This window comes from Aptenodytes forsteri, unplaced genomic scaffold (genome assembly GCF_000699145.1).
Source record: "Aptenodytes forsteri isolate BGI_AS27 unplaced genomic scaffold, ASM69914v1 Scaffold445, whole genome shotgun sequence".
In the NCBI taxonomy this organism is placed as follows: Eukaryota; Metazoa; Chordata; class Aves; order Sphenisciformes; family Spheniscidae; genus Aptenodytes; species Aptenodytes forsteri.
In genome coordinates this window covers 153,172-225,260 of record NW_008794421.1, presented here as the reverse complement: position 1 = coordinate 225,260, position 72,089 = coordinate 153,172, and the positions used below count along the sequence as shown (strand labels likewise).

The 72,089-nt window shown below is 40.8% G+C and overlaps 2 protein-coding genes across 2 annotated transcripts in view; both read right to left on the bottom strand.

The window, feature by feature from the left end:
- Positions 1-14,314: 14,314 nt before the first annotated feature.
- LOC103907315 (mucin-5B) lies at positions 14,315-59,519 on the bottom strand. Its single transcript, XM_009289462.2, has 47 exons — positions 59,427-59,519; positions 57,498-57,753; positions 55,933-56,047; positions 54,473-54,560; positions 52,326-52,459; positions 51,448-51,673; positions 50,521-50,646; positions 49,638-49,755; positions 48,245-48,383; positions 47,540-47,641; positions 46,424-46,493; positions 46,038-46,175; positions 45,168-45,332; positions 44,213-44,307; positions 42,572-42,698; positions 39,224-39,476; positions 38,132-38,184; positions 37,646-37,746; positions 37,194-37,345; positions 35,210-35,348; positions 34,350-34,460; positions 33,413-33,592; positions 32,788-33,024; positions 31,718-31,874; positions 31,401-31,529; positions 30,875-30,959; positions 30,628-30,665; positions 29,409-29,564; positions 28,093-28,185; positions 27,148-27,389; positions 26,450-26,627; positions 25,895-26,145; positions 25,283-25,466; positions 24,536-24,728; positions 23,660-23,838; positions 23,063-23,132; positions 22,802-22,923; positions 22,406-22,437; positions 21,783-21,960; positions 20,679-20,783; positions 20,020-20,060; positions 19,333-19,455; positions 18,299-18,394; positions 17,009-17,137; positions 16,077-16,116; positions 15,267-15,390; positions 14,315-14,685 (listed from the first exon to the last, which is right to left on the bottom strand). The coding sequence occupies exons 1-47, from the start codon at positions 59,506-59,508 to the stop codon at positions 14,505-14,507; spliced, it is 6,333 nt and encodes a 2,110-aa protein (XP_009287737.1). The 5' UTR covers positions 59,509-59,519; the 3' UTR covers positions 14,315-14,504.
- Positions 59,520-70,779: 11,260 nt separating this feature from the next.
- MUC2 (mucin 2, oligomeric mucus/gel-forming) overlaps positions 70,780-72,089 on the bottom strand; it is a 53,310-nt gene continuing 52,000 nt past the window's right edge. Inside the window, exon 51 of the mRNA XM_009289465.1 lies at positions 70,780-71,029. Within this exon, the coding sequence (XP_009287740.1) occupies positions 70,780-71,029 (250 nt within the window). The remainder of the gene's footprint in view (positions 71,030-72,089) is intronic.

The window sequence follows — 72,089 nt, the reverse complement described above, 5'->3', positions numbered from 1 at the left end:
TATTCTTCTTGGTGTAGATTTTTATTTGTGATCTTAGAGTTAGTATGCTAATTGTATCTATTGGCCCTTTTAATCATATCTAAAGATCAGAAAATATGGAAGAGAGAAAGAATGGCAATCACTCATGATGAAAACAATGTCAGAGGAAGAAGTCAAACTGCATTTCTGAAAAACAAAGTCTGGAAACTATTTTTCCAGTAAAAATAAAACAAAACAAAACAAACCCCAAATCTCTTGTTGGCCAAGCACGGAAAATGCCTATTCCTTAGGTAAATGTTTGAATAGTTAAAAGAATGGGGGAAAGATGGCATTAGCTAAAATGTTTTGTGCATGGGTGATATAATAAGCTTTCTTTACCAGACAGATGTAATAACAGTGCAAGCTGTAGGAATGTCCTGCCCTGTGAGTCAACATGACAACATGGCTATTATTTGTCAGTTTAGAACAAGAAGTAGCAAATGATTTGGCTACAAGAGCTGAAACTACAGGGCTAACTTGGATAAGCAAAATGGAAGTATGCATGCTGGAATATATCCAGGATGCCAGGTCATTAACACTTCTACCTCTATGAAAAATACTATAAGTACTGTATTGCTGACGAATAAGGAAGAATTGTAAATGTTGTCCAGGATTCCAAATTATTCACAGAAGGCATATGGAGACTTAATAGCAGCAAATACATGTCATTTGTCTCAACTGTTATCAGCTCCTGTGGGTTATGGAAAAGGTGGCGGGTTCGTGCTTGATGCTCTAGAGGGCCAATAGGACAGCCCTTGTCTTCCAACACTTCCTGCCTCTTTTGAGCATCTCATGCTAGGACTGACACTCACTCCCTGTGTGACCCTGTTATTCCAGAATAGGTGTACTTTGTAGGTGAAGGTAATTCAGAAAAAAAAAAAAGCTCTCTGAAGCTGGAAAGAGTGTCTTGTTCTGAATTGGCTTTGTGCACAGACCACTCTTAATTCCCAGATAGGAGAAATCACCCAGGAAGCTCATCAATGACAAGCAGAACAGTTTAAATTCATACACACACCCTTAATCCAAATTCACTTCCGTAAGGAGATAAGCTTTCAGTAAGTTCACTAGTCAACCAGTATAAGTGGAGAAAGCAGAATGGGAGGTGTGGTTTCACTACTTAGTTTATTTTCCAGGATTTACATTTAATTTAAGTCAAATGTAAAATGAGAGAAGTGCTCCCATACTAGTTTCTATCAAAAACATTTCTTTTTTAACAAGCCAGCATGTGCTGATAAACTCAGTTGAAAAAAATAAACTGAGAACCAAGACATAAAATGGTTGCAAAATTATAAACAACCATTGAAAAGGATGGGTTGAATATAAAGGAAAGAAAAAAAAAAGTGAGGAACCTCACTAGGCAGCAGCTTTTCCAAAGCCAGGAGTGTCACTGGGAGTGGTTTTATTGTATACTTGAACCATTCAGGACATTGGGTCATGTGCAATTCATCTGACAAGCTTAGAGGCAAACCCTCCAGTGACTATCCTAACATTTGGCTCAGCAGAGACTCACCCTTGGTGGGTCATCAAAAGAAACTGAATTATTCTAAAAAAACCAAGGAATCTTTAGTAACATCACTGGGAGAAAACATGGATGCAGCTAGTTTTAGCCCATTTCTTAGGAAGTTTGTTGCACAGGAGCATTTCCATATTGTGAACCTGAGGTACAGTTTAAAAGGGAGGAGGTGGGTCTATCTTCTTTGCAGCTAAGTTGCTTCTTTAAGTCTGGGTCATTTTTACCAGGAAAACAGTGGTCCTTGCCTAGCAGACCTGAGTTTGCCTCATCACTGCTTTATTAGCATCTCCAATTAACATGTTAAAAGCCTTTTGCATCAATACCTTTTTGCAGTGTTGGCCCTTGTCATCTTCCACTGTATGTATTTTAAGCAACAGACCACAGGACTTTTTCAGACCCCATGTAGATCATCTGCTGCTACCCAGGTAGCTCCTGTCACTTACGCTGACATTGCAAATTTACTAAACTCCTAAATTTGTTCACCTTTGACATGGAGCTCACTGGTACATGGTGAAAAAGACTTAGGGCTGGACATGGATAGGAAGAATGAAGTCCACAGTGCCTTAAAAGCTGTTCAAAAGCACTTGCTCAGTTACAGAATATAAAAGTTTTGTTCGGTAGCACTTTGTCCTGTTTTCAGAAATGCAATGACTTTAAATTGTAGCTGCTTCCTTGTAATTAACTAAGCACAAAAGCTGAACCCATGGAAATTGTACAGTAAACACTACTGCTTACTGGTATACCAGAAAGAACAATGAAGGCACAGACTCCCATGCTAAAACCTAAGAGCAACACAATATACTTTATTTTGGGGTGATTCCATTGTGCTGGCATTTGATTTAGGGAGAAATAGTTGCTTTTGCCAACACAGAAACAAATTTTCTCCTGCCATTATGTTTGGGCCTCTTTTCACTTCTCCTGTGTACAGTGTTTGCCGAAGTCTGCCTGGCCAGTTAAGCACGAGTTTGGCTGTGCTGCAGCAGACATGTGGAAAGCAATTAAATGATTTATTACCTCTATTGAACACGAGTTTTGAAAAGCAAACATTGTCCAGTGTAAGAACACCACTAGTGACACACAGCAGTTTGCTTCACTAATGTTTTCCTTTGGGACCTCCCAAACCATGGCAAAATACCACAGGAGTAACACTTGGTCCCACAGGATATGCTATCCTGAAAAGAAAATATGGCTGAGCTAGGATGGAGATACAGTCACCTTTTTTGCAGTATGAACACTCAAGACAGTCTGAATTTGTGACAGTGAATTTCAAACAACACGTGAATCGTGAAACACAGTCTTACAAGCCTCCACATCTCCCTGCCAGGCATAGCAAAAAAAAGCCAGGCCACTTGATTTAACTTTAGACTTTGAGATGGGCATGTTCATGGTGAAGAAAGGGTCACAGATAAGATAAGGTGACATTCAGTGACATTACCACTATTATAATAGAAATTATAAAGCTAGTGCTAAAAAAACAGTGTAGGAGCTGGGTAAGGAACACTAGCTCAGGATGTAAGCTACGTTAAATGCTCAGTCTGGCAAAGGTCCTGGACATTCCATTGCAGCCATGATTTATGTCAAATCATGTACTGAAAGCAAGAGGATGAAGTTTAACTTGGGTCTCTGTACAGAAGTATGCCAACGGTCAGGAACATGTTCAAACAGGCAATATGGACTTTAATGTGCACTAACAGCATCAACATGGCCCTCCTGACTTGTGCCACTAAAACTCATGTCCCTGGTCTACCCATGAAATTTGTTAAGAGCCTCAAAGTGGAAGAGAGTTCTCAGGTCACCAGATTCCCTTCTTGTATCTAGAAGGAATCATATCAGGTTATCTCTCATAAACGTGTTGATCTGTACCTTAAACCCAATAGCTTTTTTGCCTTTGCCATTCCCTAAGAAAAATTGTTACAGGGTCTTTCACTTTTGATGGCTTACAAACTATATCTGATTTCAGATTAAGGAAGAAAAAGCAAATACCTCTGTAAAACCTGTTAATTATTCCACCATTCTTGTATTGACTTTCTGGGTGCGGATGGTGTGTGCACCAAAATATGCAAATTGGTTCTTTATCCTTCACCTGGAAAAGCTCTGTCAGCATCAGATCTTTTTGGTTCTCAGCAAATGTTCATATTTACAGACAGAAGGACTATGGTTGTAAGTAGGAATTAGGAGAACTATAATACAGGATACATGAAATAGCAGGATTGGTATACAATCAAATGGGTGTAGTACTAATAAATCTAATGCTTTGCTGTAAACAAAAGAATAACTCTCCCTTCACACCATTTCTTTATTGTCTCACTAAAGTTCTGTTGACTTCAGTGGATTTTGTTCTTGCTTGTATTGGCCTAAATAAAAACAGTAACACCTGCAATAGCAACATAGGATTGTTTCAAGTGGACTTAAAGGGTAACACAATCAGCAGTACTTAATATTTTCTCTATACATGCATATGCTATGCTAAAACTGATGTAAAGTCATCCGTAATAAGATGTTCCATAACTGATGATATAATGTATTGAGAGAATGCCATTAATAATAATATGACTGCACTAGACCCTGGTACAAGCAGAAGAAAAAAATACATAGTAGGAAGTCATAAATTATATCTAAAAAATGAAAAAACATTTAAGAATAGTTAAGTATAGCCATAAGGATTATAAATAAAATTCTCATCATGCTAAATATTCTGACATTTAACGAAATGAAAGGCCATCAAGTAATTTATGTCCTGAACTGGTTTAAAAAGAATTTTTCTCCATGTTTCCCTTAAATCCAAAAATAATTTCCAGTAAATCAAGAAAATGTTTAGCTAGGATTGACACATGGTCAAACTGTGTCTTTTTTTTTCTTAAAATTTCACCTCTGTGGATGCAGTTTAGTCTAATCTTCTATCAAAACATGAGAAAGCATCTTAGTCCTTTTAGGTCTAACATAGATTTTTGGGTTTTAATTTGTTCTGTTAATAGCTTCATTGTATTAATTGTGCTCTCTAGATATTGTAAAGGAGAGATCAAGGCCTACCAGAGTGAATGAACTGGTACTTTATAAAGTTTCATTTCTGGAATGCCTACAATACCCCTGGTATAATTTAAAAGCCAGAGCACAAATCATGTTATGAATATAGCAGTATAGTAATCTAATGTAAGTCAAACAGTTTAAAAAAAATCACTTCTGGATTTTTTTCACCTTGGCAATTTGTCACATTTAAAAATACTGCAAAAGGTTCAGATCAAGGTTATTTTCTGACACAGTATTGCAAATCTTTGCTGAAAGAAAACCAGGATTTATGTAAAATAAATAAGATGCCATGCTGAGTATTCATAGTGAGCCCAGGAGTAACAATGTCACTGAAGGGGAAAGACAGATTTGCAAGAGGTTTCTGTTCCAGTGATGCAATTATGCATGAAATTTTTTAACAGCAGAAACTACTACAACTTGCGGTTACTTTGCTAATAATTTTGTGGGACAAAAGCCTGCAAAAAGGCTGACACCAGCTGCAAGTTAAACAACTAGAAAGCCAGCTAGTGTGCCCTGACAGGTAAGAGACAGAAGCCCAGAGAACAAGCAAGGAGGGATTTTTGGTGGTGCTGGGAGGTACTGGAGTGGTTTCCTCTGCCTAAGAGTGATGCAGAGCACTGCATTGCTTTTCACTGGTCTTTGTGTTTATTGAAAATAAAAGCCCCCAAAGTAACCATTACTGACTTTCAGTTTGGTGAAAACAACTGCTGTTTGTTGCACGTTCTGTTAAAGAGTATGTCTCTGTAGAGAAGAACAACACTTAAAATCATAGATTCATAGAGTGGTTTGGGTTGGAAAGAACCTTCAAAGACCGTCTAGTCCAACACCCCTGCCATGGGCAGGGATATATTTCACCAGATCAGGGTGCTCAAAGCCCTGTCCAACCTGACTTTGAACACTGCCCATGATGGGGCATCCACAACTTCTCTGGGAAACCTGTTCCAGTGTCCTACCACCGTTATCATAAAAAAATTCTTCCTTATATCCAATTTAAACTTACCGTCTTCCAGTTTAAAACTGTTGTCCCTTGTCATGTCACTAGAGGCCCTGGTAAAAAGTCTTTCTATATCTTTCTTATAAGCCCCCTTTATATATTGAAAGGCTGCTGTAAGGTCTCCCCGGAGCCTTCTCTTCTCCAGGCTGAACAACCCCAACCCTCAGCCTCTCTTCATAGGAGAGGTGTTTCAGCCCTCTGATCATTTTCGTGGCCCACCTCTGGACCTAACAGGTCCATGCTTTCTTGTCCTGGGGGCCCCAGAGCTGGATGCAGTACTCCAGATGGGGTCTCACAAGTAGAGGGGGAGAATCACCTCCCTCGACCTGCTGGCCATACTTCTTTTGATGCAGCCCAGGATGTGATTAGCTTTCTGGGCTGCAAGTGCACGTTGCCAGTTCATGTCCAATTTTACACCCACCAGTATCCTCAAGTCCTTCTCTGCAGTGCTGCTCTCAATCTCTCATCACCCAGTCTACACTGGTATTGGGGATTGCCTGATACTTGTTGCAGCCTAAAGCAGACGCTCTCGAGGAAGGGGAGATGGCTCCTTTCCTGAGAGCAGCTGCACAGGCTTAGCTGGGAGAAGATTTGAGGGGGCAAATGAAGCTAGGCAGGGTGTGAAAGATATGGGATGAGCCTGCAACAGGAGTGCAGACAGGGAGAGAAGGAACAGGGGCTTTCTGCAGCTGAGAGCAGACCCAAAACCAAACTTCGGAGGCAAGGGAGAGAAGGAGGCTTCCCAGGGACCCTGAAGAGACCTGGCAACCCCAGTGGTGTTGGCAGGGGGTGGACTGGGGGGAAGATCCACTCTTCATGAACACAGCTGACAGGGGGCTATTTAATCAAACCTTTTAAAATCGGATTCACCCAACAGCTCTGCAGTTCCTCTGCTGAGAGTGACCCTGTTGCAGATTATTATTTTGTACTCTAGTAAAATCCAGCTGTAGGGACTGGAAGTATCTGGTATTTTTTTGGCATGGAGGAGCCCTTTTTACTTTAAAAACATTCCACTTCCATGAACTGGCTGGCTAGGGATCCTGTCACACCATGTTTCTGTCACATCATAACACCACTTTCAATGTCAGCTTGTATCAAATGACAGGTTGAGTTTTTCACAGAGAGCAAGGGCTTTTCTCACTTTCAGATTCTGCTGGTGTAAGCATATATTTCACTCTAAAGGACAGTACTGACCCATCTCATGTCTCCAGCTGTAGTGCAGACTGAACACATAACTAATTTGTATTTCCTTCAAAGGAAGTTGTGCAGACAAAGCAGGACCTGTTAGTCCAGTCAGAATCCATTAGCAACAAAGATTACATATTTCAGTGTTTGCTCTGTTGTCTTGACTGCAGGAACAAGGAGAAACAGTTCTTAATTACTAATAATCCATTGCATGCATTATTAACAGACTATTTTGTTCAAATAGTTGGAGCCTGCAGTGTTTTACAAGCTCAATGTACAAGGTATTCATCTTTGCTGATGATAATGAAAAACTTTGTTATTTATTGTTTTGTTAGGAGAATCTTTCTCAGGCAAGGCAGCCCACCTTATGAGGGAAATAAAACCTAAAAAAGTAGTTCAGTTTTAAAGCTGTAATAAAAAGCTGTGATTAAAAAAAAAAAAGATGATTCCTGAATTATCCCAAATTTATAAACTATAAACTAGAAGAGAATCAGGCCCAAAGCTATTAGAAACCAGAGAATTCAAAGTGATTCAGTACCAGTGAAATATAACTACATTATGGAATCCCCCAGTATCTACGAGCAAGGGTGATATTACATAGGGATGTAGAACTGTTCATCAAATAAAATAATGACTCATTTCTTTAGGATTTTTATAGAACAGACAATTTTATTATCAGAAGGGCCATGCTATCCCAGGACAAATATCAGTCAGGTCGACCTAAGACACAGCGATAGCACTCATGTCCAAGATGCAAAGGAACTCCTTTCACCGAGTCTTACTCTGCAGTGAAAAATCAACATCAAAAGCAAGCAGCTTAATTCATTTTATTCATATTAATAAAAACATGTCAGGGAAGTCGAGCACACTCTCAAGCATTGCTCTGAAAGCAAAATATGAGATCGCTGGGAAAACTTTGTTTGCTTTTTTTAACTTGGGGGGGGCGGTGTTCAAGTCATTGAGCTTGAGGGAAAGGTGAATTAATAGACATAGCTTCTGTTTCTGCCAGAAATCTTTGCATGACCAGTAGTCGAATACCTAATTATCCAATTATGAAAGTGTGGATGTAGGGTGAGAATATGCCTGAAACTGCTTTTCCTTTTACAAAAGCTATAAGGGTCACTATTATAATCTAGTCTGAGCAGCACAACACAGGATACAAAATTGTCACCCAATCAACTACTTGCTGCTGGAAAGGCACAGATGTCTTCAGGAAGATGTCCAGTCCAATTTATTTGGTGGTGGAGAGGAGCAAGCATCCGCACTGGTGCCACAGGGGCTATTCTGGTTCTCAGTAAACAGCCTCCAGACAGGCACTTCACCATACAGAGCAAGCATTGCAGGCTACGAAAATTCTTTGAAGGATTTCCCAAACTAGTTATTTAGGAAGGGTGTAACGAATTGTAGCAGTTCCTGAAAATTTTCCTGGGGTAACAGTAAAGAAAGATGGATTTATAGCATATATCGCATACCCAGGAAATCTTTTCCATGCCCAGCCTGAAATGACTGCATCTGAAAAAGCCAGAGAACATCATCAAGAGCAAACAGAAAGTGTAAGTGGGCAAGCTAGAAGTAAGTTGGGGTACTTGGAGATGTAAAGGTATCTGCTGTGGTCCTTGAGAGAAATAGCCCTGGGGGAAAAACTAATTCCAGGCCATAAGGTAGCAGCTGGTATGGCTACATTGCACTTTGGTAGCCTTTTGTTTATAGAACAATGCTTACTGAGGGTCAGATTAAACCCTGTTTTTTAAGCCAGGTTTTTATGGCATTACGAGAAATGGATGAGTCAATATAGAAAAATGTCTGGATATGTAAAGAAGTGAAGGCAAGATGCTGTAAAGGAGTGGCAATGGACTTGCCTCATGACTATCTTTGAATAGCAGTGTAGGGAGAGGTGGTGACATGGAAAAAATGTTTCAGAGCTGGAACACAAAAGGGTTTATGCACTTCTTCAGTGGCCTTCAGAAATTCAAGCTGAATCTAACTTACATATAAAACACATAGGAATGGCAGCAAACTCCCTGCCTGCTAAGTTAGCCCAATTTTAAGCTCCCTTTGATTTGCTGGAGTCACGTTAAGGGACATTGGTATAGGTCAAAATATGACTCACTCTGTGTCAGGGTTGAGAATGAGATCAGTTACTAAGGACTACATTAAACAAAAGGGAGTAAAGGGAAAATTTACAAGACCATTACAAATGTTAAAAGTAAGTGAGATGAAGCCCTCGCTAAAGAATCTGTCAAAAATAATGAAACTGTTCTCAGCATCACTTTTATTAGAAATCAGAGTGAAGGGGTCTTTCACTGAAAGTCCTGAGGATGGTTGAGATGTTCAAGGCAGGACATAGGGTTGGCAGAATTTGCAGTAAATATCTGGTGCTTCCCGTTACAAATATGTAAAATTGGCATTTGGGATCAACTTCTTACATTGCTTTAAAGGATTTAGATGAGATAGGGCTGTACTTACCTTAGAGTGCCTACAAAATCAAAAGAGGGAGAGGTGGAAGCATTTCCAGAAGGCAGCTGAGCTCTCAGGTGGATGCATAACAATTTTCAGTAACTACACAGAAAGATTAAAGTGCCTCAAGTCCCAATTTATACATATGGTTTTTTAGGTAGATGGGATAAACCAGAGCCTACCCACCCAGTCGTCTTTGATTTCTTCACTCATATCAATGGGAGACCTCACTGGTCTGGATCTTCTGGAGGACCAGTAGTTAAATAATTTTCTTTCCAACAAGGAGAATATTTTAAAAACAGGCCTTCACAAAAAGCAAACTCAAGTGAAACAGGGATATCTATATACAGAGGCGTCAACCTACAGTTACAGGAAGCCACTGGACAGATTCCCTTTGAATTAAAAAAAAAATCATTAAATTAAAGCCAGTGAGTATCAATTAAACTGCCTTAGAGAGTACTGATGAAAACTGGGTCTTCACACCTAGAGAAAAGTAAAGTGCATAAGAAATAACAACTTCTTTGTAGCTTCATAATCAAACCCAGGCCTACTTTTGACACAAAGCCAACTGCCTGGGCACACCACCGATGGGATTGCTTTCCTGAGAGAGGGATTGCTGTTGTCAAAGAATTAAATGGATGTGAGAATGGCCTTGTACAGGGTAAACTGAGACTCCATTGTTGCCCTAAAGATACTGAATAATCAGATCCTTTGAAGTGTAAAAACCAGAAAGATTTTCACAACTGATACCTTTGTCTTGGTGTCTTTGGAAAATTGTCACAGTTCTTTCTCCTAAAGGATGTTTGGGATGCCTGACAAAAGCAAGTGTAGCCACTTCAGGTTTCCAAATAGCATGTTATATACTACTGCAAAAAGGCTTTATGAACTTAAATATTACAACCACATAAAAGAAACAAAGGCCTACCTTTATCCTTATCAGAAAGGAAATATAAACAAGGCCAAGAACATGTATTTGAGCACACAAATCTGTAGAAGAGTCAGGCACAGCTCTCAGACCACCTAATGCTTGGTCTCCCCCTTACCTGCAAGATGATCCATCAAATTTGCCAGATTATTTTCTTTTCTGGTTCATTACTAATTAGATCACTTTCCTCAGTGATATTTAGACAAATTTTTTCATGTTTACATTGCAACCTTCTCATTCTAATTGTTAAGCCAGTATGCTGAAACAAAATAGGTGCAGCATTCTTTTAAACAATCCCTTCTGTATTAGAGGGCATTTACAGTTCACAGTCTTTGTTTTCAGCTTGAGATTCTAGATACCAGAATAGATTGACATTGATACAGCACACCGTAGATAACACTAGAGGTCCAATTCCACAGCCAGGGGATCCGCTCAGTGGAAATGTTTGTAAAAGAACAGTGCCTCTCCCCAAATAAAAATCCAGAGCACACCTTTAATTTTCTTTTCATCCTTGCAAACACCAATAATAGCTAACAAAAGCCAAACAAAAATTTAGCTAAACTACGTCAAAGTAGTGTTGGAAACTGACCTTTCCAAGCCACAAACCAATAGGCAAGTCAGAGTTCATCTCATAATGGCAACCCAGGCTCAGAGCACACCAGTGACATGATAAAGTGTCTTAGGACTTGTTCACCTGACACGAGGCAGTATCTCTGGCAAATATTTATTTTAGCAATATGGGACGGTACTTCCTGGTGTGTTGCCTCAGAACTGTTCAGTGAGTGGGAGTACCATCCTCGCATGATAAGAAAAGAATGGCTACAGGCTGAAACCAGCTGAGCCCTGGCCCAACTGGCTCAGCTGAATGCTGGTTCTCCTGGGGTTACCCTATTGAAATGGATGCTGGTGTAAAGAATTCACGCAAAAGGAAGAAACAGTACTTGGAGCAATGCCACCGATTTTTCTTGAGTTACGCCAGGGGATTGTTTGACTTGCAGAGGCTGGTCACTAACTGGAAGAGATGGCCTGGGGCTACAGATGAGGGTTTGACCGTGCACACGTGAGAAGCAGCCACACAACAGTGGCAGCAGGATCATGGTCAAGTAAAGCATTTACAGGGAAGCTTTTCCTGGAACTGCCGTCTGTGTTCAACTTTGCCAGTTCTGGTGGGGGGCTTGGGACAACAGCCTAAAGAACGACACACAGACTTTAGCTGCAGTCCAGCTTGCTCTGTGCACGTGGCAATGCTGCTGCATGCAGAGGCAGAGCCACTCAGCAAGAAGGGCCAGCTTGCAAGTGGGTCATTATATCTATTTCCTTCCAGTGTAACGCTTTCCCAAGATCGCGCAGCTTTCAGGCTGATTTTGTTTCTGTGCATTTGTGTGTGTGTGGGTGGGGGAAGATGTTTGACCCATTGACTGTCTCTGAACTGAGGAAGCTGAAAGTTCTCATTAAAGAGGCTTTGCCTTGCTGGCTGCATCTCAGCTAAATAGGACGCTGCATCTGCAAACAGAGGACCAATAAGTTCACTTTAACACCCGGCCATCACAGCTGTAAATAGTACTGCACAGGCACAGGCCAGTTAGATGCTGGACTGAGTGAGTAAATGAAGTGCCAGGTGTAACTGGGAATAGAGAAGGAGCATGTGAGGTTTCACATGATCCTCTATTCAAAAGCACTCTGGAGATGGGAATATGCCTTTGGTTCCAGCATTTCACTTGCCTGAAAAGCAAAATGCATGCCAAAAACGAACAGGAAAGTATACCCTTAAATCAATTCCATTCTCAGTTTCTATATAAAGTCTCATCATCACTAAAACACACAGGAGAACAGAAATCCAAGCACACCTGGTAAGATTATACTGTGTTTTATGCCCTTCTTCCACCTGAAGATAATGCAGAAATGGGAAAGTTTTCTGATCGTGTTCTTGCTAAGCCGTGCTGCTGAGAATGATTGATTTGCAGGGTTTACATGAGTGTGTATCTGACTACTTACAGAGTCTGTTTACTCTTCTGATGACAAAAGCACTCAAGAATGATTTATTCCCCCTCAGGGAAAGGCAAGGAGGAAAGAAAGGAATGTCCCTTTTTGCTGCTGTTCTTTGCATTGTAAAAGTATGCATGCACTTGATTTGTATCAGTAGGAACACTTTCTTGACTAATGTGAAATTTATACATGAGCCTCACTATCAAGCAATTGCAACACATGCCTTCCAAGGGATTTGCATTACACTGACAGTTAACTGAATTATGTGGAGATTCTTATAATTTAGAATCAAGCAAACTGGTCCACTGACTAGTGCAGAGACTGGGAATGGGAGAGTTAGGTTCAATTTGATGATCCTTATAGGTCCCTTCAACTTGAGACTGATCGTGTTCTTGCTAAGCCGTGCTGCTGAGAATGATTGATTTGCAGGGTTTACATGAGTGTGTATCTGACTACTTACAGAGTCTGTTTACTCTTCTGATGACAAAAGCACTCAAGAATGATTTATTCCCCCTCAGGGAAAGGCAAGGAGGAAAGAAAGGAATGTCCCTTTTTGCTGCTGTTCTTTGCATTGTAAAAGTATGCATGCACTTGATTTGTATCAGTAGGAACACTTTCTTGACTAATGTGAAATTTATACATGAGCCTCACTATCAAGCAATTGCAACACATGCCTTCCAAGGGATTTGCATTACACTGACAGTTAACTGAATTATGTGGAGATTCTTATAATTTAGAATCAAGCAAACTGGTCCACTGACTAGTGCAGAGACTGGGAATGGGAGAGTTAGGTTCAATTTGATGATCCTTATAGGTCCCTTCCAACTTGAGACGGTCTATGGTTCTATGATTCGGCACAAACACCTTGTTGGATTTTGTTGTCCGTGTTTCCCAAAGATACCTGCAGTGCGCCTATTCCCACTGTGATCATTAGGTACACCCAACATGTCTTTTATTGTTTATAAGGAAACAGAATAAAAACAATGGATGAAATTCACCTCCTCTGACTACAGCTGTCTAAGCCGGCTACCCTGGCTCTCAAAATACCCGGTGCTCAGGAACTGGTAACTTTCCAAGGGCTCTTACACCAGTCTTAGGGGCTGGAGAATGGGTTAGTTAAAACAATCTGAGCTGAATCCTGCAGAGGCATAACACGGACTGCCCTATTGCATCACAGTGATGACCCAATAAGCATGGGACTCTCAGGTGAGAGCAGAGAAAAATGTACCGTTCAACTCCTGTGCCTATTCAAAGTAAAGGATTCCCACAATTTTAAGGGCAGTAACAACATAATGAAACAACACGTGAAAGTAACCTGACATCAGCTGAAATGATTTATTATGAAAAAGAATTAAATTAAAGATTACTCGGGGATCAATAGCTGCAGCATTTTAAAATGGAACGCTAAATGTTAATGCACTTCATATCTACTTGGTCAGTTCAAAAGCCTTCCTTTCGAAACAATTCCCCAAAGCCCCCACACAGCAGGCTGTAGGACACTACACTCTAAGAAAGTCACAGTCCTCAGTTCTCTTTCAGGTCACAAAAGACCAAATTGCTCAAGTAGCAGAAGCATCTGCCTTCCTTGCATACTCTGAAGGTATTGGACCATTTTGATCCCTGTCCACATAAGATGTATGGTACTGTCACCAGTACCATGGGACATGCTAGCTGGGAGTCAACCGTTTATAACACGTGTAACCAGTAGTGAGACAACATCAGTCTCTCACCTGACACACAGCTCAGTTTGATGTTGGCAAATAATAAAAAACACCAGTGAGATAAGGACTCACAGTAAGGGTGCAAATATAGTAGTTTTGTAGTGTATATGTAAAACATGTTTTTACACTCCTGATGTAGTGCTCACTGTGTAGAAGGAAAAAAGCACCTTGCTTTCCTCCGGTGACCCAGAGTCACAGCCAAAGTAGGTTCAGGATCACTGGGGAGAAGAATGCAAATGTGCCCCTAAGCTGAGTCCTGCCTCTCCAACTGCAGCTGTGGAAGTGATTGCTGTTTCCCTTCTAAGGGAAATGAAGTGATGCATGTGGTTATGGTTTTACAATGTGCACTTTCTTCGGGCAGGACTTTTGAAAGGCATCAGCTGTCTCTAGAGTGTCTTGTAATAACCTTGGTTTATACACCACTATGGGATTAAAGACATTAGCCACCTTGCCCCGTTAGCAGCATCACTGAAACAGGAGAACAAGTCCTCTTTGAAATGCAGTTTATTCTCAAACAATTAGAGTAAAATCTTTAGCTAATTTCCGTAACTGCATATAATACCAGAAGGAAAAAGCACAAGAGAGAAGTATGGTCATTTGAAGGTTACTCACAGCTGTTTTCTAAACTACTCACTTGCTAGGGAAGCATTAAATGGGAGCCAAAATGTTTCCTTTAGTTTATGCTCCTGTTCTCCTCTTTGGGCATTTTGTTTCCACACATCCACATTCATCTACATGCACATAGGTGAATTGGACTGTCTTATGCTCAGAGCAAACCAGTTCCACCTTCACTTTGTGACTCCTTTTTTCATGGCAGCAAATGCATTTGTGTTCCATTTCACTGGCCTCAAAGGAATACCTATAGAAATGAGATTTGCACATCAGTCTGCTGCCTGTTGTCTTCCCAAACTCATCCGTATTTGCTGCTCCGAATGGAGGTACTTCTAAAGAGCAGAGGAGCAAAATTTCCTATCTATTTTTCTGCTTATTCATAACAGTCTGTCCTCAGGACGCTACTAGCCATGCAGGGCCAGATACTCTGACACCAGTGGGGAAAAACCCAGTAACTTCAGTGGATTTTGGATTAGGCCCATTCTGGCAAGACAGAAAGTAACAATTCATGCAGAGACCAAAGAGCAGGGAAAAACTCCACTAAACACCAGAGCTGTTCAAAAACTACATAAGGACATGTTTAAGAACAGGTAGTTAATAAATTTAGCTGATGTCTTTTCAAAGGAACCTATTTTCCTAACTAAGATAAGGCATTCCTGTCACACTAAAGACATTTAGTCACATTGCGAAGACTGTTGTTCTGTACACCCAGTTTCCCAACCAGGTCCTTTTAAACAGCAGGAAGGGGACAAACAGCTGCAGCCCAGTGGTGACAAGAACCCAGGAAGACCAGACATGGGGGAGGACAGAGAAAGGTTTCCTACTTACACAGAATAGGTACTGCACGTCCCTTCACAAAAGGGCACTGGGACTGGAGCAGCTGACTTACAGTTGTCGTGGATGATATACTGCTCTTTCACATTGCGTTTGCATTTATGTGGCAGGTCGATACCTGTGTAGGAAAACACTTCTGTTAGACTTCTTCAGACTAGGGAGTAAATGTTTTGAAAGTTATCTGCTAGGAAACCAAGGGCAGACCATCCTCCTAAAACTTTTTACAGTTCAAATGCATAACCAAAAATCAAATGAGAGTGCAAAGAGGCACTAATTCAGCAAAGCAATTTCCTACTGGTCAAGGCACTTTTCTATTTATGGACTAGCTTAAATGAAGACTTATGTGTAAGTTCATGTAAAGATACTGTTGAACTAAGACCTAAAGGATACATGAAGGGTTTGGTTTTTTTTAAAATTGCTACAAATGACATTTGTGACTCTATAACAACCTGTGATTTCTGGGTGTATGCTACAGAAAAAAGACCCTTTTTCCTATGCAGTTTCCAGATGGAAGAATGCAGAGCATATTTTCTACAAATTTTCTTATCAGGAGTATAGTTCAAACTAACAGTATTTCAGTTATTTAAAAACACAGAAAAGGAGATCAAAGAATTTTAGTGTCCCCATTGGAAGAATGAGGCAGATTTTTAGCCTCAGCTGTGAGGTACAAAACAGCTCTGCTGTTGTAAGAAGTGTCTTCCAGTCTGTGGAAACTGCAGACTCTCAGTGCATACAGAAACAGGACAGAAGCAGGGGAGAACCTAACAGTATTGGAATAGGGAATCAGTGATTTAATGCACTCACATGTCTTACAACAGCCATCTGAAGTCACATCAACTGTCCCCTGTATTGAAAGCAAACATAACCAGAACAGTTCAGATGCACATATTGCTAAGCAGCTAGTAGAAACGATAAGAGTTCAGGTATATTCTCTCATCTCTAACCAACACAGATCCCTCATCAGACCCATTTGTGTAGTAATTATATATAAAACTGCTTAAAAAAAATCCAGCAAGGAAGGGAGTGAATTTTCTTAAAACTATATATCCTCTCACAAGCCAGGTAAGATGTCCTGTAACACATGCCTGACCTTATGTAGGTCCTACTGAAGCCAGCACAAAAAACCCAGCCCCAGAGAATGACAGCTGCTCCTGGAATTGAACAGCTTGACCTGCACAGAACCTACCCCAAAGCTAATTCAAGTCAATGGCTGTCTTTGTCCCTGTTTTGGTTTTCAGATCTGCTGTGAAGCCCCACAATGCTTCTGAAAGTTACTGGAAACCACTAATTGCTGAAAGTCAGGGCATGAATGATACCCCTTGCTCATTCATGTACCACTTTGTTTAGTGATGCACCATGTATCGGAAGACACTGTGTTCATTGGTTACCCCAGGGGTCCATGATGAGTTACCATTTGCTCAATTGCATTTCGCAACACTGGTGTTTCTCAAGTGATGAAAAATCCCACCTTGCTATTGCCCCAATACCCTTCTCTTTCAAGTTCTAGTGCTTATCCCACAACAAGTAAAATGTGTGGGTTGTTTGCAAATAGTTTTGTTTTACTTCCGTGGGACACTCAATTCAGGGCTGAAAAAGCACATTTCCTTCAAACAAGGATTCAGTTCAGAAAGATCAAGAAATACTGAAGTAGCTCATTCAAAACAGTAAAGAAAACTCTCAGACCAGCAGCAGGGCTCACTCCAGAAGGCTTTTTTTTCTGGCTCTAAAATACTTACTGGGACACAGTTTGATTCTTCAAATGGTAGGCAGACCTTTACTGTACTAGTCAAGGAAAACTGGCCCACTGATTCAGTGCACATGTACTGAGTACAGTTATCATATGGAGCTTTATAACTCTTTCCAACCTGAATAAAAACAGGAAAAAAACCCAAACCAGTATAGTATAGCAATAAAAATAGAATAATGCAACAGTAATACTGTCAATGAACTGGCAGAGGGACTGGGCTGTTCATATCACTCTGAAAATGCTGAGACGTCTGGAACTCACATCTGCAAATTACGTACCAAGCTCATCCACTACCAGCCTAGGCAAAATCCCTTCTATGGCCACCTAGGTGGAAAGAATCAAAAGCTGGTGGCAGAATGAGCATAGAGGTATGAACAGAAATGCCAGACGGTAGGTGTGTTAATGTATGTGGAATAAAATATATACAAAAGAAAAATAATTCTTTTAAAGGATTTCAACAGTTTTCTTTTTTAATAGATGGAAGAAAAGCAAAAAGTGTGAAAGAGGAGAAGAGTCTTCATAATAGAAGTTAATGGATAAATAGAAAGCCTCCTCATGGAAACATAAAAATTGTATATTAGCACAGGAGAAGCTAGCTTGCAAGATAAATTATCAAGGAATAAAAGGATGAAATAGAAAAGATGCAGAACACAGAGCTACCAGGTTGAGACAGCATCATTAACCGTTCACAGGAGTAGCACGCTGTAATAAAACCAAAGAGCTAGCCTGAGGCTCAGCCTATGTCTACACAACGTTATGCTCACAAGACATGAGGTATTACCTGGGTGTGTTACCAAGTCACACTACACTACAGGAGCTATTCCACTTTTGATTTCTGCCTCAGCAAATTCAGAACTAGTGGTAGTACAGCTGTATCAGCTCGCTCACACTGTTTAGCCCTGGACCTCCAGGGCAAGACAATGAGACTGTTTCCAGATTGGAGCAGTATGATGTCAAGCCAGCTCACGTATCTCTGCAAGAGCAGTATTACACAATGTCACCATCCCCTCCAAATTCTTTCTCTCTGTTGCACGTGAGGAGGAGGGGCAGTAACATGATTTCCATTCCTGCCAGAGGTGCATAATTTTCAACACAGTGTTGCCTGTGAGATGCACACAGCAGACAGCAGCTGTATAAACATCTACATTTACTTTAGAAATACAGACATTTTAAAATCTCCTAGAGGTCTTCCCAGCCTCAAAATGTATGACACTCATTCAAAAAATGCTGAGGTCTTTTTGATAATTCAGCCTTGTGTGCAGAGCAAGGGAGTGCTTACCTCAATGGTCACGTTGCCAAATGGAAAATTTGCCACACATGCCACTTGCTGGCACTGGCTGCAGCACTGACCCTCCTCCTCCACATAGCGGAAACCCTGTGGGAATAAAGTTTCCATTTAGCCATGTTACCTGATGTCTTGTTTATGAAACATCTTGGATCAAAACCACACTGGAGATGGCAGAGGAAAGGAGTCAACCTTCTGGTTTCATTTCTGTTGTCTTTAGAAACCTGTTGGAACCACTTTAAGCCTACAATCAGAGGTGACAATTTCTTTTCCTTATTGAATAGTGACTTCTGTGCACTTCAGTTACCATGAAGACCCTGTCATTGGCTATTCCTCCTTGGGCTAACACACAAGTCAGGCCAAATAAATTAATTCAGCATATGATTACTTGCACAATCTACCACCAGTGCTTGGTCTGATAAGATTATCCACAAGAGCTGTTGCTGTCAGACATGTGAAGATCATCTATCAGTTATTTCCTCCCCTGTGTTTTAGGTATCCATTGGTCTCTTGGTGGGTGTGAGTGTGTCTGGCTTCAGGACAAAGGATAATGGTTTTATCCATTTTTAGGACTGGTGGTGGGTCTGGCCTTATCTGGGCAAGAATGGAAAAGAAACCACTCTTTGCTTACATTGAGTAATAGACTGAACAGTTTGTGTGCACTCTCAGCTCACGAGTACTGAGAAGTGTCTGGAAACATATAAACCACTGTGCAGTTTCTTTACAATCTCAATTTTTGAGCTGACAATGAGAACACCAACAGAAAGGCCCAAACATCATCCTTCAGCAGTCAGACTTCTCTTTAACAGGTTTGCAATCATTCTCCCTCAGGGCATCTTTCCAAGGGTGATGTCTTAAATTTGCTAGAGCAAAAATAACCAGCACCCTAAAAAGGACTTTACAAAAAATCTAATAGATTATATCCTGCTATCTTTCGGTGAAGAAGCAGTTATAGTATCCCAGTTTTACTGTACATCCCCTCAACAGCCATTGTTCTTGGTCAGGGAGGCTGAGCGTGCAGTGCTGACCTGCTGGCAGGTGGTTTGGCATTTCACTGGAACACACTGGATACGGTTGGTCCGTGTCACAACATCCTGCTCATCTGTGCACACACAGTCCTCGCAAGAGCTTTTAGGCACGATTGCTCCAGGCTGGAAATACAGAGGAGAGAGGAGACAGGCCATGGCAAGGATTCAGTGCATTCTAGAATAAACATACATCCCCTGGACTATCAAAAATGAATGCTTATGCTTGGGATTTATTTTTGGAAGAACTTCCTGAAATGGAAACCTCCAGATCTCTAAAACCTCACACTGTCGGTATCACAAAATGAACACAAGGCTGACACTCCTAAGTGCATCAATCGCATTAAATGAGTTATTACATTATCTCATAAATTCCATGCATCAATTTTTGATCAGTTTGATGTAGTAATTAATCTTACAACATCCAATGAGATTTACAATTTGTATTCAATCACAATTCTGACTTCTTGACTCTAAAACATAGGTAAGATCTCATTTAGTAAGCAAGCTACTGGTCTCTAGTGTTACCTATTCAGTAACATTTTCAATGATACATAAGACTACTGGCAGAGAAAAATTATGGGCCGTTCTAATCCTGCTTTTTATGTGAGTGTTGACAATAACAACTTCAGAAAATTCTGACTCAGGCAGCATTAACCTGCGGAAAGAAGTTTCTGGAAGAAGACGTACCTTAAATTCGACTCCTTCAGAAACACATACACCTTTTGGAACTGTAAGAAAAAATAAAATGAAAAGGATGTGCTAGGAATGATGTAAACAGTTACTGTACTCATCTCTGAATTGTGAGTAATTTAGAGGAGACAAAGAGTAGAACTGAGCTTATTCACTAGCCTTAATAGCCCCCGCAAAAGGGGGGGAAAAGTAACTAGTACATGGTGCTAATTGTTATTCAGAACCCCACATGTAACATCTGCTCAGATGTTACGCATGAAGTCAAGGATAATTCTATATCCTGGTATTTTCCATATGGAAATGTTTCCATTTGTTTCCTCATGTTTTTTTACCCATACTTGAAATTAGTTGAGCTTTTCTTTATTGTTAACCACCTTGCTGGTAACAGAGCCAGTGGGAAGCTGGGTCAGGCATGTGGATCTGGAAATATAATTTGGCAGCAGAGCTTCGGGATGGGTTCAATGTAACCGACATTCCGTATCCAATCAATAACTCACTGAATACTAGCTACAGAGAACCTGCATGAGCTACTCCACCTCCAAAAGAAAAGGCTGAGAGGGAAGGGTAGAGGCTACTGCTTACGATTTTGACTCATTTAGAAAAAATGAAATAGTTCAAGGAATAAATAAAACACCTTAAGGAAACATGATACTTACTACAGGAGAAGATAGGACAACAACCGTCCTCAGATACAGCAACCACTGGTTGGAAGCCTAAGTCACAGGCTGTTTTCTTGATAATGCAGGTTTTTATATCGCATTCTGTAATAGCAACAGAGATAAAGTAAGCCAAAGCATTCCGTCCAGCAGTGTCACTTGCAGACCAAAGCTTGAACATGCAAGAAATTAGGTAAAAATAGATGATTCCTGAACCACACATTTTTGGAGTTTGGGACATGTTCAGGTGAAGTATCTGTAAGCTTGCTCTACTGTAAAGCTCTTCCCTGGACATATACTTCTGGCCTTTGTTCCTGTTTCTCTTCCCCCACTGGATGTCATGTCTAAAAAAACTAAACACCCTTATCTCAGAGAAATGACAGAGAAACAAGTTGGGGTAAAGGTAAATGAATCAGAGAGTGACAAATAATGAAGAGGCAGTGGATGAGAGCTAAAGATATAAAGGTTGGGACATGCAAGGCAAAGCACCCTGACAGTGCCCACTCAAGGCATCCAAGGAGCCTGATGGACCACTGCCTGGCAGCATGAAGGGATGAGGAACAGAAAAACATCCCACCACCATTGCCAGGATCCCCTGTCCTGCATCTTCCAATAGGTGCTGGGAATGGCCAGGGTTAGGACCAGGCTGATGAGGAGGTCCTGTGCTGTGGTGGGCATTTGGGACTGGGAGGATGCAAATGGAAAGGTGAAGGCAAACATATATCAAGAACCTCCACAGGAGGCCTTGCGGGAGCCTGGAAGATGAGCACATCCTCGCTTACTGGATGGATATCTGTGCAAGGATCAGCCTCTCATCTCAGAAGAGGCAAGAGCCAGAGCACCCTGTGAAGCACATGGTTGTCTCAGTGGTCCACGGGGGATTATCCAATGTAAGCATCTGGCGGGTCACAGCACTTGTTTAGAATACAAACTGGATAAGAGGAGGTCTCTTCTGATAGCAAGAGCTCCTGGCATGTAGATGGAAGAAATGACCATGCCAGTGTGTTTATTTGAATCTGGTACCTGTGGGGTACCAGATCTCACTTGAGGGTTGCTGCTAAAGGCAAATGATGCCGCATTATGACATCTGAATTATCTACTCACCACAGACTGTCTCTGTGCAGCATGGGTCATCCAGACGTGTTTTTATTTTGCGTACAAAACCCTCTTTAGTGCAGTTGATAGGTGGAGATTTAGCACAAGGGCGGGCGAAGCAAGAGATATTCAAGGTTGCTTCATCGCAAGCACAGTATTGACAGTCATGCTCCCAAGCCTCTCTAGGCTGTGAAAACAATAGGGATAGTAGTTCAGAGAGCAAAAACTAGAAGCATTATATTAATGAATGCCTGCTGCAAGACAGTATAGGGCTAGGTTGCCCTAATTCATTATGTAGGAAAATCAGAGTTCAAATCCCAGAGGGAGGAGAAGGGAACAGTAAGAAAAAATGCTATTATCTGCCACCTTCCTTTGCAGGTTTTACGTGTTTCCAGAAGGGAAGCTTGGTAGTTCTGCGAGGAAACAGTGAGTCCCACAAACTGCTATTTCTGCTTCTGTACCTCAAGTGATTAATAAAGTTCTGGAGTTAAAATCAGCTGTTTTCTTCCCCACTGTCATTGCAGTTCACTGGTATTTAAGCTTAGAATTAAAAGAAGAAACTCATGCAGTCATTTTTACAGAGGTCACAGCACCCAGCTATAGTATAAAGACAGTATTTTCCCTTTTCTTACCTGTTTCACTGACCCATCTTGTGCAGTGCAACCTATAAAATGAATTACAGATTCCTTTAATGATAACTGAACCGGGGAAAACAACAGAAGCAGGACAGGAATAGAAGGAAGGTCTGGAAATTTGAGAAACAGCCACAAAGAGAGATTCAGAGTGCAAAGTCACAGGTTGTGTACCCAAACTATCTTAAAGATCCTCCTCTTTGTTCTTTTGAAAGTTGCACTTTCTGCATAAGAGCAGGCAGAAACTGCCAATCTGAAACATTTCCAGCCTAACTAGAAAGGGTCAGTATCAAGGTCTCTCCCATTTCCTCTGTACCCAGAACATCCCCCTTAATGTGCACTTCCAGTCAGGGTCTTATCTCCCCTTCCCACCCCACCATTTACATTATTTCTTACCACAGACAGAAACACAAATGCCATCATGATCATTCAGCAGAATTTTTCCATCAGGACAGTAGCATCCCTCAACAAACACTGGTGTGTTATTTTTGGAGGGGAAGGTGTCCATAATGATTTCTCTGCACAATTAGAATATAAACAGGAACAAATGAGAGGCAGAAATGTGCCCCAGGGCAATCAGACACCTAAATCCCAGGGGAATGTGAACTTCCAGCCTTCAAGTTATGGACTTGAAAAGTGCCTTAGGAAATGACCCACCTGCTGAAGCAAGTGTTTGTTTTTGCTTCCCCACATGGCTTGTATACCTGATCCTGAACACAGCTGGCCTCTGTGGAGCATTACAACACACAGGTTAGAAAGCCCAGACCCATGCGTACCCTTCAATGCACAACAGATGAACTGCACATGCTAACACAGCCTGCCCCATGGGTCCTCACAGCCCAGGCTCCTGCCCAGTGAGGGAGTCCCTGCAGCTTCAGCAAGAGGGGATCAATGGATTCAGCAAGGTGTTTGCAACAGTACTAGTAGTGCTTACCCCTGAATCACTGGGTCCCCCTGAGCAGGGCAAAGCACTCAGAGAGATGCTGTGTGTTGCCATCTGATGTTGAAGCTCTAGGTAACACACAGGGCTCCTCAGCTGAGCTGCTCAGGAGAGACTATGGGCCTGTTTCCCACTTGTTTTGCACTAGTTCTGGACTGGAACAACCTTTTTGATTTGTTCCTGCTTTTTCTCAGGTCCAGGGCAGCTCAGGAAAGATTGAAGCCTGATGATGCGGAGGAACACAAACAGGCGTGTAGGTGAGGAAAGAACAGACAAGAGCCACTTCACTAGCAGCATGTCTTTTCCAGGCTTACCGCACTGCCCGTTCGCCTGCCTCCTCCAGTCCACACAGACCCCATGGAGCCCGCACAAGGCTGCGTACGTCTGCATGCTCTGGCACTCAGTGCTGGGGTGCCGTTCTGAGCACCTGCTGGCCACACATGCCTCATAGTAGGGCTGTGGGGGGACCACACCATGGCATTCGGTCAGGTTCCTTTGCAAAGCAAGGAGACAGACACGGCATTTCACTTCCTTGGGCTACTTCCAAGGAAGAATTCAACTTAGAACCAAACCCATCCCCACCCAGAGGAAGCCTCAAGGTAAAGATACCACTACAAATTGGTCTGATAGGCAATATGCCCACATAGCTTAATTAAGAATGAGCTTTACCTCCCATTCTTTACAGTGTTTTGAAAGGAAGCAATTTTATGTTGGACTGATACCTGCAAAGAAAAGTCTCCTGCACAGCTCACAGCTATAATTTTATATGCTGACATTTTTATGTCAGCATGTTTGACAATCCTGTTTTAAACCACAAAGTTATTTTAAAAACAGACACACTCATTTGCTTACTATATTCTGACTGTGTTCCTTTTCATCCAGAGCTTTCAGATACTGAATTATAGCTAGTTCCTGGTTGGCTTCTCCAGAACTGACAGGCAGAGGGAGTGCCAAGCAGCAGACACTATTAAGGGAGGACTGATTTTGACTATGCAGCTGAAAAATATCTGCCAAACTGAGGAACACTCACACATCAGTTTTGCAGTTTTTCAAGGTATGAGTTCATATTTTTTTCAAGGCATGACTTCATATTTTCATCATGTCCTATAAGCGGTTCACCCAAGTCATGTAGTGAAGCACAAAATTATATTGTGGTCTTATTTTTCTGGCACTTTTGGGACTTGTCTTACCAGATGATTTTACACAGATTGGAAGGCTCACAGTGCTGATGATATTCAATCTCAGCTGGTTCTGAAACACCTGGATTACAGTATCTGTTGGTAGGATCTAGGACTTTCCAATCTAATGCCATCTTTTTGAAGGACTCAATAACCTCACCGTTCCTCTTCATAGCATCATCATACTTCTGGTTGGTGCAGGTACCTGGTAGCAATATAAAAGCAAAGTGACAGTTTGAGGACAGTTGATGCTGATGAAGCTGCTTTTAGAGAAAACCTGGAACGAAGTTCTCCTCCTTGTGGGAAGGTAACAACATGCGGGGTCCTGGATGAGTTCACAAGAACTGTTTGTAGAAAGAGAAGGCTAGAAGAAATACTTTGCCAGTTACTCATGAAAACCAGAGTTGACGTGTTGGTTGATGCATTTCTCCTGGTGGCTAAAGCAGCTGAGATGGCTCTGTCTAGCACAGGACTCTCCAGATTTCATACATTCCCATATTGAGTAGACAGGATCAAGAGGAAGGGCTTAGAAAGAGCCTATCTCCATCCACCAACAGACTGTGAACAGAATGAAAGGAAGTGACTTAAAACTCTGCCTCCTGACAGTGTCTTTCCACCAAGTAGAGATAAATTCGTTAAAATTTGTCAGAAATAGAAATCAGTGGAGTTGCAAGCATTTAGAGATGTTTACAAGGGGACGAGAGAAAGAAGGAGGAAAATTTATTGCATTCATTACTGTCAGCTGATGAGGACACTCACCACAGAGTCCCATGGTATTGTTGTAAAACTTTCCGAAAGGGAGTTTTATGTAAAATGCAAGTCGACTGTAGGAGACATAAACTTCTAATTCGGGTATTTCAACTATGACGTAAAGGCCAGAACTGGTTATCCTGATACCATTCTTGGAAATGTCTGGAACAACTTTCTTATCATTAAACAAAATCTAAAAAGAAGAGAAACAAAAGGTCTCTATGGACATCCTGCTGTTTAATAAGATACACAGTTTGTGCAACTGGAAAGTAGAGCGGCACAAATTCAGACCTCAGGTGCACCAAATGAAGTCTGTCGAAGGCAGTCATTTAAGCAGTTCTCTATGATTCCTTTTTAATATGTTGTAATTTACATTTGAATACTCATGTCAGGAAGAAAAACACAACTTTCAATTCTGATAATTTCCCAAGTTTTTAGAATATACAAATTTTTGTTGACACAAAGGAAAAGAGAGAGAGAGAAAGCAAGCAAGGTAATTGCATTTCTTAACCATTCCATTTTTTACAAGCTTCATCCTATGTCGTGACAGGACATTTGGCAGTACAGTAATATAACAACAGCAAAATAATATTGAGAATTCATTTTAACACAATACTTTACCAGGTTTGTTTCTTTTCCATGTTCCATTGCTTGTGTCAGAATAACAACAGAGTTGGAGTGAAAAATGAGAAGGGACATTGAACAAATTGCTCCATCAATGGCACCACAGTAGTAGTTGTCTATGTGAATCCAGAAGTTGTGAAAGTCAGGATGAATTGACTTCACAAGGACATAGGTACAGTTTTCTTTAAAATGATAATATGTTCCATCAAAAGTCACATAATGCTCATTTCCCCATCCACTGCAAATACCTGGAAGACAGAGTGACAGACTTCAAGTTTGGCTTCTGAGCTTCCTATAAGTACAAGCTGGTTTTAACTCTTTTACTCACTTTCAGTGAGAGCTAAAATAACCAGTTTGATAAAGAAAAATTAGCCTAGCAAGGACACTCCTATCTGCTCTTAACAGCCAATATTTTAGATGGGACTTCTGTTCCATTACATCCTACTGAATTAATATGAACATAATATGGATGTTGACCACATAGACTTATCTTTCTTGAGGCCCAGCTGAACATAACATAAATTTCAGGAATTCTCCTGCCACAGTACTTACATTGACACTCAGAGACTTCACAGCAACCAGTTTCATCGTAGTGTTTTGTGAATGGGAAACCATTGACACAGAGTTTCAGTTGCTGAGGAGGGCAAGTTATACTGGACAGTTTAATATTGTTTCCTTCTCCCAGGCAAGTGGCAATCTGGCAGTTTCCGAAGTTCCATGTTTCGTTAAACTATTGACGGATTGAAGAAGAAGAGGAAAGGCACATAACAAAGTAACGTAACAAAATCTTTAAGATCACACACAGCAACTATGCTCCATTCAGTTAATTGTCTAGCATGGCATTATTTGTTATCTACTCTTTCTCTGGAAACCAGGCAGTATGAAACATATAGCAATCAACAGAGCCTTGATATCTACTTCAGTTCTACAACATTTTCTATAGGACTCAATATTAAGGTCCTGACCACTTCTGATTATGGGACACTGCCAGATGTGATTTCCTAGCCTTTGTTCAGCTTAGGTAGCTCTGCCCACGTACAATCATTTAGATGTTTCAGGTGAACAGAATAATCTTCAACTTCTTCTCTCAATTATTTGGGGGCTTCTGGTATACTTCTAAATCATCTAATTCAGCCACACCTACAGTCCAGCTGTAGTGGTGGTTACCAGCATCAGAGGAGAACACCAAATCTTGGCTGTAGGCAATGCTGTAGCTGAAGAAACACATCTTCTTCTTTCAAGACTCTCACCTTTCTGGGAGGAATGAGCCCAAGACAATCGCTCACAGGAGTCCCTGTGGAAGCAGGAACTTGGCTTGTTGCACTGGGAGCAGATGTTGGTGAACAGGCTTCGGAGTCTGGATCACAGATCTTGAGCGCTTCAGTATGACCAATTTTACACTCTGCCCAAATTAATTCAATCTGACACGATGCATTGCAAACGGAGTAAGCACAATGACCTGATATATTCACTGGCAGAGAAACATTTTCTCCTGCAAGGCCAAAACCCGACTGTTAGCGCTGGACTGTGCATGAAACTGGTAACTCTCAAGGCCTATGCATCACAGATTGGCCACATACTCAGCCCTGCATTTAACTAGCTGGGTCTGCCAGTACCCAATGGCCATGTTCAGGTGTGACTGTCTGTCTGCAACTCCTTGAATTCAATGACTGAACCGGAGCTCAATTCATCCAAATGGCAAAGGCTGAGGGAGGGCCACAGGTGGCTAATCTGAAATTCTGCTCTTAAGTACATTAGTGGGAATCGAAAATGAGTACAAGAGAAGAGAATACTGAATACAACACTGAGTGCATCTGGTCTTCACAAAGACCAGGAGATAGGTGGTTCAGGACCTACTAAGAGATGAAGAAGAGTCTTCCCTCCTCTGTTTTTGGAATATGACTGTGGATTACAAGCCCATGTTCAGCAGTTTGGGATTCAGGGTTTGTGCTGGAGTCCACTGAAGATAGCATCTGGTACAAGCTTCCTTACACCAGGGATATCCAAACCAGGACATAGTTATAGGATATGAGAGAGTTGTAGTTCTGAAGGTGTTAATTACAATTCAAAGATGTAACAACTTGTGGTAATGTGTAACTGCAGCAGGCTGAATGAGCACTTGCTGAAGCACTTTTATCTAACAGTACATCTTCCCACATCAATGGTGCAGAAAAAAAATTTGCTTGGTTTCTCACCCATTTGTATCAATTGTCCATTGTCATTGCAGAAGCAGGGAGTGGCTACTGTTGATGACGGAGGTGCAGATGTTACAGGTTGCATATGTGGTTCTGCAGGAAATGAAATTAATTAATATTCAAATCTTCTGCTACTCTATTTTCAAGCCCTGTGGCATCTATTACATTCTCTATAATCACAAAAACAGGAAAAAATAATCATTTTTATACCCCCACCACATTCCGTACATGTACACACTAAAACCATCCTCTCTGTATTTATATACACTCTATTACACTGTATGCTACCAGAATAATACACACTCACTCCCCTTTGTAGTTAGTTTTTTTCTATATAGAATACAGTAAACTGCCCTTCTACTGTTGCTTATTCATTCCAATCTAAGGTTTCTTTGAACTTTCTAATCCTGCAGGACTTCACCTGACTTTGGAGAGATTATTTCCAGTGGCACTCCATTTTGCCTTTTAATGCCTTGTTGTGAAGAATCTGTTGGTATAAATACAGACAGATCATTTAGACATTTTACTATGCCACCTACACTCTGCTTTCAATAGTCCTTCCTTTCCTAGTTATTACTCCATTATACTTCTTATTCCACTTGTTAACGCATTTAGTAAATACCAAACACACGGGCTCACCATCAAGTCTTTAGCTCTTCCACTCACTTGAGTAGAGAAGCTAACTTTTAATTTTCCTTGTCCCCTTTGTATAATTTGCTACCAGGATAATACACATTTTTTTAGCCACTTATTTTTCTTTGCTATAATCATGCGGCAAAACTCCACCTTTTCTTTATTTCTTTTTACTTCCTATTTTCTGTTCATTCACATCCCCTTCACCCTGCAACTTCTCTTTTGGGAAGGGAATAAACCGCCAGGCAGCTTTATTTTCTTGCTCCAGTGACCCATTTGAGACTGACTTAGTCCAATGCGGAAAACGGTACGATAAGAACCATAGCATGATATAGGTGATGAGAAGGAGAAAAACAAGGTTTAGAAGTATGAAATATTGAGACTAACAACACCAGAGTGTCAACTGTGGTATGCCCAAGGTTATTGTAAAAGCTGTACTGAAAAATGGCCGAATCTTTCTATTCTTTCTTTATCCCATTGACAGTAAGAATCTATAAAAATTACACTTTTGGTCCCCACCATGAGACCCACAAGCTCTGACCCCTCATTCCTGAACCGTCAACTGGCTTAAATTCTGTGCTTATCCTAGACATGCAGTAGGAGTCTTTTTCCAAGATGGAGGAATCTTATTACCATTACAGGCTTTCATAAAATCACCACCAAACATCTTATAAATCTAGTACCTTGTGCTAGTGTGGATGGTGTTCTGCAAGGGATGAGTGTTTTAATGATCTCTCCGTTAGGGCCGCAGACAGCATCACTGCACTCGGTCCCATATACTTGGCTGTATACAGTTTCATTTAAGGTGTAGGTCTTTCCATTGTAGCAGCAAAGGCAATCTGAGGCACCAAAAGAGCAAATGCCATGGTAACAGGGGACACTTGTAATAGAAATACAAATGAAAAGAAAACCAAACTGGATTTACCCATCTGTAGCTCATATCATCAAATATGAATTACCTGGCTAAAAAACTTTCTCAGTTTCTACTTGAGAAGTTGCACTGTGAGTCAACCTCATTTATTTAAAGTGGGTTGGATTTTTGTGGTTGCTCGTGTTTCTTGGAGTCAGCTTGCATGGAGGAATTACTGGCTGGTGAAAGCATCAGAACTGGCACTGTCCTCACCCAGCATGGAGCACAGGTGCATTCCCTCTTGGCAGGGAACATGACTGGGATTACTACCTTGCTGAGTGATAAAACATTGGCTCAGAAGGTGTTGTACAGCCATTTCAATCCATTAATGAGGAACATGCAGTGATAAACAATTTCATTTAAATATATGAGAAGCTCTTCAGGTTTTGGAGAACATACATTCAGGAACCCAAGGGAATATATCTATTACTGTAACAAAATCAGCAAAACTGAAGATGTGTTGTCTACTGTATTTTGGGATGTGGTTTCTCCCAGATATGGGAATGAACTGATACCATACCTTAAGCAAGTGTGTCCTTTAGGCACACAAACATGTCTCTCATAAGCTAGTTTTCTAGGCTTATTATGAAATTACTGGACAGGAAATAGCACCTCTACAAGATTTGTCCCATTCTAAAAGTGCTCATTAAAACAGGTACCATGAATGGCCTGCTTCAGACTACTTTCTGTCTGTCTTCACTGACAACCAAGGAAGTGTAAACGTGGAGAAGTGGTATTTACCTGGGTGAGATGAGTTGCACATTTCACGCCTCTCTCCTTCCTCCCTATGATTATTGTTTAGAAAGTTCTTCAGGTCAAAGGCTGCGTTTTGCTTATCAAAGCATATCTGTACTGCTGTGCATCCACTTATTGAACTAGCTAATTGAACTAGCTAGCTGGAGTTCTATTACCAATGCACCTGCAGTAACGTGATGTTGGGTTGTTTCAGTCCTATCATCATTCAATGAATGGTGAGGGTGGTGAAAAGTTACCTTTGGAGTCTTCAGTACATAGTTTCTCTTCAGGATTGCTGAAGATAAAGAGAAAAGGAGAAGACTTGTTTTATTGACTTGAATCAGTATGTGGAATAACAACGTCTGCAACAGTATCTACTTTTACATAAAAGCCTGCTCCTGGAGGATTTAATGATAATTGCCACTGCCTATGAACATAAACCAAACATTGCCTAGCTTGTCCTTTCCAGTCCTATTCTACCTCTCTCGCCATCAACTGACCTACCAAGAAGTGCAGTTGGGGAGGGAGACGCACTCCCTGCTCTCCTCATCAAAATATGGCTTGTCAGGACTACACTCCGGGTAACAGCCTGGAAAGTTAAAGTAAACAAAGCATTCTTAGTCTGCTTTACACAGATCCAGGGAAAACACATAAATACCTCTATCAGATGCAGATTTCATCCCAAAATGAATGTGACCCCAGTATGAATGTTCTTTATTCTACTAATTATTTTTCCACGTCCTCTTTTCCCTCTCTCCCAAAAGTTTTAATTAACTCTGTTTGTCAACAGATAATTATTCTTTGCAAATTTAGACTGAAGGATCTTTTATCTCTCCCCAGATTTAAAGACAACAGGCAAATTGTGCTATGAATGGCACCATCACACGGGGAATTAGCCCAGGCGAGGCATGGTCAATAAGTTTCTTGGGCAAATGGGATAGCCTGTCAGCTACCTTGATGCTAAAGACATTTAAAACCAGACTAATAGCTTCAACTCCCATAAACTGCATCAAAGTCAAGCAAGAATTACCTTCTAAACTGTACAGCAAGTTCCCACATTTCCCTTGTGGGTTCCTGCAGGTCTTTAGACAAGGGGCTCCACAGGGTTTATAGAACCACTCATGTTTGTCAGGTGGATTGTAATAATCACAGAACACAGCTGGAATGAAGAATAAAAAACCTCCAAGTCTCAGATACAGGGCAGGGGTTATTTTCTAAATCTTGTAAACAAGAGCTTGCTAAGTCATGCATGCACAGCAATGTCAGAATTCTGCTCTTCTTTATCTCCCATGTACCTGAGCGCATGGAGCACTGCTTTTCTGTGTGCATTTTCAGTGCAATACTTACGGCAAATGGCAGGCGTTCTCCAGTCAATACAGACACCAGCTCTGCTACAGCTTCTTGAATAAGCAGCAACTGAGGTACAAAAGCACTCACAGTCTCCCACACTGTCACAGCCACAGAAGTCAGAAATACAAGATTCGTAATATGGTATTGGGTTCACCTATCAAAATACCAACAGATCTGTTACCACAGATGTACCTGCTGCACTGTGTTTTAATCAGAGAAAGGGCTCTGAATTTCTGCCACCCTTTCTGCCATTTCTTTGGCAGAACGAGGCTGAGTCTGTGACAGACTGGGATTGTCATGGAGGAGCTGTGATATTTTACAACAGGTGGTTTTCTATTTTCACCTGCCTGGTAGAATTGGACTCTAAATCTTATTCTCATGTGTGTAATACTGGCATTTATGCTCAAAATGTCTTTCCAGCGTAATTTCTGCAGGACTGAACTACCTTGCTTTGGGTTAGCACAACTATATAGCGTGTGCACTCTCTAACTGAGAGATAGTGATTAAGTGAGTGTAAAAGGAAATCCTATTTCCACTGAACTTCACGTCTCATGTTTTAACCTGTGCCAACATGAACTAACCAAGGAAATTAAGCCAAGTTTGCTTTTAAAATGGCTTGTTAAACTGCACTGAAGCTTTGTGTAGACATTCTCATTAAGAATTAGTAGCCTTGTTTCTGTTTAGATTAATTCAATTTGTGTCTAAAATAAACAAAATAATTAATCTCTTTAGGTAATTCGAATAAACTTTCCCAAGGATCCCCATACAAATAGTCCTATGCTAACTTATCTCTAGATTTTACAAACTGATACCTAACTTTTTACTTCTGGTGGCCAACTATTATCCTTTTTGTCTTCAGTTGCTCCAAACAGGCACTGTTGTTTCCTCAATACTGTGCAACAGGATTCAACTGGCATAGCTGTAAAGTGAGGTTTTGAGAGAGGTAGTCCTTGTACTCGAGGATGCTGTGTAATAGCCTTCAATAGTAAAAATGTGTGTGCAAATGTGCTGCATAATAGCAACAAATACCTAGTGTGAAACTACTGAGGATGAGAGAACAGGATTACCTTACTGTGACAGGCTTCAAAGATGTTACTCTTAATGATGCTGCAGTGCTTCTGTCCCAGTACAGACTTGAAAGGCTGATCGGCACACAGGTCCGTCATGTTTATATTTGAGCAGGTGCTTGTTATTTTCCAGCTGTTTCCAAACTCCTGGATGCTCATCTCCACAGACTGCCCTCTGGTTGTGAAGTCATTCCTTGAGCGGCCATCAAAGTCCCCACAAAGGCCACAGACTTTTCCCTGGGTAATTTGCATAGGCACAGTAAATGGTTTGGTTATTTTGAGTGCAGCCCACTGTTTGACAGAAATAAACTATAGAGCAGGCCAAGGCAAAATAGCTGCAAATTTCTAAACAGCCATCAAAATATGGCTTAGAAAAAGCTGGACTTCAAGTGACAAGATCACTCTGTTAGCCCTCCAATACTGCAAAGTGTCTCGCTTTACTTCTAGCTCCAAATATTCTGGAGCGTTTCATACTGACTGAACAATGAAATAAAACACAAGACATGGCCTGCTTGCTTCTTCTTGTCCACTGAACTGAACACTTTTCCAAGCCCTGCTTTTCAAACTGGGGCTCCAGTTCTGGATGCATAAATTTGAGTTTGAAATCAGTCCACCCCATACCTACCTGGAAAGATGGTGCCACATGAACAACAACAGTAGTCTTCTGATCCCACATGAAGTTCATCCCTTGATTTGTTTCAATCACAATATAACCTCCTCTGAGATCCACTTTGTAATTCTTCTCAGCTCCTGGATCAGTGGCTATCTCCTGAATTCTTCCTTCCAAGAGCCTGATTTCACTGTTCTACAAGGAACAGATACATTGCATGGAAGGAATTTGAATAGAAATCTTAGTGTAACAGCACTCGTATTCTGCCTCTGGTCCTTCATCTTATTTTTCTGTAGTCTTTACACTACATCTTGGTCTATCGCCAGACATGTGAGCCACAGGCAAGACCCACTGATCTCAATGGGAAACATCTGCCTTTGCATGACAAGTCTTATCTCACAGCCACAGAAATTACCTTCATTCTAGATGAAATCTGTTCTGCTGGCACAGCAACTCCTGAGTGCATGGACAATTGGGTATGCTAGAATACCCCTTGTCATACTACTTTGTTTCACCATCCCCTCACCCCACACTATGGGAGAAATCTCATTTGTGTACACTTTGGGGAAACGCTAAGCCCGAGCTGGAGGGAAGAAATTCTTCCCTCTGTAGTTACATCTGCCCTGTGCTCAAACCATGGTACAGAAACATGGTCCTCTAAAAACTTTAGCATCACTCCTATACCACTAATGTCATAGATGCAAATACACACACACACATGCACATAGAGTGCTGTTGACTCCCTGCATCTATCCCCTCACCTGCAGAAGTGTCCAGCCATGTTAACACCAAATACCTAAACCTTTCCCAGCTTGCCTGCCTCTGCTTTCTGGCTGTTTGACTTCCGTAGGTACTCTCTAGCAGCAACTGAGTTGGAATATAAGGGGATACTACACTAACTGCTACAAAATCAAGACTACAGCTCCTCAGTTATAACCAATTCTAGACAAACCTCGAAAATCAGTGTGATCTTTAGGGAGCAGATGGAGAGTGACTTCCCACAGGCGTTGTTCTGAATTACAATTCGGAAGGTGCCAGCATCCATGTTATTGGGGCAAAAATCCTTAGAAAAATAGATAACGTTGTATTAGATCTTTTCAGGCAACTAGACCAGTCTTAAACATTTTCAGGAGCTCTAAATGAATGACACTCCAATCTGACTTCTGCAATTTTGTCACTTTTTTATTCACCAAAACTCTGGGCATTTTAGAAGAATCTGGTGGCAGCTGACCTGGTGGCAGGTTCATACTTGACCAGGAATTTCAAGGAGAAAAGCTAAGGAAAAAACTGAGCTTTTCATAGCACGCGTCCTGCACAACCAAAAAGGTAAAAATATTTCTTCTTAAAATTAGCAAAACCAACTGTAATTTGGGGATGACAAAATGTCTCACTGAGTACTGTCTCATTATATGCAATTATTATACATGAGACTCACACGTTAACCTCTACGTGCTTCTGTCACAACAAAAATACTGTCAGTCTTGGATGGCTGAGAGAAACACTTAGCTTTTCAACACCACACCAGTTCCTTTCCCTTACAGATGCTGGAATTACATCAGGAAAGGGCTGTCCAGCCCATGAGTTAATCGTTTAGGATCACACAGTGCCCTCTTGTGTCACTTCTGAGGGTTAATTGCTTTGCTTTTATATGGAAAATCTCACTGTATCTGCTCTAGGTACAAGAGGAGGAGAGTAGGCTCTGCTCATCAGTGTTGACTATTTTGCATGGGATAGCCCTTTAATTACTCAGACTGAACCCTACAGTGTAAGCTATGAAAAGCATATGGATAAGAAAGTGAAAAAAATTTATACCTGAGCTAGGATATAGTCACAGTCTCCCAGGAAATCAAACTTCTCCCCATCAAAGCTCATGTAATGCCCGTTTCCATACACAGTGCAGGTTCCCTTGCAGGGATTGTCTGTGCAGTTCCACTGCCTTTTGTTACAGGTGCTGGGAGGCAAAATGCAAAGAGTCACAATCTTTGTATGAAGCGCGTTTTTTCCTTAACTCCAAATGGGCAGAGTAATTCAAAGGTTTGTCTTTTGCAGTACTTCAAAGAAAGTGATCATCTCTCACTCTTCCAGGCTTACCCTCTCAACTGTTCTGAGACCATGCCATGAGATGGCTTACTAATCAGAAAGTTCATGTTTACTACCAAGACACATTTGAACTTTGTCTATTTTTATTCTATTTTTTCCTTCAAATATCTTTTAAATCATTAAGTCCTGGCAGCAGACAGTGGGGATTTAGGAGGTAAATTCAAGGTGAAGAACTGAATATTTCAAGTATTTCTGAATATTAATCTGTGAGGTACCATGTGGTCAGTTCTGTCCCTGACTACAGTGGTGTGAACCAGTATTATCCCTGTCTTCCCCTGTGTATTGGGTCTGGCTGAGATGGAGTCAATTTTCCCCATAGCAGCCCTCATAGTGCTGTACTTTGTATTGGTAGCTAGAAAGTTGTTGATAACACATCAGTGTTTTGGCAACTGCTGAGCAGTGCTTGCACAGCATCAAGGCTGTCTCTCCAACATTCCCCCCTCACCAGTAGACTGGGGATGGGCAAGATCTTGGGAGGGGACATAGCCAGGACAGCTGACCCAAACTGACCAAAGGGATATTCCATACCATATGACATCTGCTCAGCAATAAAAGCTGAGAGAAAGGAGGAGGAGGGGGAGCATTTGTTATTGCAGTGTTTGTCTTCTGGAGCAACTGCTACATGTACTGAAGCCCTACTTCCTGGGAAGTGGCTGGACTTTGCCTGCTGATGGGAAGTAGAGAATAAATCTTTTGTTTTCCTTTGCTTCCATGTATGGCCATTGCTTTTGCTTTATTAAACTGCCTTTATCTTGACCCACGAGTTTTTCCATCTTATTTTCTCCCCTCCACTGCTGAGGAGGGGAGTGATAGAGCAGCTTGGTGGGCACCTGCCATCCAGCCAAGGTCAACCCACCACACCTTGACAAACTTTACCTCCAGTTCAGGGGGAACACAGACAGAAAATTTTAGTTGTTATACCCTTGACACAGAGACTGCAATTTTTTCCCCCTATGTGTCCTATTCTCATAAGAAAACAAAGCCCTCACTGCAATAAAACCTCTTAATGGCCTCTGTGATATCAACAACTGCTTATGAGGGTTTGGTTTCACATGTTAAACTTGATTGCTTGTACCAGTGGTGATCAGACCAAAGTGTTTCTGGCTCTTATTTTCTGTGCATCCTCTTCGCAGGACTATACAGTGTCATCCTCACTAAATAATGGGTAAGGATTCAAAGTGTTTTACCCACCATGATCAGTAATAACAGTGAAGTCTATGGCAGAGTTATACCAGCAATTAGAACAACTAGAGTATTAATTTATCTTATTTGAGAACTACACACCTGGAAGCACTGCAAGTCACTGGAAGATCGTTGTGATTCCTCCCTCCTCTAAATTCAATCCTTTTCTGGGGTTCAGCTGTGCCCAACAGACACAGACTCAATTCTCCCTTGTAGAATGACCAGCCCCAGACCAACTTGGATGAGGCTGGTACTTCTAAAGCTGGTGTGGAAGCAGTTTGCAGAAAAGGATGGAAATCTTTTGACAGAAGATCTGGGTACTTGTTCTCCCCAAGTGCAGGCTCATGCAGCGTGTTGCAGAGAGGAAATGTTTCCCCTTCTATTTTTACTAGAAGCCTGATGGCTCTAATGATGAAGAGGAAGTCTTCAAAATACATCCTGCCCCATGGGCGCACTATGCACTGACAATTTTAACAGCCTTTTTTAGAAAACAAGGCTCCCTGGAATAACATACCATGTGTTGCAGTCCACTTTGATGGTTTCCCCAGGTTTATAAAAGTGTCCTCCATGGACACATGGGCATTGATCTTTGGGAATACATCCTCCACTGCCATCTAATACCAGCCCATCAGGACACATGCAGCCAGAAACACATTCTGTGACATACTGCATATATAAAGATACAACACAAGGCAACTCGTTAATGCACAGAAAGTACAGGGAACAAGCAGAGGTGCTAGCTCTGGATGCCAAACTTTTGAATTTTTTTTAAAAATCCTGTAACTGTAAGTTAGTGACAATCAAACTACAAGTAACACAGCTATGTGGGTAGCTATAGCTGTTGTGTTAACAGTAAAGTAGTTGGTCTGTGAACAGTGTAACATGTTACCATCAGCATTTGTTAAGGACAATCATACATGCACAATCATGTTGTCCCATGCTCCTGCTAGGAGGTGAAGTCCTTACACAGTGCATGTCCTGCGTCTTACAACTTTTCTGACACTCTGATCCAATCGTGCCGGGACCCGCAGAGCTGCAGTTGAAGTAATACATAGGAGCTGGGCAATCTATAGGAGGAAGAAAACATTTTAGGAAGGTAATTTAGTGAAAGCAATAAGGATGCCATCAGCAATTGTAAAACAGAGTGGAGCATTTCAGAGGGCAGCATGTGTCTCATTTACAGTTTCTATTAGCTTTTGCTTCTGCCCACCAACAGTGCAGGGAGAAGGAGGCAGATAACTTCTAAGATTTGGGAAATGTCTTCATCTTTTAAAGACTTCAGCAAGTCTTGTGACATTTTTACAAAGACAACTATTATCAATAACCAGCACATTTCAGGGAGAAGGCAAAAATGTGCAGAATACTAAAATGTTACAGAAAGTGAGAGATAACACAAAAAAACATTATAAATACTAGCTGACACCATAATGCCATTATTTAACAAAATCTCACCTTTTACCAGGACAGTTTCTCCAATGCAGTCTAATCTTCCTTGAATGCATTTGCTAAAGAGATTCCATAAAATGAAACACATCAGCTCTTTGCACATTTCTCTCTCACTAGAGAGAAAGGCACTGCAACGTTTCAGTAGTCACACAGATAACAAATTCCTATCAAAACGAATATTTGGTACAGCTATCAGGTTCACAGACATGAATTACCATCCCCAGAAGGAAGATTAAGACACCCTGTTCTTAAATACTCTTCCTTCACCTGCCACTGGTTTACTGTGTTTTCCCTCAATCAAGTTTTTCCTAAGCATCTATTTTCCACTCCGTGAGATGAGACTAATACTTTCTTAAATAAGAGACCTCTTAAATTACTAAATGAATCTGTGTTTACAAAATAGTCTAGAATCCTCGGAAAAAAATATGGGAGTTGGAAGAGAGAGAGAGAGAGAATATGTAGACATCTAAAGATATAAATAAATTGTTTGAATAAAACAGCCTTGCCCTGGTATTTGTTTGTATTGCTGCCCTGAACTAGTTGAAAATGAGAAAATGACAATTGTTTTTCACTGTAGATGCAAATTAATTATGTTGGTTTTAGTATTTTCCCAAAAATGTCTCTCTCTCTCTTTCTTTTTAAAAAACTCAGTTTAATAACTGAGATTTTGGCGTTTTTTCCTGGGCCACTTTTATTTTTTAAATAGTCTGCAGGATGGTGTGTTGGAGGGTGTTTTTCACTTTGCTTCTTCATTTCAAAGGCAGAAACTCCCCCAAGTCCCCTGTCTTCTAGAAAACTTGCTCCCACTGTATATGGATATTTTTTACACAACAATGAACTTTGCATAGAGATAGATTGCAAACATTACTCTACTTAACATGTTTTCATGTTCTTGTTTGCTAGCAGGAATATAGGATCTTAACCTTTGCTGTGGCTGCACTTCTTGCCAGGGAAATATTTGCTTTGGTACAATCTGGGAGAAATTTGTCATTATTCCTTATGGTAAAATGACACCATTCAGGGATTAGAGCAGGGACTTCCCCAGTGAGCCCTGATGACCCCCTGGTATGCAGCCTTTGCATCATCACAGCAGCTTACCACATCAGTTTGTCCTCTTGAAAGGAGTTACCGGGCTGAACAATCTTGCCTTTGTAGTAGCAGGAACAGTCATCTGGAGTTACACATTCCTCCTCGTCATTGAGGTAGGTCCCTTCAGGGCAAGCACAGCCCTCCATAGGAGCAGTCTGAACTTTACACAGTGGATCAGGTTCATCCAGCGAGCGGCAAGACTGGTTACAGTACTTCACGCTATAGTTATAAACCATAGTCTCAGGACACTCCTCAGAGGGATCTTTGCAAGAGAAATAAAATGGATGTATGGCCTTCTCTGTGCAATCATCGCTTATGCTGTTAATGCAGCTTTGTGCACATCGGTAGCCATAAATGTGCTTTTTTCAAACTAGAAGACCTTGTCTCCCAGTGGTCTGGGGGAAGTCTGCTCATGTAGCCTAAACTACGTGACACTGAATACTGAAATACTCAGCAGGGTATATCTTGACTGAATAAGGAAATCAGTATAATTTTGTAATTTGTACAATTTACATTTCTATCTTATGCCAAAAACTGAAACCAATAACTTCTGACTTGTCCTTGTAGTTAAAAATTAATTTTCTGTCCTTTACTAATGATTTCTTTGGCTGGGAATAATTTAAGAAATGAGCATATTTTGTAAGGGGCAATTTTTGACGTTAAGTGGGCAGTGCCAAGGAACTCTGTTAATCATTTGATGCTACCAGAGTGTGTTTGAATTCTCATAGATGTCTTGAGGAAAACTCTTGTTGTCATCCTCTGGGGAAATGAGAAACAACAGTTTCTAAGATCTCTGGGTGGACCAAACAGTTAAATACCAAAATCTAAAAAGCTCAACTGACCCTGTAAGACAGTGAAAAGCTGGTTAATTTTCACAGGCTACCAAGAAACAACACCTTCAAAACTCTGCCATAAAATCTGCAGTAGTGATCCATAGGGATGACACCAAATTTTGTCAGGAAATATCACCTGCATTAAGGCTGTGGTTTTCAAGAAAGCCTGGCATCCAGATTCCTCTGAAATTCAATGAGAACTGGAGATCTAGTCATCTTGGACATCTTTCTAACTCACATCTGCAGATTTAACCCCACAGCTGTTTTTCAGATACACACAGATGTACTAGAAGGTACAGGGGAGTTGTTCATGGGCAATTGTGCTAATCAACTTTGCAGCAATGTTATCACCATATCAGCAATACGTTCCATACTTAAACAAAGCTCTGTATGGTTTTCCAGTCCATGACCATAGTAGACTTTCTTAGATTAGTTAGCGTGCTAGGTTTGTGTACACATTCAAAACCACCACCTCCACCAACAAAAACCTGTTGGTTTCCTGGTCTTACCTGGAGCAGACACGATATCCCATGTATGAATCGAGCAGGCCATATTCACCTACTTTATAAGCATACTATAAAGATGCATCAACTGGTATTTGTAAATCAAAATAGGCCAAATAGAAAGATACTAATGAAGATGTTGAACATGAGTTTACATCAGATTTACCCTAATGGGTGTCTCAATTGTCAGCTATTAATGCAATAAAATAATGTGTTTACTTTCTCCCCTTAATTTTTCATAGAGGAAAAAGATCAATTTTGGTAGAGCAAGATCTGGTAAGAAAAAGGTTATTTGATTATAGTACTCATGATCACAGATTGGTAATCTTAGATTACATACATCACAACTGGAGGCGTGAGCGGAGAGAACATGAGCATACCAAAGATAGCTTCAAGCTAGCTTGCACAAGGACCGCTAGAAAAACAGTGCCATGACTTAGCAGAGGCTACTAACCCCAGTCGTCTTCTGGGTAACCAGTAACTCAAGTAATGGTTCATGCTTCCACTAAAGACCGTGTCACATACACACACTACTAACAGTTAGCTAGTAGGGTTTACTTATTTCATACACTCTACTTACTTCAGTGTAGACATCCCCTTAGGATATAACCTGCCTTGGATGCTGCCTGCAGCCCGGCACAGCTGGACACAGCTGCAGGAGCTGGAAAAGCCTTTCCAACCCCTGCAATGGGACAGACCACTGAGAGTGACTGTTCTGGCCCATTTATTCTTTCACTCATGAATAGCGCAACTTTCAATCTTATCACAGGCATGTTCCCGAAAGATTATTTCTTCTTAAATAAGGCCTAAAACGATCGTGCTGATTAAGCCACTAGCATTTTTTTCCCAAGGTTACTGCACTGTTTGCGTCAATATTACCTACTGTGCCGTGAGTCCACAGATTTCAGTCTAATGTATGCTGCAAACCAGTCTCGCTTTGGCATGTTAGTAATTCTATGTCCATAACAAAGCTTTCAATAAACAGGGACTGTGTCTAGTACATAAATCTGCATGATTCTAGGATAATTTGCTGTGGACTACACTGTGTTGTCTTTGAATTATTTCAGCACAGGTTTGTTAAATTGTTCTTACTGCAGTCTTAAATGCCTTTGACAAAGCACCACACCGGTTACATTGTTTGTCTCTATTAAATATCCCAGCTAGCCTCTAAGTCAGGCAATTAAATAGATGATAGGTGCATCAAAGCTGCATAAAAATAATTGTTGTTATGTTTCCTATTCAGACATGTTATTAGTCAAGAAACCCATACACCTATTTTCATGTTGATATAGGCAAATCTCACTTGAACTATCTGATTGTCAATGTAAAAATGGAAATGTTGAAGTAAAATTCAGAAGCTGGGACTTGTGAGTTTTATTCTCAGCTCTGATACAATCTCATAATAAATTCTGGCAGTGCCAAAGAAAAATATACATATGTGGACTCCAAACCCAGGATTTAGTGACAATGTGTATGTCCACGAAACTTTCATCCATTTGTTAGATAGTCCTGAGCTGAAAATGCCTTTAAACACTTTCACATTCTCAGATATCACCAATATATATTTATTAAAAACCATTACTATTTTACTGTAACATGGAAAAATGCAGTTAATGAGAGTGATACTATTTGTATGGGCAATGTCTGAGACAAGAGGGCTGAGATGAACTGCAAAAAAGGTATCAGAATTAAAATACATAGGGACGCCCATGTGTTCAAAACTAACCTAATTGCAACTCTTTGTTGCGATTTGATTAATACACCTTACACTATGTTGCTTTTCTGAGTACTGAATTCACCTAATATTTTACACAAGCAACATGCATCATAAGAGCGTGAAGTGGACATGAACTGACTTTGGCAGGCAGAAGTTTTTTATAGAATATATGCTTATTCTATTTTTCAAAGAGCCACTAACTTGATGACTAAGCACAAAAGATACTGACTGCCACAGACAGTGCCACAGGCTCTCCTGAAGCTGTTCCCCCATATCCCTACCCAAAGTATTTTAGAATGCATACCACAGATGCCCGGCCTCCAGCCCTTCAGGGACACGCCTGCTGTAGCACAGTCTCTGGAGTAAGTAGAGAGCACACTACACAGTGCAACATCACTCTTCTCAGCATTACAGGTGTCATACATACATTTCTAGGGGACAGAAAAGGACATGGGTAGTATTATGCCTAGCTCACAGAAGAAACAGGGAAACATATAGCAATTCAAAAAGTAGTCAACCAATATAGTTTTGAAAAAGTATTATTACCAGTGAAACTTAATTTGTAATATCTCTAAGAGAAAATGTATGCTAATGAAATACTATGCAAACCTGAAAAATAGGAAATCAATTACAGTCATGTAACTGCAATGACGTTATGCCTAACACTCATGAATAAATGAATAATAAGAATGATAAGGGCATCTACAGTTCATTAAAGTACTAAGAAAAGTCTATACCAGCCTCCCATGAGGATGTACAATCTAGGACATGTCAAAATATGTCATCTGAAAATATACAGAACTGAAAATACTGCACCGTAATGACTGGCACTTGTGTACCTATCTAGTACGTAGATAAGATACACCCAATTAAATGACAGGTGCATAACAGAAGGTGGTTTAATAGAATTATATGTATGACATATAAAGAACTAGTTAGGTAAGTATAAAGGGGATTTAAAGCTCAAGTTCTTTTAATTGGGTGGCTGGACAGAAGAACCCAGATACAGCTAGTCACTCAAGAGCAGTAGAGTCATACTGCATAGATGGTGGCTTATCTTGCCATTACTGATGTCATGGAAAATGCTTCCATTAATCATGGTTTAAAATCTGATGAGATCAGCAGGAGTAACAGATATATTAATAAGAAACTGGTTATTACTTTTCCTTAATTGAAAGTTGCAAATTGCTATTTTACTTATAGTTAACATGAATTCTCAGGCAGACATTTTTTCTGAGGGAAACTTGGGAGACGTAAAGCATAAGCCATATTTTTAAAGGTACCTGAAGACATTAAATTTCAGACAAAATTTCAGGTCAGATATTTTCTCAGTAAGTTGTATCACACACACTCCTTACATGAATTTTCCGCATTTTTGCAGAAACTTCTTTACTAGTCACATAAATGCGGCAACTCTCTAGCTCAGCCAACTTCCTCAACAGCATTATAGAGCTGTACACCAAGAGTACTTATGGGCACCTTCTTGCATTCTAAATACTAGGAGACTAACATGATTCCACAGTAATAAATGGGATATAACTGATGTAAATATAGTATATATTCTCTCCCTAGACGTGAATTTTAAACCAAGTCAGAGGGAATCCATGGGGCTGAAAAAACTCTCAGCTCAGTTCCACACAGACATGCTGATTTGGCTTTTCAAAGAGTGAACAGTTTTCAAGAACAGTAAATCCATTTTTTCCTATTTTGCTTCTGGGTCATGCAACAGAACCGTCAGTGATGGCAGTGAATATTTTCAGGGCTGCAGCCAAAAAGGCCCATTGTATCTTGCATAAACTCTCATTTTGTTATTTTTCTTATTAGCATCAGTGAACGTTGCAAACAGGCATTACTGTAACCTATTTCACTCCCCTAAGCCAGACTACCTTCATGGCAGATCAGTCTCTGCACTAGATTAAACCACCCATTTCAACCAGTGCCTTACCTTGATGTACACAGAAGGGTCTACAACAGAATGGCAGGCAGCAAACACACTGCTTGTATTAGACAGAAGAGCACACCAATGCTGGGCAAATTTTTCTGAAGTGGGAAAAAATATCATTGTCCATAGTCACTTAAACCACATTACTACCTGAATCAATATTTTTATCAGGTATCACACAGAACTAGAATGTCCTGAAGTGTTTAGATGCCAGAAGGAAACACGGGCATTAACGTATCAAGGTGATAAACATAGTTGGATGGGTGACCAGCCATCTTCCTAAAAGAACAGTTTCACCTTCCAAGTACTAACATTATTACTGTAGCTGGATTTGCAGAACATCTGCAAAAACTCCCCATTTTCATAATTTTCCATCAAACTTTCCTAGTTCTTTACAGTCAGGCGATTCTTTATAGTCAAGCAATAACACCAAGCATGTAATAATCAGTGAGCTGTGTGGCTATGAGCTGCAGCTTTAATTACATGTGACAATACCTAAGAGAGTACAGTCTGAATCCTGTATATATCCAAACCCAGTCAAAGTGAGAAACCAGACAGGGCACCTAGTACAGTACAATGCTTGTTGAAGTCAGTACTGTTGATAACTTATTCCTTTTGACTTCAGCACAGCTGTAACAACCTAGATTGGATTAAGATCTTGCCCAAATATTGACAACCGAGTATGCTCTGTCTTAAACCTAAATTGTTCTCACGGATGTTTTGTGTACTTTTCAAGCCATCAGTGAAGAAGGTGTTAGCTCTTTCTCCAGCAGTGCAGTCTTTTTGTTTTAAAAGCAAAGCTGTCACCTTAAAGGCCTGCAAAACCAAATGTGTTCTCTCTAGTAATAGCCTCAAAGGCAGTGGCTTTTGATGTTTATGAGATATCTAAAGCTTTTTTGGTTATCCGTCATGTGAAAATTATTTAGCACTGATAATCCAGGGATGAAAAGCCTGCTACCTTTATCCACACTGTTTGAACAAGGATCTTCAAAGCTGTCCTCAACATCAAAACAGCTGGCTCTAGTTTTCCATGAGTTACCAAAAGCAGAAGCTGAATCTTCCACAGCTCCAGTGACTGTTCTGAAGTCGTCAGTCTGTATGTTGTTGAAATTGCCACAAAAACCTTGTGAGGGTGGCAGGAAAAAAGAAAGCAAAAGAAAAGAAGAAATCACTACATGAGTGGAAAACGGAATGGCTTCTAGATGAACACTCTTAGCTCTATAATGGACCTCGCCTGAGAGAAGCCCATTTTCCTTCAGACACTTCCTGATGTTCCCACAAATCAGACAGGACCCTGTATTTAGAGTGTAATTATTATTTTTCTGCATTACAGTAGCACTTAGTGATAGCACAGAGATTGGAAGCTGCTTAAATGTGCTTCAGTAAACACTGGCAGACAGAGAAGTGTCTTCCTCAAAGGCTTATAAGCAAAGGAAATCGCAAAAGCAAAACAAAATGGGTTGGAGAGACAGAATGTAATCCCATATCACAGATAGGAAACAGAAGCACAAAAAGCTTAAATGATGTGAACAGGAGATTAGTGGCAAAACCAAGAACATAGTCTGCATCTCACAAGTCTCTGATGAAAGCCTGCTTTTACAGATAGTCTAGAAGACCTGCACATACTAAACATCACAGAGATTATCTAATATTCTTCAGCAAATTAAAGGGTTTAGCCAACATTTTGTTTCAGGAAGGTTATAGATTTAACCAGGGGTTCTAACATACCAAAGTCAATACAAAATGAAATAATTTGTTCACTTAAAGTGATAGACAAACAGTTATAACTCAGTTTAAGAGCAAACTGAAAGAGCATGGTGTGTCCTACCAGATGTGCGATTCTGATAAGAATGATCAACTGTTATAGAGAGCTGCATTACAGGTTTCATTTGCACTTGAATCCGTACTCCAGTTGAGCTCAAGATTTTGATGAAAAATGTAGAGGGTCTGAAGATGGTGATGCCATCTAAAGAGGAAAAAAAAGAAAAAAAAAGATGTATGCACCTGCAAATCTTTATGAAGCTGAAGTAAACTTCTGTTTACCAGTGCATCCAGTGTAATACAGGAATTCCCAGGGAGTCCCAGACCTAGTATCTACCCAAGTCAAATGACCTAATAATGAGCAGGATCATGTTCTTTTCAGAGAAAGGAGCAGGAATCCCTCTGTAAATGGATGTAGGCTAGTCTGGGGAAGATGTGAAGAAGGACATTTACTTTTGCTTACTGGCAGCTTCACAATGAAATTGTTCATGTAGATATTTCCACAGGAACATATTTTTATAGTCTGCAGTGAAAAAAAAAAGAAAAAGCCCACAATAGTGAATGCATATGACATGAGACAGACAACAGCAACCTGACAAGCTTTATTAAGCATTAAGAAGTAGTGTCTTCAAAACATGATCACCTCTGACGTCAATGTAACTCAGCATCTGGATGCCATACAGTAACATAGAGAAAAACTCTAGGCCAGAACAAAAAATGAAAAACCCTCTCCATAAGCAACAGCTTTGATTGAGTGCTCTCACATACCTAAGAGGTTAGTTATCTTTTTGAGAACCACATGTGAGAAGTTACGTGTAGGTTTGGATCCATCTCATTGGAAATGTAACACACCCAAAATGAGAGTTATCTGACTCAAACTCCCTCAGTAGTCAATGGAGGGAGACAGGCCCCTCCAGAAGAACACCTCATGCCTTAGGTAGGCTGACTTGTCCTTTGGAGATCCCCATCTTCCTTTATTGACTATAGAAAGAGGTTAGGAGGTTGGATCTCCTAACAAGGTTAGGACTGCACCAGTTAAATACCAGGTGGGCATAATGAATCTGTATAACTTTAGGAGTGCATAAATACCAGCCCTAACTCAGCTTCCACTGAATTCAGTTTGAATCATGGCATAATCTTCAGTAGGAGAAGCCTCTGGCCTTCATTTGGAAAATTCTGCTACTTCACTCACTGCATTAGGAAAAACCTCAGGACTCAGAACTGTTGTAAAAAGAAGGGGATCTTTTCTTGTAGAAATTTCAATCTTTCAAAAAGAAACAAGTGAAAAAGTTTGAAGTCATGAAAAAGAGAGGGAAAGCCAACAAGGAACATTTTTAGCCATCTACCTCTAAAGAAAATGGAAAAGCCAGAATCCAAAAGAACTGGAAAGGAAATAACTCTCATAGAACAAAACCAATAAACACATGCACCGCATCATCTGCTGGTATTAATCTTGCAGTCTCAGGACTGCAACAGACTAAAATGAGTCCACAGTGCTAGAGAAATCCCATCTTTGAACCTAAATAAAAGTGACATATTATGTGTCACTAATTAAAGCGAGTTACTTACAGTTCTTCCTAGTGTGACTAAGACATTCTTTAAGCAAGTCATTGTCTTTGATGTCCCACACTGGATGATCTCTCCAATCACCACAAATGTGTCATCAGTATTCTGAAAAGGCGTGAGAAAACAGATGTGCAGACATTGTTAGCATGTTACAGGAAAGGAGCTAGAAGAGAAAAAAGGTGTCTCTGAAAGGCTAAAATGGAATAATGAAAGAACTGGGGCATTTAATCTCTAACTGCAAACTGCTTTATTTCATTGCCAAAATCAATAATGTTCACAGCCTTTCCTCTGCACTCTGTTTCCTTGCTATCAACCTGTGTGGATTGCATATTTGCAGACAGCCACGTAGAATTCAATCTTTTTGCAGGAATTTTTGCTTATCCACTTCCTTTTGACAGTCATACATGAAGAAAGCTTCAGGAGAAATGCTTAAATCTACACTAATACATCCAGTAAGAAAACTAATTCATTAAAGAAAAAAGATGTAAAACTATGTTGAAGCTGCAAAACTTTGATGCTAAGCATCAAGCAATTGACTTGCAATCCACTGCAAATGGGAAAATTTATGGGGTTTAAGACTGAGCATGTGTTGGAGTGCTTTGCTGGATTGGTGCCATTTAATTAAATTAAGTCATATAAAGCTCCAGCACAGCTTAATGCCTCATGCTACTCAAGAGATTTAGGAGTGAAATGGGAGATTATTCATACCTTAGCTAAGACATAATGGCAGTTGCCATGAAAAATGAATCTCTTATTATCGAACGTTGTTATATGGAATCCTCCATCTATGTTGCAACTTCCAGAACAGGGCAGAGAGATACAGTTCCAGTGGCCTCCTTTGCAAGTACTGTACAAAACCCAAAAAGGAGCTGTTAGAATAAACATGGCTTTAAACGAGCAAAAGTGAGATAACATCTGTATCTGAATCTGCACAGATGACACCCTCTTTGTCTTTTTAGCTTGTTATTCGTTTGCTTATTAAATACCTGTGGGAGGAAGACTTCATATTAGGCCCTTAAAGTGTGAAGGCTGAATGACTCTCAATGAGAGTTAATTGCATCTGGGCTTTGAACTAGCTCCTTCAGAGAGACACTGAGCTGGTCAAGCAAGAAATGTTTTTTAGGGCCTAAATTGTTTACTTGACTTTTTAAAGAAAGAAAGAACCTCTTCAAGCAAGATCTTGCAACATTTTATGCTACTGATGCAACTTTCAGCAAGTTGCTGATGCTACATTTCAGCAACTAATTGTGGAGAACCTGAGATAATGAGCAGTTACAATTCTTAGAGCTGTGCACACAAGAGGAGAACAGCCTGGCCATATTAGCTCAGGCTTTGTGAGGAGTAAGTGAGGATGTGGATAGATGGGAACCACCCAGAGCCCATCAAGTTGAGTTCCACAAAATTGCAGGTTTTGAGGAATATTTCCTCAAAATGCAGGAAATATTCAATCCAAAGAGGTTTGCAGAACATCTGGCCTACCCCACCATGCACCACAGCATATTTCATTCCTCCCTATAGTAAAGGTTAGGCCTGTGGTCAAGAAACGATGCTGTCTCACGGGAGCACAAATAACACATACTAGATGGATATCAGTGTAAGAGATAAAACTGTTTTGAGAACAATATACCTGAGCTCTTATTACCTTTCACTAGTGCAGAGTAGAGATGGGTTCAAGCTACAGGGTTTTTTTTAAACCAAATCATTCTCGAGGATTGGGACTTTTGAGATCCAGGCCTTGAAACAGCCTTTTGTAGATCTAGAGGTGGTTGGAAATGTAACTCATTAACATGGTATGACTCCTTGCCTCACTTCAGTGGCCAATGCCTCTGAACTAACCAGCAAAGAGTCTAATTTTTCTGCATTCTGAAATCTTGAGCTGTTTTTGCTGGCAGTTCCAAGTGAGGGTGGTAACTATGTGAGATTGAGGACTACCTCTAAGCTTTCCTCTACTGTTGAAATTCAGACTCAGGTTTTGCGTTATTATTTAAGACAAATGTTAGGAATAGGAAAAAAAAAAGGGGGAAAATAACAGAATGCAACTCATCAACACTCTGAAATAAATGCCTCTGCCTTGTTAGTGCAAACAAGTTCACAACAGTACCAGTTTTGGCAGAGTGTGGAGTAAGTCCCTCCAGATGAGTAGACTTTGCCTTGAAACATACAGGGGCAGCTGTCTCTGGGGATGCATTTTTTGCCACCGAGGTCATCAAGGATAGTTCCTGTTCAGACACATTGGCTGGTTATTATTCCTTTGGTGAGTCTGGGAAACACCATCAAGGAAGATTAGAGTAAGGAAAAAACTCTGGAGTATTCAGCATTTCTGTAAATGAATGGGATATGTTTTAAGGAGAACACCACACCAGGCCCTTTCAGGTGTTAATGGATGGGAAACATTTCTTACTAGAGCTCAAATGAAAGCAATGCAAACCCCAAAGATTATCTCTGCATGTTACTGGAATTTGTCACTGTGAGCAGGATTATCAAGTGCCAGACTGCAAGGATGTGAGCCAGTTTCCATCCTTTTTCTAATAGTGAATCTAACAGAAATCAGACCCTCATCTTAGCTTCTACTTCATGTGCAAACTTACACATGCACATACCTGGCAATGCATTTATATTACATGTGACTTAAGCTACAGCAAGATCTAACCTCGTAACAGGGAGGCACCTCACCAGACATCTTCACCTGCATTCTTACTGTCTAGAGAACACCTCTCCTCCTTCCACATCTGTACCATTTTTTTCTGTCTAGTCCTTAGAAATCTTTCCCTACCCTCCTCCAGTGTCAGGATCTTGAATCTTTGGAGATCTGGTTCTTCCAAGAAGAAAGTTGTTAAATTATGCTAGAAGAAACAGTTTAGTTTCTTAAAACAGGTTTTAGTGTAAAATGTTAAAGAAAAAAAATTGCCACTAACTGAAAAGGAACAACCTTCCTCTTTATCCCTTGATATGTGTGACCCATTGGAAGAAGTGAACTGCCTTACCAGGAGGACAGAAACAGCCATCTGTACATGGGGCTTTACAAATCTTGCTCCTTTCTGGGTCGGCGCATGTGTCAGCACAGGAGTTTCCACATTCCATGTACTCCATGTTATTTGGGCATTCCTGATCTGCAAGACCAAATGAAAATGGGGTATGTTAATGATGTATTTATGAGAGCTCTCAAATCATTGTATCACTACCCAGCTCCTTCTTCCTCTTTCCCCTATATCTTGTTTGCAAAACTTTCTATCCAGATGTGTCATGTTTGTTTAACCTCTAAAGAAACTTTTTATGGTCACTTTTACTTCATCTTTGGAGAAAACAGTACTGCTGGGAAATATGAGTTATTTCACATTATTTTCCTAGCTCAAGGTTGGCTGAAGTCATGATACAAACAAAGGACACCAGAATCATTTATGGAGTCATAATAGTTTATTTTTGCCTAAAGCATCAGTCATTCTGGCATTAATTTTCTATCCCAATCCACACCAGCAGTTTGGGAGAAATACCTGTAGCATTCCCCCTGGATTTACAGTGATTTCCTGCTCAGTAGCTGCGACTACTGAGTATGAAAGCACAGGATAAGCTAAGTACAAACACATTAGACTTCTCAGTGACTTCTTCTGACTAGATGTCAACATTTAAAACAAGGCTATTTATAAGTTAACTGTGCATGGTGAAATTCAAAAAAGAACTGGAGAAAACTTAGCCATAAGGAGGAGGGGGACAATATTAAGATATAGTTCTAATTTAAGGAGCAAAATCAAGTTCAATTTGTAGAAGCTTTTCCATTAACAATGTTTCTGTCAAAGTACTTCTACAGCTTGATTCACAGTAGTTAACAGAGCTCCTAGCTTTGCTCTGCTGGAATCAGAATACATACATATATGTCTAACCTGAAAGAAATCTCCAGAGCAGTAGTTACTTACAGCAAAGTTCCTTGGTTCTCCATTCCCCAGGGTCTCCCTTCTTGAGGACACAGTCTCGAGAGTACTGGTTTAAAGTGCTGCATATGCAGCTGGAAACCAAATCAGAGTGAGAAGAATTAACTGCACAGTGGCACATATCCTCAGTGCAGGTCTCTACATAGTCATCAAATGCAACCACTTTGGGGCAGTTTCCAAAACGCGACATAAGTTTCTTGCATCTTTTTTTCTGTAAAAAAGAAAAGAAGGAAAAGAAAAGCAATACTTGACATTTTACCAACTTTCAGGTTTATGGATGTGCATCCCAATTTTTGATGACACAATTCCAGGGTCACAAGATAATTCAGGTTGGAATTTATTCAGGTCAGACCATTATTCAGGTCGGGAGATTATCCAGTCTAACTTTCTGTCATGAGGTCCTTTTTCTTGGACTGGAAGCTGTCATTCAATTGTGCATTTTCCCACTATCTATTTCTTTAACACTATAATAGGATATTCTTTCAGCTTTTTAGATTGGATGTAAGGAAAAATTTCTTTACTGAAAGAGTGGTGAAACATTGGAACAGGCTGCCCAGGGAGGTGGTGGAGTCCCCATCCCTGGAGGTATTTAAAAGACAAGTAGATGAGGCGCTTAGGGACATGGTTTAGTGGGCATGGTGGTGTTGGGTTGACGGTTGGACTCGATGATCTTAGAGGTCTTTTCCAACCTCAATGATTCTATGATTCTATGATTCTATAAGATCAACATTTTGCTCAGATTCATGGGTAGACTCCTGAAAAATTCAGTTCAGTGCATGCTCTGTAATTAACACTTGTTTCAACACAGTCTTTCCAGGGCTGTAGTTCAGGAGGGTTTATACTTCTTGGCCACACATACTTACGTATTTACTGCATCTATCGTCTTCCCTCCTAGGATGTCTTCCAGTGTGGTCATCTGGACTCACATCAGCACACTTTTCTGATGGATCCTCTACTTTGTGGAAGTTCCCGAACTGCCTCGGATGCATTTTATACCCTGCAAAATCCCCAGTCGCATCTGAGTAACTGCCTGCAATTCTTTAGATCAGTTAATGGGCTATAAAGATGCACTTAATCTTTGGGCTCTAAGGCAGTTATGTTCTTCACCAAATGGCCAAATGTAACCACAGCATCCATATAGTAGAGGATGACAGCCTGATACAACTTCTGTTGAGCTAGAGCCAGGAATCTGGCACACTTGTATCAAGGCCTGCTGTCAGCCTGGGCATTTATAATCACACAAGACTCTTGACCTTTCTATTGCACCTCATCACTTCCAAAGACTTCTGTTTGTTATGGGTGTATTTGATCTTACAGAGTTTTGTATTTGCATGTGTAATGGTTATACATTTCAGTTTGCCTTCTTCTACTATCACAACCTACAATACAGCCTTAGGTGCATGTTTGTAATCATCTGGAAATCTGTCAATTTTACAGGCTAGAGAAGATGGGAAGAGGGAGCAGGAGGAAGACAGGCACACAATACATGTATGTAACCATTACACTAGCTAGAGAGTTGCATTTTCCTAAACCATTACCAGAAACTTGATCCCGGATGTGAGAAATCTTTCTGACAAAGTTTGAAATTTATATATTTTTATGGAGAGTATGCATAAATTGCCATTCTCAGATATTTTTTTTTAACAAAAAAAGTTTAATAGACAGATTTTTAACCAGGTCTATTCCTCTATACTGGCTCAGTCCCTCAACTAAGTGCAGGCCTGAGAGAATGACTTCCACAAAAGCATTGTTTTCAGGTGCTTTACCACTAACTTTTCTGGAAACAGAAGCTCTTCTAAAGCCCTGAGCTCTTAGAGCCACGTGATTTGCCAAGGATCTCAATTGACATTAAAGAATATAAAGAATAAAGTTTCAAGAAGAGCTACTCCATGCAGAAATGGGATTTTTCTTCCTGATAATTTTTCTCCTCAAGAGAAAAGAGTCTGAAAGTGAGAAGAAATTTTGGACCTTTACATGCAGTGGATCTTAACTTGGGCAGGCAGACTGACTGCTGCCTGCTCAGCCCAGGGAGAAGGATGTATTCAGAGCAGAAAGGAGGGATGTGGGAGGCCACCTGGTCCCTGGGTGTGGCAACCTGTTATCTGTGGAACCAGATGTGTAAAAGAAGAGCCTGTTTTTCTTAGAGCAATGCTTCTCAGTAGCAAACTATTTCTTCAGAAAAATTTGAGCCAGCTTTATTTTTTACCTGTTGCGTTTGTGAAGTAAAGGGCAGAAACATGACTAAGATGCATCCAAAAAGCTTAATACGAAATATGAAAATGAATCCCAAATCTATCACTACAAGTGGTATTTTTAATCAAATCTCAGGATTCTTTCTGAATGGGTGAGGTAGAGGACAATATTTTTCTGGTGACTTAAGAAACCCAGGTATTACGTGAAGGGATGATGTTATAACTTCGGCTTCAGTCCTGCAGCTAATATCCCAGGATGCAGGTTTCTTTCCGCTCATACAACCCACTGCAGGATTGTAGCCTCAGCTGTTTGCTGTGTTGGCCTCTTTCCAGTTCAGTGCAATATCTGAAGGTGTCACTGGATGGCACCACGGTTTCTGCAAAGATGCTCAGTGAAATCTCTCTGGCTCAGTGATGATGCTTTCAATTCATTACAGAGGCAAAAACAATCACATTTGATACCCAACTGTAAAATGATGAAAATGGAAGGACAGAAAACGCACTCGTGCCTCATTTGAGACTGCAAGTTCCTTAAGGTTTGGTACTATCAGTGGGAAACCTGGCAAAGTTCCTGCATGATAGTCAGGTAATTAATTTGGGTCAAAGAGGTTTGAGACACTTGCAAGTTTGCAAACAGCAGAGGAACCCAAATCATCCCAGAATCTCTTAAAATAAATTTCCTGTATATGAAAATGTTCATGTATTTCAGAGTGTCTGTCAGGAAATCCGAAACCCCGCTTAGAGGAAACAGATATCAAGTTTCATGTCACGTATTAACAGTTCTGTTCTATGTGGAATATGCTGTATTCATGGCCTACCATCCAAAATCAAATCATTCTTCTCACTGCCATCATAGTTCCCACACAGACCACATATTTTCTCTTTATATGTTTCTTCCAGGTCCAGCTACAAAACAAAAGGAAAGGAAACCCAGAGTTTAAAGGCTTTTCCCCACATCAGCAGCACATGTTACAAAGTGGTTTACAATAAAAAAGCAGAGCAGCAGCAATGTTCATTACCAATTTGTAGCACTCTCCTTTTCCATTACAAACCTGTCATAAAACTTACCTGCAGACAGGTTGAATTTAAATGGGAAGATAATCCTCTAGCAATTGTCATTCCTACCTACTAAAGAGCTAACTGAAGCATGCTGAATACTGGACTAATCCTTGGACCAGTGTCTCCCAGTATAGAGACACTGGTATATAGACATGTGGTAGCTCTTGCAAGATACCACAGCTCCTCTCTGGGCAGGTCAGATAACTGTGCTCTGATGCTGGACGCTGTGAAGAAACAGCTTCTGGTCAACTTTTAGACATATCTAAAGCTTTTTCTAGTCCATAGGCTAAATGGAAACTTCATAGCATTTCTAGGGGCGGGTCTGCCCAGTGTAACTTGTTATCCCCATACTTGGGGGTAATAAAGAGCCAGGTTAGCATATTATTGCCTTGCTAGATAAAACTATTGCACCTAATCACTCCTACATGCTTGGAGGGTAGTACTGGTGTCACTCAGGTCCACCAAAAAAAGGCAGTGCTTTTCCTACAAGTGTGTCACCCTAAAATTGTATCCACTCTACAGGTGGTGCCTGTAATACTTCAGGTATTAATTAGTACAGGGGAAGCGGGGAAGCAAATACTTCATTAAATCAGAATTTGAATACCACTTGGTTGCTTCCTGACTTTTTTCCTCTCTATTCACCTTCTACCCTCTCTCTGTCTCTCTGAACTGCAAAACATGACATACAGCTTTCATTTATTTAATCTCAGTCCTGATTGTGGAGGATAAGTGTTCACACCCAAAAGTGTAAATACACTGTTGCAGAAGAGGATATTTTGGGGTGGATGTATGGAAGGGAACTACCGCATAGCAAGGATTTGGAATGAGAGAGGCCAAGGTCTGAACTGGCCACACAGATTAGTTTCCCACACAAGATGTGCATCAAGACAGAGGGTAACTAACAAGTCAGAGCTGGAGGGACTAGCTGTGCGGCTGCCAGTGCCACATGGAGGAAGCAGATAACTACAGAGGCGCTATCTCCAGGCTTAACAGTGGCACCTTTTGTCACATAAAATTAGTTGGGAATGCCTGGGGGTTGTGACTCCATGCCCTTGCCCCATGAAACTATTACCTAGTTTGGTATGTCCCTATCAGCTTACGGATACAGTGATACCTCCCCCCCACAATCTCTTATATCAACATGGTGCCTGCATCCAGCTCTGCTTTTCATCATTGATGAGATTCACCAAGGGAAAAACAACTAACTGGCTGTTCATACTAGTAGAGTGTCAGCCCAGTTCCACTTGAGTGTCAGGCCCAGCTTGGAAGTCACTTGGAAGTAAGCACAGGTGTCCTCAATCAGGATGCTCTTCAAGCTGAAGGGCATGGGGATCCTGGAAATTGGAGGGAACAAAACAGATTGCATTGAAAAAAAAGACATGAAATCCTCTCAGAGATATAGGAAGAAAAACTAGAGTCAAAAGTAGCTAAATAAACCATGGGGACATTCTTTTCAAGGTCAGCCTTCATCCACACGATGCATTAAATTTAGGTATGATCACCTTGCCCACTGTGATGTTTTACCAACACAATGTATTTTGGTATGAGTGTGTCAATACTACATTAGCCACTCGACTGATACCAATGCAGCTCTGCTTGTTTACATATCCTGAGGACCTAACCCAAAAGGTTATAATAGATCACAATACTGGGAAAATGGCCCTCCACATGAGGATATTGCAGGTTCTCATCATCCCTCCAGGCTTTCCTTGACATTTGGGATTGACAGAGGTGTGAAAAGAGGTCTGTTCTGTTACTCATGTACTGATGTGACTCAGACCTACATTACATTTTCATCTCACCAAGACAATTACCATTCATTTTCCCAGAGCCTGAAAAACTTAGAAAATCAGAAAATGGCTAAAAGATAGGAGATTTCTTGCCCCTTTGATTTAGAAGATACATCTGGGCTTTGCTACTATAATTACAACTGAGTGATGCTATTCTGTATTTGATTGTTTCTAGAAGGCTGTCAAGAGAAGACAGCCCCTATGCTTGCAATTTTCTCTCCAACAAGATTGTGAGGGTTTTTCCCAGAGTCAAAGCTTGCCTTGGCCTTTCATACCTATATGCTGGGAGCAGGTCACTGCACTTCTCATGAGGGCTGCCCTTAAAATTGTGCCCAACTTTCAGCTACTGTTGCATATGACTTTTTACTTATGGAGTATTTTTACCCTTCTGTTTGCAGTTTGCTTTCTGGTTCAATTCAGATTGGAATTAAAGGTGTGGATTTTGACTTCTGAAATTTCTGTCTTATGTGTAAGAAGATCCCAAGGCAAGCTGTGATCTGCAAAGCAGTGCAATTTTCTAGACTAATCTATCTGGAAACAGAAAACTTTTTCTAAAAGGACCATCTGTTCCTGAACAGCAACATACAACAGTAGGGTTAGTACCACAGAAATAATATTTTGAGAAAAAAATACAAAGTTTCTACAAAATCAAAACCTTCTGTAAATAAAGTGTTGATCTTATCTCCTTCCCTTCACCCCTCCCTCCCAAATCAACGCAACATTAAGAAAACCTACACCTTCTGTTTTTATAACATACACATTGCCTTTGCTTAACATGTTGGTGTTGGTCCCTGGGAGATGTAGTTTATATGCTTCTTGCCTCCTCCACCACTATGGGCTGGACTCTTTGCAATACACTTTTCAAAGTGCTATGAACATGTCATACACAGTAATTTTCACCCCTAGAGAATAGGACCACTTTCTAGACAGATCACTGCTAATACATAGCAGTAAAACTGCTGCACAAGAAAACAACAGTATGGTCTTTACTCACTTGTTCCCATTCACCGTGATGCCTGTCTCCTTCACCTCCAAGATCACTCCATCAATGGTGACAGTGAAGTAGATCAGGAAGCTATTCTTGTCACTGCGCCTGATTTGGATGGTAAAGTCCTGGTAGCTGTCATTGCAGTGCGAAGCGAAGACATATGTGCAGGTTCCAGGAAAAGTGTACTTAACATGGTCAAATGTATGAAAGTGGAAATTGCCCCAGGTGGCACATTCACTCCTACTGACAGTAGAGACCTGGACTAAAGAAAGAGTCATAGGAGGGGAGCTTAGAAATTCACCCCACATGAGGTGCTTTGGGTTTTTTTGTTGGAAAACATTAAAGGAGAGATTTTCAAAGGCAAAAATGTTAACCCCTGGAAGATACTAGCTTGTGGGAAGGAGTTTCATCTCACTGAACTTTTGAAGACCATGCCAGAGATACCTCCAGTGTGAGCAGATGAGCCTAGGCTCCTTTGAAGTCAACAGGGAGAAACAAAAGTTTCAGCTTCCCTACCTTACATATCTACCTAGGAAGAAGACGTTCCAAGACAGTGTGTTTCTCTCCATTGTATATAAAGGTTGCTGAGGGGTGCCAATGTAGATGGCACCCCTCAGCATTTACACTGTAGATACATTTACACTGTAGATATCTAAAGTGAAGTGAGGGGAATCTCATCCTGGCTGCCTAAATCTCATTTCTGCTTTTGAAATCCTGCTTCTTAACACAGGCAAGACTTTGGTTCAAAGTCTTGAATCGAGTCCCTTCCAGGAGATATCACAAGTGGCATGACTCTTCAGCAATATGGCAGCCGCTGATCTCAGCAGTTGAGGCTGCCACCAGCTTCAGCAGTCGGCTCAGAGCTACTTGTTTTTCATCTCAACCAAAACTCATGTCTTGGACCTCTGAGTTGTACCTCTGTCGAAGGTATTGATACATACTTTAAGTGCATATAAAGACATCACTTCAGAAAGTAGTTTCCATACCACTGGCTGCGCAAAGCCAATATGAATCACCTTGAATTAAATAAGATATGCTGCTACAAAATGCTTTAGGCCCATCTGAAAGAATGACAAATGAAAATGGGCAATTTTTTTGGTGGTGTTTATGCAGCACGTTTAGGAAAATCAACATAGCAACATCCATCACAGATCAAAACAAAAACAGTCATTAATGTACTCAAGTGAACTCTAAAATATTATTAAATATTCCTACTTAAGAACCAGCAGGGGAACACTGAAAAATTCAGATCTTGATGTTAGAAATGTGCAACACAAACTCAAGTGCCGAGAAGTCCGTACAGAAACAGCTTTTTAAAGGGACTGTAATTTGCCATAGGTGTTTGCAGCACTAAAGTGGAGAAGGGTAATTTAGCACTTTCCTACACAATAATGAGGGGAAATGAGACAGTTTGGCTATTCCTGGAAGTGGAGTTGCTAGAATTACTAAGACAGCAATAACTGTCACATCAATTGTTTGTGTATTAAGCAACTAGGAAAAGTGTAACACATTCAAAACCAAACCAGGAGGCAGCAGACCACAAAAAATGTGATTACTCCTAATGCAGTATTTCATACTGGTCAATCAAGCCTAGCAGGCATTATGGTAACATACTTCTTCTATAAAGAATATATGTGAAATGTGTTGAAAAGAGTGTCACCATTTTTTTGTGATGCAAACTGCATCCAGAGAGTGTCCTATTTAAGATTAGTCACTTAGTATATAAAACAGTTGATAAACTACCTAGTAGTGAAAGAAAAGAAGTAAAATACTTAAATGGTTGACATTAAGGATGAAAACGTACAATGTTAAACAGTATTGCATGCCTACATCTCTTACAGGAATATGTTACACATTTTCATTTGACAACTCTATTTGTCACCTATGGAGAGCAATATGTGAGCAAATAATCTGAGAATTAGATTTTTTTCTTACCTATCTGAACTGGTTCTTTGCCCTTGCAACAACTCCAAATTAGGCAGAAGATCCAAAATGACCTCCCCTTTTTTATTTCCATCTTGCCGTGAAGCAGTAACTTGAAAATCCTTCCAGGGAAGTGTTTTTTTCTTGGCTTATAGGCAGATTTTTATAGTCCAGGAATTTGACGTGAGAACAAAACATTGATGGCAGGGTCCCTAAAAGGTGGAGCTTCATTCAATTCTCTTTCAGTGGTTCATGTGTAGCACCCAGCAACCTCCTGTCTTTCAGACAAGACAGGTATCCAGTTCTCTCTTGCTTTATGTGGAGACAGAGAGCTGTCTTTTTCTCATTTCCTTTTTTTAATATAGGACCACCCCCCACCCCTATAGTGTTGCTTTTTCTTTGGCAACAATATTTTTTCTTTTTCATAACATCTGATTAGTAACAAGCAATCATTGTCCAAGATCTTCCAGAGCTTTTCTCTGGCTTGCACATCAGCACAGTCCCCCAGGTCAAGAAAAAGTGTTTGTTGCCTCTGCTGGCTTGATGGCAACTTCTAAATGTTAGAGCAAAAAATATTGTAAGGTCAGGCGTAACGTATGGTTTATTTAGAGCAAAAACTTTTGGCAGGAGGGCAATGTCCTTTAAGAAGTGTATCTAAAATATCTTACAAATAAGGCCAGAGATCTACTGCTTCAACAGACCAGGAATGACATTAGTCCACAAAGTGCAAACTTCTCACCTCTACTGCACAAATGGGATTTAATTGCACCAGTCAGACATGGGAAGTTAATTTATTCTTTATGCACACAGAAGTGGTGATTTCTCCAAACAGCATAGGGGAGCAGTGCCCAAGTCCCACCAAAATGTAGACTGCAAATTCATTCCTTCACCTCCTAAATTACACTGCTGCAAAAGGGTCCCTTGGTGCTATCAGAGTGCTTTAATACTCAATCACATACCCATAAAAAATCCAGCGGGCTCAGTCATGAGCTGATCTACATTCCACTGTAGGACAGTTCTTAGATATCCTGTCACAGATGTTTTTGTCAGTAATTTTAGGGTCTCTTTTAGAGATTTACTTGCTCTGTTGGCACAAGCTGACCTAGCATTTCTTCACCTTATCCATGCTGTGGGGGAACTGCCTCTGACACAGAGGAAACCTCTCACCTAGTCCTAGCAAATCAAACATGGGTAACAGATGTTCCCACACTTTCAACTGCTCCATGCCCCTTTGGGAATACATTAATGCCAGAATGATTGTCAGTAGTAAGTGGGCACAAATACAGTTTAAAGTGGACTTGGGTTTCACCCTTGTTGCAAGTCCTCAGGTCGAGTCTGTCCATGCACTCACTGGGTTATACGCATACCCTTTTATCTAGTTGGCAGACAGTAAGCTGGTCCTTGAGAACTGAATCTCGCTCACTGCTTTACCAAGCTTTCCAGCATTTACAAAGTTAAGTGTCCTAAAGCTGGCCCATTTCTTCTTTCAGCTGTTCCCCCTACACAGTTATGAGCAGCTTTCTGAGTGGTTTACAGAATTGCAGGTGCAAACATTTGCCAGATGAACATTTGCTGCTGCTGTTGCTCTTAAGAAAATCCTGCACTAGCGGGCGAGAGCATTGTGCAGTACATGAAACATGAGTTCATGTTACCCCTTTCCCACTGCCCGTGCCCCATTAATTCCATTGTCAGTTGCACTTGAGGCAGGGCACTACTGGAAGGTAAAGTCTGTTCTTGAAGCCCTGCCATTTTGGCTGGAATACAGAACCAACAGACTTTACGGCACCGGTGGTGGAAGTAATAGGCTTCTGCTGCTTTTCCTTTTAAACACAACACATCTTGCCTGCTGATCTCCATCCAAATAGTTACAAAGTAAACCAGCAGAATATCTAGTAGATAAACCGAACCATGAGAATATGGCATTGTAGATATGAGGATGATCTGAAATTGAATACAGTGCAATAGTAACACTCAAATTCAGCAGCTTCCCATGGTAACTTTCAAATTGAGTTCTTGTTCAGGCCACACAACAGTGTTAATGGCAGGTGTGGGGAAGGGCTGTGAAGCCCGGGAAAAAAAGCACATAGGTCAGTAGACCACAAACACTGACAAAGAAAGCTTAGTTGAAGATAAAGATGGAAAGCTGAAACCTATTAATTTTCCCAAACCAAAGCTAGAGTCAAAATCCAAATGCAGAATTTTGCTGAGATAGAGTCCATTTTTTTAAAATCATGGTCCTCTTCCTTTCCCATTCCCACCCAGGCAATCAGGGCACCTATTTCATTCATATTGGTATGAGAACAGAAAGAAGAATAGGACTCTAGGAGTATGATTCCTGACCCTAGAAAAAAATCACTTTATTCCCAGCGGGCAGCACAAAAGCAGCAGGAACCACATATGAACTACTTGCCAAAGATACCCTTCAAGTTGGAGTAGTCCTTAGATGACAAAGACATGGTGAGGCTGACCACTGCAACTCCCAGCCCTTTGTCTTCTACATGTGGGGTGGTTCAGGGGCATGTCAGAGTGGGCAGAAGGGATGAACTAAGGCATGATTTCCCTCTGCAAGCCCCACGTAGCACTTAGGGGCCTGGGAAGAACATGAACAGCACATGTTAAAACTGTGTCCAAGGAACAGACAGAATAAAACAAATAATTCACTGAACCACCATCCACTTATGCTCCACTCAGCAGAGAAAGTAGTATCAGTCATCTGGGATCCTCCCCTGAGAAAAGCAAGAGCACATCTGTCGCTACTCAGAGAAAAAGGAAACCCAGTCCTCTTGCTCTGTACCTAGCCGTTTTCTTACCTCTGCTTGTCTGCTCTGTCATTTTTGCCATTCCTTTGCCATTTCTTGGGGAGCAGAATTCCTGTCAGTGACTAACCAGAGCTGCTGCTTCTGGCTTCTCCGCAGAGAGTGCTGGCTAACACTCCTTAGAAATCACTGGATGCTTCAATCCCCTGCAATGATTTCAGGACTACTGACAGGGGAAGGATATTTGCATTCAATGAATTTTTTATATTCGTGTGGCAACACTGAGGTTTTCAGAAGCAAAACGTGGTAGCTTTTCAGAAGCAAATTCAGTCAGACAGGGAGCTTGTGAATATGTTGATCACTTACCACTGAATCATTGCTATTGCAGGCACACAAGGTATAACTATTCCCCCTGCAGTGACATACTGGTATTAATAACTCTTCCCTTTATTGGGCCCTGCGGCATAAGAGGCCTTCACTCTGCTGCAGCTGTACTAGCAAAAAGAGCAATTCCTCTTGGCCCCTTTACAGCCATTTCATGGATCATTTGCCATCAAAGGGTATGTGATTTTAGTAAATACAATAGGTAAATATTAACTCAGCTTCTTTATCGCCACTGACTCATGGGAGATAAACCGTCATGAAGCTAATGTATTACACCAGTGACTCACATCTCATATTTTTGATACAAACTTGTAAAGAGGCACTCAAATTGGGGGCATCTGGTGAATTAATGCCATTCATAGCCAGCCACCATACTGAAGCCTGGCAGTTGCATTTGTATCATACCCTTCTGTCAAAAGGTGATCCCATACATACCGTAAAGTGTTAAGGCTACCAACACTTTTGTAATACACCATCCTGGGTCAGACCAAGCACTGGTAGGATTCAGCCTGAAAATCCTCTAATGTTCCAGTTCATTTCCAGCAAAGCTGGTACTGCTTCTTAAAATATGAATGCACTATAAAATGGTGTTTTACAAGCACTACCTAGATAATAACTCTAGAGAAATGCTGTGTACTTCACTAACAAGGTAATGTTAGCTAGGAAAACAATTAATTTGAGTTTGGTGTCAAGCCCTCTTGTGCTGATAATCCACATGATAAAAACATCTGAAGTGAGTTTGGCAAAATATTTTACATAACTTATGGTTACAACACTATTTTGCACATTCTAAATTGCCAGAAGAATTCAAGAACAACATGGATTATATTTTTATCCTTGGTATAATCCCATAGAATTCAGGAAATTCACATGAAAGATTTATTTGATCCATCAGGTTTGAGTCCACCACACAGTTTGAAACAGCTGGCAGTAAGTATAAGGCGATCTGTAACAGGCTGAGGAAAAGCAGGGAATGGACCTCTGTCATTAATTGTTGATTAAAATACATGAAGAATGCCTTCAGTATTTTAATTTTGATAGGAGACGGTTGGGTATTTTCTTACATTTTGCCTTAGAATGAACACAAAGCTCCTTAACCTCTCATCTTGCCATAATGTTCCTTGACTTTTCCTGAACTAATCAAGGGCACTAGTTACTCCTGTTTGCAAGGAATCAGTTCAGCTGCTCTTTTCTGTTTGTTTTCTTTTTTAAGAAGATGTAGATCTTTCAAAATCCACATACAAGGAGCAATGACACGGCTGATTGGTGTTCATGCACACAGGTCTCGTTGACCTATTGGCACTTCCTCATGTAAGAAAGACTCCCTGCATAGAAAGCCATCTCATCAGGAGGTTGAGCCCTTGAGCTTTTTCTACTTGAAAGATTTTTCTTTAAACAGCCTTCCTGGTGAAAAACATGGAGTAGCAGAACAATGAGAACCCAGGGCCCCGTGTGAGGAAGCATATGAACACTCTGCTTTAAGAATTAGAGCTTTATGGGTTTCAGGCTAGAGTAGATTCCACCCCTTTTTTTAAAAGCAATTTTTTATTTCATGGATGCCAAGACAATTCAGAAGAGGCCACTGCATACTTAATACTGAAGTCTGTATAACCCTGAAATTACATACTCGGTAACCATGTCCACCATGACTGAAAGTTACTGCAAGACAAAAGAAAGGCAGAGATATGGGGCAGAGAACAGGTTGAGGTGAGAAGCTAAGCAACCTTGGCCTGTTTTTTTTCCTAAATTGGATTTACACTATGTCTCTATTAAGGACCTGATCTAAAATTCTGTCAGAGCATTTCTACTGGACTCATGAGATTGTGATCCAACATGAACCGTGATATTTCACAGTAAGCAGCTAACTTTTCGATGTCATCCAATTTTCAGAGCTTGCCTTATCTTGAACACTGTAGCCACTAAAACCAAAGCAGTTTTGTAGGTGGCTGAATACTAATTTTCTTTTAAATTCAAATTACTATCCAGAGAGAGGAAAAACAAGACAAATAGGGCCACAGTCTTTCCCCAGGCCTCTGCTTAGCAAGTTGCGGAAGTTAGAATTAGCCACCCAATAGCTAGCTGCCCTTAGAGTGCTGTGTTTATCTCAGGCTCCCTGTGTTTTTAAGGAGAAGAATGAGCGTAGAGCTCCCATAGATGCTGCAAACAAAGTGCAAGAAGTGCTCAGCCACACTAGTCCAAAGGGACAGACTATTGAAATTTCCCTGCTGTGTCAGGTCACAGGCACTATGTAAAGCCACGTTCCTTGATCACAGTTCTTTTGCCTTTTGTTACTGCTTAAAAGAGAGCTGCATAAAGCAAAGGTACTCCTTCTCAACCCCAGCTCTGCCATACTTTGTCTCTACTTGATTTCTGCCAAATAAGGTAGTTGTAGGTATGTTGCTTCACTTAGTATCCGAGGTTTCTTCTCCACCTTGCTCCCTACATACATAGAATCATAGCATCATAGAATATCTTGAGTTGGAAGGGACCCATACGGATCATTGAGTCCAACTCCCTGCTCCTCGCAGGACTACCTAAAACTAAACCATATAACCAAGAGCATCATCCAGATGCTCCTTGAACTCTGACAGGCTCGGTGCCCTGACCACTTCCCTCAGGAGCCTGTTCCAGCAACCGACCACCCTCCCAGTGAAGAATCTTTTCCTAATGTCCAATCTGAACTTCCCCTGACAGAGCTTCGTACCATTTCCTCATGTCCTATCGCTGGTCACCAGGGAGAGGAGATCAGCACCTCCCCCTCCACTGCCCCCCTTGAGGATGCTAATCTTTGCATGATTTGAAAACCTGTGATGCTTCTCTTATCATTAGGTCAGACTGAGATTAATGGCCTTGGTATGGCCAGGAGGTAGCTGCTTCTGTGTGTGAAGATTAGCATTTGTGTGACTAACTGAGTTAGGCTCTCATGACTAGTCCTTCTGTTTAGCCTTCAAAGCAAATGGCAAGGTTTTCACCTGTCAAATATACCGTATAATATGACCAGGAACAAATTTCCAGAATGATTCTTACAAGCTACTCTTTGTAAGAGTAATTGCTTATCACTGGAAGATCTGTGATTTCCTGGAACTAAGGAAGCTTTATGGCAGTTGGGAGAACCCATTTCTTTGTCAAATGTGGAGAGGAGGCCAGCCAAAAGCATAGCAAAAGGTGACATAAAGTGTTTTCTGTCTTTAAACCACTCTGCAACAGAAAGATGTTCTGATATGGAAGTTGTTGCTCTGAAACAATATTAAAAATACATTATGAGTTCTACTAGGTTTGGTGAGTTTTCTCAAAGTCTTGGAATAAGGAAAAAATTACAGTGGTGTTTTTCACTGTTCTAGAGACAAGTTTGTGAAAGGAATTCAAGCATTTTACATATGAATGCTGAAAAAACGGAATATTAAAGGAAGTCCAGTTTGAACATATCAGATTTTAAAAGAGTGATGCTGAAAAAGAACTTACAGGATTTTCTGCATTGGTGATGGGAATATGGCTTACGTAGCCTGGTTGGAAGTTAGTCTGGGAGGCTGCCAGTTAAGAACACAGTTGTTTGTGGTAGCCTGAAAAGATTGAGTTAATTTAGGAAATTTGGCCTAGGAAGAGGGCTGCTTAACTTGAAGAACTTGTTCTGCCTTAAAATACCCCTACCACTCAAAGCTTCCACTGGGAGATGAAATTTCAGAAATTGTATATCAATGTTACAGTTATTTAAATGTATTTCAGTTTTGTAGGACCTAAAGTTCACAACGATTTTCTTTCCTATGACCTTAGAGTTTGTAAGTCTATTTCTGCCTCTTTTCCCAGTATCTGAGTTTGCTTTGCTACACAAGTTCAAACAGTGTATAACAAGCACAGTAACTACATGATTATTTACTTAGGACTTTGTCTTTGCTGAAGTCCTTTCATTGGGGCTTATGTGCAGAGTTGCATGTGCTTAGTTCAGTAAAATGTGGTTTAGCAAAGTACAGTCCAACAGTAAACATACTGAAAATTTTATCTTACCCTTCCTCTCCTACAGCACAAAACGATAATGTTATATAGTTACATCACTAAACAAGGTGGTTATTAGATCAGAATATCTAATACCTTATCCTAATACCTAATACCCTACCTTGTATTATTTTGGGAAGGGTTCTTCTCGGTTTGCATGTGGCTTTTTTCCCCCCTTCTGAATCCCATCTGCCTCACCTCAGATAGCAGCAGTGATTTTTCCATATTGCTAACAAGTATTTCCCTTTCTGCTCCTGGTATTCTCAAAACACTTGGCCGGTAACGGTTCATAAAACAACTGTGCTCACTTTATCAGCAAATCTTCTGAGAACTCCTTCTTAACTCCAGATGAAAGTTATCACTGTATTACTGTAGAGTCATATGAGCAACATTGAGTTTCCAGTGCATCTCTAGGTAATTAGGAAGAAATTGTCTGAGCTTCAAACTACCTTGGAGACGACTACAACTGGGAATGAAACCCATGTACTTCCACAGATAAGGTGCACGCCACAACTGCCTTGCTTCCAGGGAAGCATGTAACCTACCGTACAGAAGGCTCAGGGTGCATCGAAGGTAATCCTTGTGTGTATCCCCCCCAAATGGCCCACAATGCAATAGGACAATAAGCTTTTTCTTTTTGCTTATTAGAGTGGCCAAGTGTGTCAAGAGCTGCACTGGAGGCCCTCAGCTGCAGTGCTCTTCACTCGTGTGGCAACAGCATCCTCCCTGAGCTGCAGCCAACCCACTCAGGTTTGCTCCAGCATTTGGCAGTGGTATCCTACAGCTAGCTCTACACTGTGAGGAGCTTCCTCTAAGACTGCAGCTGCCTGGGAAGGATTTGCTTGAGCTTCCAGCTGTCTTGCAGGTGCCTGCACCTGAGGCAAGGACTCAAAATCACAACCTCTGGCAACCAAGGCAATAATCATGCTACAGGTAAATCCCAACTCCAGCCTGTACTTGGGAATTTCAGCCTGCCTGTATCTGCCCTTCCTTCCCTTAGGGAAAGCAGCAATAAGGCCATGATTCGTTTTGTTTTGTTTTGTTTTGATCACCAGAATGTCCAAGAAGGTTCAAGCACTTCTTTGAGGCCCCAGGGACAGGTTCAAACCCCATGCTTAGAGGAACTCTGCTCATCTCTTGCTTAGGGACAATGTGACAAAGTGAGGCCAAACCAAGCAGCGCTTGGAGAGCAAGACCTAGGACCCTGGCTTTTGGTGCCTTCAAGAGCTGTGTGGCTAGAAGTCCCACTTGCCTCCCAAGAAGGCTTCCTCCTTTTTCAAGGCAAAACTAAAACTGCTAAGTAACTGGAATTGAAGAAAAAGAAACAAACCAAAAAGAAACCCTCTGCCACCAATGAAAGTGGGAGGCTAGACATTAAGTCTAAGAAGAGATGAACACAGGACTCGGGCATGGAGACATGACAGTGTTTTAGCCACTCTGCCACCCAGCTGAACTCTGCTGGGGCTCTTGCTACTGCTGCCTTCTTGCTAGGCTCCAGAACACAAGGAAATTCCTGGAAAATGGAGTCATTCTTGACGGACAGAGGGAGTCAAGCCCATTCCCTTCCAGCACCAATGTCTTTTATGAAGATGTCAGTGCCCCTCGCAGTAGGACCTGCCTGGGAGACAATGGGATCAGAAGGTTCCACCATCTCCTCTGAGCCCCTAAAGGGATGACATTGCCTTGTGAGAGACTTCTTCAGTTTGTCCCCCGGGGTTTCCAGATGAATCTCTGCTTGTGACCTGCAGATCCAACAGCTCTTGCTTAAGAAACAAAATGCTCCATAGGATCAGGTAGGACAGGTCTCCATTTACTTCCAAGAGGGTTGTGGGAAGGAGCAAAAGTGCTGCTAACTGCCACTACTACTCTCTTTGTAAGGATACACAGTTAAAGCTTCTTTCCTTCCTTTCTCTCCAAAAGACTATCTGTGGATTTCTCTGCTGGAAAAAGTTTAATCTGTTCAATTTTGTCATCCAGTTCCAATGGAAATACAGGTGCGAACTGAACTGCAAAGTTCTAAGGTGACTGAGAGTACAGAAAGGAGCGGAAGTTTGACATGTACAGTTTGACCTGGAACTGCCAAGCACTTGTAAATAAGAATTCTCTGACAGCACCTGCTTGGGAGCCTGCTTATGGGCAGCACTGACCCAGCACCAAAACTGAAGGGGCTGCTATAATCCAGAGCACTCTAAGGAACACCATCCTGTGCATGCATGTAAATTCCTGTCAGAATAATTTTTTTTCAATGCTTACTAAGAGCATGCAAGTGTCTGTGGGGAAATACCAGCATTCATTCTTCTCAGAGGTAAAACCCTCTACGTGATGAATTACAAACGCCCTTTTGGAGGCAGCTGGCTTTTTTGTGTCTGAAGTAATTTTACATTCTTAGCCATAGACTGCCCTGCAGTGGCGAAGCCAAAATCTGCAGCCTTACTGACTTTTATACAGGATCTTTTAACTTCCTTATTTAGAAGTAGTTTGCCCATCACTAGAAGGGACAGAAAGAGCCCGTGCAAACTACAGAACAAATGAAAAAAATTAAGCAAAGGAGATTTTAGTCTTCAGTGTAAATATAATGCGCAGCAAAATGTCACTACTGGCTTGGAATATTTTATCTTTTTTTTCATAGGAAACAAGGCAGATTTGATCACACCTCATATCTGTTTGCCTCCAGAAGCTATTTGCTGACTTCAGCCAAATTTAACTGCAAGAATTAAGATCTCAAAGACAGCTAAATGTCAACAGATTTTGAGAACAGTGGTTTTTGCAAACGACTCAAGGAAATGTATGGCTGTAGTGTCAGCACAGAAATTGTTAGATAACAAAGAATCCACAGAGGAGAGTGACCTTGTAAATGCCCCAGGAGAAAAGCCTCAGTCACATCTCACAATGAACCTAGAGACAGAAATCCTTACAAACCCATACTAAAGCAGAAACCAGGCTTCATTCGTTCTGGAGCTTGCTTTGTAAAATGATGAAACTTCCTTCTTCTTAGATCATCAACCTCTCCCCCTCCAGAGAAATCAGCTCTCTAATCATAATATTCTAAAGATGCAAAATTTCTGGAGATTCATCTTCTGTGCATTCCTACCAGTGTCTGCATTCTAAGCTGCAACACATTTGGCAGGGCTAGTAGTAGTACAAAATGGTGCCACCAATTCTTTAGGTAGCAAAGATGCTTGTATTCAGGTTGGCTGTGGCTTAAGCAGCTACTTTAAGTTCTCAGAAGGGTAAAGCACAATTGGTGTTCATTAACAGAGACAAAATAATACCAAAAGCATTTTTCACACACAACAGAAGGTGTGGATTACCCTCGTTGTACTTCAGATGATTCAAGAGAGGTGTCCATCTCTCAGCTCATCTCCTTCAGCTCCTCTTACAGTAAGATCAAATAAACAGGCACTTTAGAGTGCAATTCACCTAACCTCCTTTGGATAAGCCCTTTGTTGTGAGACAAATGAATGTTGAAAATGGCCATTTCTCTCAATTTCCTGTAGAGGAAGCCTAGGATTACTAGCTCACAGAGGGCATGTGTTCTGCAAACGTTGGAATTTGGACACCTCTTACTATAGTACTAACTGTACATCCCTCAAGCACTGTGAATGAACTTCATATTCTCATAGCTGAGGGACTACTTTCTTAGTGAAAATACATAATTGTCATGAACTGAGACAGTTCTAACATACACAGCCCTGCTAAAATGAGATCTGGTGCTGAACTAAAAGTTTCCCCAAGTCATCTGAATCACTTCATGACGCATTATTCATCTTTGGCTTTGTTCTGGCAGACATCATCAACTTCTGTCCCACCTTACACGTTGGGTCCTCTGGACAGTACCTTCTGATATTTCAATTTTTAAGGAGCCAGAAATAGATACCCCAAAAATTTAGAAAATATGTCAGTTGACTTCCTATAACTTGAAAAAGAAGTCTTCTCTTTTAAAACTCAGGCTCATCAAGACAGCACGTGAATAAGTACAAAACCCATGGTTTTTTAAATGTGCTTTTAATCATTCAGAGAAAATAAGCTGATTATAAAAGGACCCAAAAGGCTGTGCACTTGGAAGAATACAAGCTTGAGTTCTTATTTTGTGCACAAATAAATAGAGCACTGTTAAAAATAACCAGAGAACAAACAGGATACAATAACTGGGAAAAGCAAAGTTCAAAAGTAGTCAACGAAGATGAGAACGGTGCATAGTCCTTTCAGTTGAATGCTGTTAGGTCTTTTCCCCTTCATTTTGATGTTAAGCTGATGGCCCTCTTGATAGGGTTCAGAGTGCTCGCCTTGTCATTTTCTTCTGTGCTCTGCAACTCACTGGATTGTAAGCATTCACTGTCTTGACAGCTGCAGCTTTCCACATATATATACTTATGGGAAATTGAATGCCCAGTGGGGCATTTCAGTTCCACTTCCCTCACAGTAGTCCTTGATTCCCTGCAGCAAGAACAGCTGTGCTCCATAGAATTGGCATCAGCAGAGTATCTGTTAACATGGAAAATGGTAACATTACTCTGTGCCAGAAGTCAGCATACAGAGGAGAGGGTGAAATTAGGTACAGAACTCCTGTGAGAAGTTTGGAGTAATATGTAGAAGAGCCACAGCTGTGGCTAACGAAGATGCTAAGCTCATCTGACAGAGCAGTGGTTATAACAATATGCTTTTAAAATTCATTGCATTTGCTGAGATTTTTTCTGGTAAAACAATTAGTATCAAAGTCCTAGTAAAAATACCCGGTGAGTTCTAGGAACTCAGCTTCCTTAGATTTCTCTCATCATCCCATTGCTGATGGATGTTAAATACACCAGATCAACAATTAAGGGCAGACAAAGCCCTGACTTGAATAAGAAAACTGCATAGACAAGTGGCTACAATGCCATCTACAATGGCATCACATCAGTCAATTGGCTACAAGGGCTACAATTGCAGCACTTGAATCAAAGTGCATATCCCAAACCTGGCAGTGTTAACAGGAAGTGGAAGCAGCAGCTCTTTCTGTTCCTATCTCACCGCAAAGTATTTTTTGCAGCCTTGTGTTCATCAGCTTCCCAAACACCATTCCTAACCTGCAGAATCAATATCAGGCTATAAACTGTGTCAAGAGCCATCTTTTTCTTCTATTTGTGTGCAGACGCAACCACAGCAAGACTCTAAGACGATAAGGCATTTCAAAATACTAATAAACCCACTGGCCAATCTGGGTTCAATCCGAGACTAAAGATCAGTTTACTCCCATGTAAGGTACCCTGTAGCATATTCAGTGATAGGCAGCAAATGACAGTTTCTTTAGGGAGTTAGAACTACGTTTTTCCAGTGGTTTAATAGCTCAGAACCAGGTGTCCTACTAGCCATTTTCTTATAGCCACTTTCTTGTAGATTCTCTCATTTCAGAGAAAAATGTACAGTGAAGCTACTCTACTAACACCACCCCTAACGTATTTGTTTTCTAATTTCTTTACTGTATAAAAATTGTGCATGTTTGAATCTTCCTTTAAAAGATGTATGTGTATTTCATTTTAGATGTTAATTATTGAGAAACAGCTTT

Excerpts from the sequence above, each read along its gene's own strand:
- LOC103907315 (XM_009289462.2), bottom strand. The coding sequence starts at position 59,508 with ATGGAAATAAAAAAGGGGAGGTCATTTTGGATCTTCTGCCTAATTTGG. Across the intron at positions 34,461-35,209 it reads GTGACTATATCCTAGCTCAG|GATTTTTGCCCCAATAACAT; the intron begins GTATAAATTTTT and ends TATTTTTCTAAG. Across the intron at positions 17,138-18,298 it reads TTGGCAACGTGACCATTGAG|GTTGGAAAGAGTTATAAAGC; the intron begins GTAAGCACTCCC and ends GTTTTTATTCAG.